This window comes from Dermacentor albipictus, unplaced genomic scaffold, assembly GCF_038994185.2.
Source record: "Dermacentor albipictus isolate Rhodes 1998 colony unplaced genomic scaffold, USDA_Dalb.pri_finalv2 scaffold_68, whole genome shotgun sequence".
Classification (NCBI taxonomy): domain Eukaryota; kingdom Metazoa; phylum Arthropoda; class Arachnida; order Ixodida; family Ixodidae; genus Dermacentor; species Dermacentor albipictus.
The window spans coordinates 23,561-94,859 of record NW_027225622.1 but is presented as its reverse complement, the minus strand read 5'-3'; the positions used below and the strand labels follow the sequence as shown (position 1 = coordinate 94,859).

General features: G+C 45.7%; 3 protein-coding genes and 1 pseudogene across 11 annotated transcripts; 1 reads left to right on the top strand and 3 right to left on the bottom strand.

The window, feature by feature from the left end:
* Positions 1-12,194: 12,194 nt before the first annotated feature.
* Positions 12,195-42,014, bottom strand: LOC139053097 (uncharacterized). 7 transcript variants are annotated; one of them, XM_070530250.1, is made up of 9 exons: positions 41,676-42,014; positions 38,307-38,506; positions 28,354-28,458; positions 25,895-26,129; positions 21,631-21,734; positions 19,889-20,026; positions 17,158-17,427; positions 12,337-12,460; positions 12,195-12,269 (listed from the first exon to the last, which is right to left on the bottom strand). In XM_070530250.1, the coding sequence occupies exons 2-6, from the start codon at positions 38,327-38,329 to the stop codon at positions 19,984-19,986; spliced, it is 510 nt and encodes a 169-aa protein (XP_070386351.1). In that variant the 5' UTR covers positions 38,330-38,506; positions 41,676-42,014; the 3' UTR covers positions 12,195-12,269; positions 12,337-12,460; positions 17,158-17,427; positions 19,889-19,983. The 7 variants fall into 7 exon arrangements, 6 of the variants coding, with proteins under 6 accessions (XP_070386351.1, XP_070386352.1, XP_070386353.1 ...); XR_011510216.1 differs by lacking the exons at positions 21,631-21,734; positions 38,307-38,506 and adding an exon at positions 28,106-28,215 and having other exon boundaries at positions 41,865-42,014; XM_070530251.1 differs by lacking the exon at positions 38,307-38,506.
* LOC139053096 (uncharacterized) lies at positions 33,489-35,960 on the bottom strand (annotated as a pseudogene).
* Positions 42,015-42,120: 106 nt separating the features above from the next.
* LOC139053094 (casein kinase I-like) lies at positions 42,121-57,507 on the top strand. 3 transcript variants are annotated; one of them, XR_011510215.1, is made up of 4 exons: positions 42,134-42,194; positions 49,596-49,679; positions 52,799-53,031; positions 54,276-57,507. XR_011510215.1 is itself a non-coding variant. In XM_070530247.1 (4 exons), exons 1-4 carry the CDS (start codon positions 48,171-48,173, stop codon positions 54,322-54,324), a joined length of 435 nt encoding a protein of 144 aa, XP_070386348.1. In that variant the 5' UTR covers positions 48,156-48,170; the 3' UTR covers positions 54,325-57,507. The 3 variants fall into 3 exon arrangements, 1 of the variants encoding a protein (XP_070386348.1); XM_070530247.1 differs by lacking the exon at positions 42,134-42,194 and adding an exon at positions 48,156-48,239; XR_011510214.1 differs by lacking the exon at positions 49,596-49,679 and having other exon boundaries at positions 42,121-42,194.
* A 531-nt stretch (positions 57,508-58,038) lies between these two features.
* On the bottom strand, positions 58,039-62,337 carry LOC139053095 (PCNA-associated factor-like). Its single transcript, XM_070530248.1, has 3 exons — positions 62,133-62,337; positions 61,960-62,049; positions 58,039-58,326 (listed from the first exon to the last, which is right to left on the bottom strand). Exons 1-3 carry the CDS (start codon positions 62,164-62,166, stop codon positions 58,148-58,150), a joined length of 303 nt encoding a protein of 100 aa, XP_070386349.1. The 5' UTR covers positions 62,167-62,337; the 3' UTR covers positions 58,039-58,147.
* Between the last annotated feature and the right edge of the window lie 8,962 nt (positions 62,338-71,299).

Here is a 71,299-nt window from a genome sequence, read left to right as displayed (position 1 = left end):
AGACAAAAATTCACTTTTCAAATGGTCCGCTATCTACCGTACCTAACGAAAACAAAGCACTACAATACTCGCATAAGGCTTGCTCGATCTCGTGTTTCGCGCTTCTCACGACACCGTTATATACAATTTCTGCTATTGTATTACGTTGCGCATAACTTTTTTCCGTGCCTAGTGCGCGCTTTGTAGGGCTTTCGGCCATTACCGTTTTCGCTGCTCTCGATCTCACAATTGCACCTCGAAATCATTCAATGTCTACCAACTCCAATTTCTTTATCTACACACGGATATCTGCCTGAATGATACCAGGCCGACCCTCTGCTTTGAAAAGGTTCCGCAAGTTTGTACGCAACAGTTTCTGATGAATTCGTTCATGTTTAAATGTGCTGCTTCTTTTTATAGCTTTCATGTTATTATTTTGCTTAAACGTTTCCTAGTTCGGCCCAATCTCAGGGTTATTGTCTTTATACAGTTTTTGCATGGCCTCAAGTCCTATAGTTTTGAAGACATCGTTATCAAGTAGTTTACTATTATATTTCCATGACTTCCAGTTCAATTTTCCTTTTCTTTATTTTTTTACTGCAAATACCCGCCGCGGTTGCTCAGTGGCTATGGTGTTGGGCTGCTGAGCACGAGGTCGCGGGATCGAATCCCGGCCACGGCGGCCGCATTTCGATGGGGGCGAAATGCGAAAACACCCGTGTACTTAGATTAAGGTGCACGTTAAAGAACCCCAGGTGGTCGAAATTTCCGGAGTCCTCCACTACGGCGTGCCTCATAATCAGAAAGTGGTTTTGGCACGTAAAACCACATAATTTTAATTTTTTTACTGCAAATGCTAAACATCGCGAGGCAATCTTCAGTGATCGAGAGAGCGGTTAGGCAATTATCCTTACACAGAGGTACAATCGAGACATGTTAACGACGTAAGCTTGCGTGACAAGAACCTTGAAACTCTTTGAATTGGTCGTCATGTCGACTGGTAATACGTTCTCCCACATATTCAAGAGAAGTCGTCGGTGATATCCATTAACTTTTCCGTGCTATAGCCTCACGACGCGGGCGTAGTACTCGTTTTATCTCGTCATAAGCATACACAATTAAAATCACCGAGAAGGATGAGTATAGGATCAGTGTTGCAATACTCACTAATGCGGCAGAAGTAATCTAAACGCTGTGCAAAGTCAGTTGGAGCATAGAAACAAACCACGTGCCACTCATTGAAGGCAAAAGCAAAATCACAGACTACAAAGCGGCCCATTGAACAATTTGTAACCAAACGTATACATATCCTTAAGCAACTACGTACACATAGTACAAAACTTCCTGACTTCTCAACCGCATGACTGACGCACTCATCATAATGGGCCGACAACGGGCGCTACATGCTCACGGCCTGGTCTTCACCTCCAACTGTTCTTTCCTGCACTACGATAATATGTAATTCTTGTTCCGTGGCAATACGATATTGCTGATTGTTTCTTCCTTTAGTCGCTAATCCGCAGACATTAACTGTTCCTTCGCGCAGGGAGCTTTCGAACGACACATTTTTCGTGCCGGACGAGACCGCCGGCAAGACATCCTGTTACCCATCTCGCCCGCTTTGTGCGCTCGCCACAGTGGCGTATAAAGGTTAGCCTCTTTGACGCCCTTCGTAAAGGATAACGCGCTCGTCCGAACGGCGCTGCGAGGTTTCTTCTTCACCCCATTCACGTCCAGCGATGCTTCAACCTGTCACAAACGCTGCTTCTGCGCCACCACCACGACAGCCTCGTGACGACGTTTTTTCGGGGTTGAGACGTTGGTTCCTCATTCGGAAAACTGCCGACTAACGCCGGCCGTGTTCACTGTAATGGTCTCTTGGTGCTCGCCAGCGCTGGGTCCCATCATGGCCGACGCTTGCAGCCCGGAGACGCTGCCTTTCTCGTCTGCCCCCCGATTGGTTCCGCTCTAGTCAGCTGTAGCGGACGCTGCAGCTTGCTCAACCCCTTCCTCATCCATGACCATGCAGCTCACTTTGGCCTGCAACCGTAGAACTGCCAACACCTTTGGCGTAGCTGCAAGGAGATGCCTCCTGTCCGTGGCCAAACCCGTGACATTCGGCGCACTTCGGAGCCCTACAATCTCGTCGTATAGGACACGTGTGCTTGCAACGCAGGCACAGAGGGGCTCTACCTGGCGCCACAATGAGCACTGTACCGCTGCCAAGACGCATTTGGTGTGGTGTGTGGTCCAGTGCCATTCCCTCCTTCAAAAACAGCGGCTGGCCGCCGCAACCGGGATTCGATCCCGCTTCCTCGGGCTTGACGAAAGTGTGCCTGTTTTGCCGTTTCGTAAGTGACAATGTCCAAGCTTAAATAATTTCGTTGATCACGTAAGCATGCGAAATTCATAAAGGCGGCAATAGAAAGCAATATCACTAAACGAATGCTTGCTAACATAGAATACTACAGTCCTGTCATTTCAATCTGAATGTTTGCGATTTATTTATATTCAAGGCTCACAAACACATTCATGTACTACATAAGGGCTGAGAACGCCGCATTGGTCACTTTAGATTCGTTGCCATTCGCAAATTTGTACAACCACGCATATGAGGTGTTCAGGTCTCGCGTCTCTATTCGCGGCTTAATGCAGTGGTTTGCGAAACTCTTCTCGGCCTTCTGCATGTTTGAGTGCGCCTCGGACTATACAGCACCTTGTTTACAGTTTACTCTGCATCGATGATTCAACCGCGTAGAGTTAACTCTGCGTCAATTCGCTTCAGCTCCGCTCTTGTGTTTGTCACACTCCTTCTGGCAAGATAGGCTAACACCCTTGTAACCGTCACTTCACACGCGTTTACATTTTCTGTATCTTATAGTCCGTTGTTTGAAAAAGCAAACCACTTGTTAGACTGCGCTCGTATTGTGTACTTCCTCTCATTCTTCGCACGGATTGCACTGCCCACCCATAGGAACATGTTCAATCACCAACTCGCCCAGCTTGCCGTGTTAATACACTCCTTCTGATGTCACCATTTACATATGTAAAAATTAGGAGCCATTGCCGCTTTGAGGTCACCTTACCAATTTCAAAACTTTTCATTTCAATGAACAAGAAGACAACAACGTTTATGGGACGAGTAATATGCGTGATCCTATTCGCATTACGTTTCGAAGGGGAAAAGATAGACTGTGTGAAATAAATTCTGGCCAGATAAGTATGCGTGTAGAACAATACATTCATTGGGGTGGGCTAGACTGTCTGTCTAAATGACTCACGGCCTGAGCGGGGACGGACTTTTTGTTGTACAAGTCCTTTCCAAAGCAATTCTTGCGAATGCCGACATTTGGTTCGCGAGCATAGAAAAAACTGAAAAACAAAGACAGGAGTATGAATATGGGCGTGACGGTTTAAAGTAGCGTTCTATAACAGGGTGTCTACCAAGTTGACATTTCCAAATTCCCTGAGTTTTCCAGGTTTTCCCTGAGTGCTTTTGCAAAATTCCCTGAGTGATGCAGAACTATGTTTTATGTCAAGACGCGCTGAAACCATATCGCCCTATGCTGTCACTCTCTAGTAGGCATATGAAAAAAATTTGAAAAAAAAAAACGACTTAATCCAATTTGAATACTAAGGAGTAGTGTTTATGTTATTCAAAAAAAAATATAAGGGAGGGGTTATTAAAATGCAGAGCAAATAAAATGTCTTCGAAAAAATTTTCAAATCGAGTTGGACATTCTCTAGCACAAATAAAAAGGGGATGCATACAGAAGCAAACATTTTCGAATATGAGCTATTTCTATGAACTGATAGCACGCTCAGTGTCATGCAACTGTCCCGACATACTCTCAGCTCGCACAAGACGCCTCAGTGTTGTGTTTCACTGCTTTAAAGAGTTTATATTGGTTTGGATGAGGGACACCTGCATCTCAGCATCAGCCAACAATTTGTTTTTTGAGCGCAGGCTCCTTCAAAGAAGTGGTCGTTCATTCCCCAGTGCGTCGATCCTTTCTGTTCTCGTCCTCCTTTCGCCGCGCGTTCGCCCCACGGACCATTTGAAGAATACTCTTGGTCAATTTACAGTCAACGTCCAATTTTTCAGACCCCCTAGGGGCCGCGAAAACTTCCGAAAAATCAGGCAGTCCGAAAAAATAAATTCATGTCTTTTACTGCCCTTAAGGGCTAAAATCGACACATGTAGGTCTGAAAAAGCTCTGAATGCCTGTCAGTGCACTTATTAGGTATATTGGTGCTCCTACTGTGACAGGTGAGGGCGAGTGCACACGTGTAAAATTAAGAAATACATACAGTGTCCCGCGACAATTGCCCCTTCCTACGCTTGTACGCTTCACCGCGTGACACAACTGTAATGAGGCGAAGCAGACTTTCGGGAAAGAGCATTATGCAATGCGCCGTGCTTTCCGAGCTTCGAAGACAAAATGATTGCTGTCAGCGGAGAAATGAAGAAACACGGCACCGAACGACAAGAAGCTTAACAGCGAACGTCGAAGCAGCTAGGCCTACCGTTGCCGCAGTGGTGGCCACGGCTGCCAGCGCATCTGCGTGCGAGAGCACCGGTTCAAGGCGGCGAGGCAATCAAAATAGCAGCGGTGGTGGTTTTCATTAATGCCGTCCCGGACCTGCGATCACGCAAAACGTTTAGAAAATCGGACGGCGAAGAGTTCTTGCGTCTCAATTTTCAGACGTTATGATACATTGACTCTTTGCGGTACGTGGTGGTGCCACGAAGCCGTCCGAGTTATTGGGAATCCGGAAAGTCGGTCGTTGACTGTACACTGGCAACTCCTCCAGCCGACGACGATTCGTTACGAGTCCTGTCTGTTTCTCGAGCCAGCATTACCGCGACTTTTGACCCTCTAAAAAAATTACAGCTAATTTTCCCTGATAGAAGCACAAATTCCCCGAGTTTTCCCTGAGTTTTTCCAGACTACTCAAAATCCCTGAGAATTCCCGGTTTTCCCGGTTGGTAGACACCCTGTATAAAGACAGCGAAAGAAAGATGAGAGGCCCTGCAATGCAGAACAGTAAAAGACAATTGCAGTCAGAATTAATGTGCAGCAGTGGCGTAGCCAGAAATTTTGTTCGGGGGGGGGGGGGGCTACGCCACTGGCCCAATATATATATATATATATATATATATATATATATATATATATATATATATATATATATATATATATATATATATATATATAGCTGCACGTTGCAGCTCAGCCTCCTCCTAAAGAGGAAGCTTTAGCTCGGGTGCTCCTATTTGAGTACATGTAGAAGGGGAATTTGTTTTTCCCTCCAACCACTTCACCAAATTTGAGGTTTGTTGCATTTAAAAGAAAAAGTTTATTTCTAGTGACTACTGGCTTCGAATTTTTCATTTAGGTGGTCACTTGTTTATTAAAAATTGGCCAAAATTGAACATTTTCAGAAAACGAAACTATCAAGTTGAAAACTCCGTGACTCAACAATGAAAAATAATATCACAATTCTGTGAATTGCATCTAATAGTACATCTACAGCGGACAAAATAGATATGTTACACATGAATCTCAAAAAAATTTAGTATTGTGGAAATACGGCTTTTGCAGAACCCTTGTACACAACGTAACCAATTCACGTAAGATACAAATTGATACAGCAAACTTGTTCGCTTTGACTGTTATAATAAATGCCGTTTACAGAACCACAATATCTGTTCTTCATGCATAGCTATTAGTTTGTAAACATCGTGCTTCTATTTTTTCAAACTTTCGAATTTCCCAAAATATTTTAAACAAAATTCAGGCCCTAAATCGAAGTTCTGTTTCCAACAGACACTAGGATTTAACTTTCTCTCTCAAATGAAACCAATTTCAATAAAAGCGATTAGCAGGATTATCTCAGAAAAGCGTGTCTGCATTTTACAAGTATTTGAATAGGCCGCGTCAGATTGGGCCCGAGCTAAAGCTTCCTCTTAAACAATTTATCGAGGGATAAAATACATGAATAATAACTGCATTGTCATTGCCAAAGATGCTGCAAACGAATTCTTGAAAGCTACGCACTGTAAATACAAGTAAAATATGTATTTTTTCATACAATATTATACTCGTATGTGCCAAAAATTGTGCCCAACATAACTGACGTCAATGCTTCCATGTTTTTTGTCTATTTATTAAGTAAAGAAAATATCACACGAACTTTAGAACTATATCAGTTCGAAACCAGGAAAGCAGTGCATGCCGCTGATATGAAAAATTAAAAGGCAATGAACTGAACAAGTTGAGGGCAAATATGTTAATGAAACTTTGTCATTCAAGAACCGTGCTTACATTCTTGTATACATGCAATGGCCAGTGAAAAATCTCAATGACGCTGTCGTTTGTTCCAATGTATTATGCCGGAGCAGCTGTCCGTTGTCGTGTATCGTAGTAATTGCACCGAAGTTATAGTCGCGACCGAGAGCACGTATAAAAAGCAGGAGTTCTGCAAGATATATGAGGGCAAGTCAAATGAATGAGCCAACAACGGGGTACTTTATTTAAAAGTAGTCTTCATGAGAATTTAGACATTTGTCCTATTGACTAACGAGTTGCGTGATTCCCGTCTTATAAAACTCCTTGGGTTGCTGCTTCAAAATGTCTGTATCTGGTTCCCTTGAGCTGTTTTTTCGGTTGCCCCAAAATGCAGAAGTCGCAAGGTGACAGGTCTGAGCTGTATGGCGGATGTTGCAGCGTTTCCCACTTGAACTTTGCCAGTTTTGTATTAACCACATAAGCGACGTGGGGACAGGCATTGTCGTGGAACAAGATGACCCCATTCGTCAATTTTCCACGTTGTTCGTTCTTGATTGCGACACGCTGCCATTCTGGCATTTCACAATATCGGAAACAATTGATAGCCTCTCAAGATTTAGCAAATTCTATGAGTAAAGGACCCTGTCGATCGAAAAAAAAGCCAACAACACCTTTCCAGCGGAAATGATGGCCTTTACGTTCTTTGGGCGTGGTAAATTCGAATGTTTCCACTGTAAGCTTTGCTGTCGTGTTTCAGGCTCGTAGTAGTGGCACCAAGGTTCGTCCCCGATCACAGTTGCAAACAAGAAGTCGCCATGCTCATTGTGATACCCGATCAGATGAGTCAAGGCAGCGCGAAACTTCTTCGTCTTCTCACGATGGATAAAAATCTTCGGGATCCATTGCGCACCAAAGAGCCGATAGCCGAGAAGCTCATGAATTATGGCGTGAACCGAACCGTGACTGATGTTCAGACGGTCTGCCAGTTCATCGATGATTATCCTCCGTTCTTGTTTCAGCAGCTCATGAACCTTTGAAATTGTGTGGGGGGTGATTGTACGATGGTTTTCGCCCGGTCTTGCAATGTCTTTGCAACGTCCTTTGAACCGTTTGCTCCAACGCTTCACAGTGGTCAATGAAATGCAGTGTTCAACATACACGGCAGTCATATGGTGATTAATTTCTGTTTTGGAAACACCTTCAGCTGTCAAAAAATTCGCGACATCGAGCTGTTCAACTTTTGAAGTGTCCATTATGTGACGCAACCATATTCAACCCAGTGTATGAGAACATCAAAGAACATTTATCTTCACACCTGCGTGTCACTTTTGTAAATGAGACATGCCGTTCTCCTGCGCGCATGCCTCGCAGATAATGAACCGAACCATTCTTGCGCGGTTAGGGTAGGTTCACTTTCATTTGACTCGCCCTCGTACATTAGAAATGCAAAGATACAATGGGATATGCAAATGCGAAAATACGGCTTGATAAAGGACAAAAAAGTGTCGCTGGAAACAAACTTCACTGCATGTATACACAAAACCTCGCAACAAGATATTTAAGTATACGTATAAGTCTCCAATGAGTCTATGCATGTAACAAGAAGTAACTGTATATAATGCGTCAAACAAGGCAAATAAACATATTGCACAATCACAGATTCACAGAATCCTAGATTCCGCCCCCATTCCACCCACTCCCCCCGATGTATTGCGCCCGACGGAAGGCGGCGCGCTTGCTCCCCGCTTTTCTCCTTTGCGCACACAAGACTGAGCCACCATCGTCGGCTCACCCATTCCACCTCCCCTCCTACGCTTTCACTCGCACATGCAACATGCAGCGCGTGGTCACGATGTTATCACCCTTGGACTTTATACGAAACATGAGGGCGATGGCAGGAATGCGCCATGAGTGTCCATATAATTGCTTTCGCAATAATGTAATAAACGTATCCGGCAACTGAAGCATCCCGTCGCCCATTACTTTCCGCAAAAAAAGTATCAAAATCGAACTTTCACCATGCGACAATTCGCTGCGCCGCAACAATGTATTTTTTTTCTGTGAGGCGGAGGCACCAAAATGAATAAAAAAACGCATAGGAAAGTATGTTGGCCAGAATCTAATGCTTACTTCGGGCACCTAATGGGGCTATGGAAGGAATACAGTAGGAAACATGAGACGCTTGGTCCACTGAGAACCATACGCATACTGCTCAGTATCCTACAGTGGCGAAACAAGACTTTCCGGAAAGGTTCCGCTCAAGGAATGCGGTGCAATCCTTCGAGTCCCCACAGTGATGGCGGCGAGCGACCATTGTTTTTTTTTTTCTCGTCTGCTAGCCAGAAAGCGTCCAAAACCCTGTCCGGTGAAAATCCACTCGGCCAGAGCAAACTGAACGCGCACCGAAGTGCACCGCACGGTGGTCGGGGCCATACGAGAAAAACGTTTGCGCTCTGGCTGGCTCTGGCAGCCCGCGGGTAGTGTAGCGAGAACAAAAAAAAAATTGAAGAGGCTCAATGTGTCCTCGCGAATAAAAGTCAAAGTAGAAAAAAAAATAAATAAGAACGTAGTTACTTTGGCTGGCTTTAGTGTCTTGACATGGATGTTCTGGCGTAGGTTAAAAAAAATGTTGATATTTTTTTATGTGACATGACGGCACAAATGAACCACCCCAACGCTTCGTCTCATTGGACCTCGCTGCCTGCTTTGTCAACTCGTCTGCTAGTGTGTTGATTTGGCTTGTCTCGTTGTATGTTCCGATGTAAGACTTTAGAAAAGTCAATAGACCTTTGGCGTCAAATGTTTATAACAACATTAAACCCACAAAGTTCCGCAATTGAAAATCTAAAGCACAACTTTGGAAATGTCAATGCACCTTTCACATCAAGAGCTTATGAGATTTATACCCATAAAGTTTCGCAATTGATATCCATGCGCTCCATAGATTCTGTGGCCTCAGTGAGATGCCGCGGCGAGCCCGCTCACCATCAAAGCGCCCTTGAAACTTTGTGCTCGGATGGGACTGCTTGGCGTTATGCGACTCCCGGTGTATGGGCGTTGCCACGAAATCCAGCCCGAGTTTGCAATCTTCGCGGTTAAATGTCTTTTCGAGCGTCAAAAAGACATTCTAGACAAAATCCAGAGTGACTTCTGGCGCCGGGGGTCGCTTTGGTCCGCGGTGCATGGACAGCACGAAAAAATTTTGGGGGGGGGAAGGGGGGGCTGAAGCCCCATAAGCCCCCCCCCCTGGCTACGCCCCTGATGTGCAGTACTGAAGCCACTCGCCACATTTTCTCTTTCACTCACTCCCATGACAGCCATACTATTCCGATTCGTGATGGGCTGGTCATTGCAGATGGTAAACTGTTGACTAAATTCACTGCAAGATAACCTAGCAGGAAGTGTACTTTTTGCCGCTTTTGTTGGTGAGCACATGACATAGCCCACGGCCTGACTTGGCACACTGGATGTTGCGTATATTTTCACGGAATGACTGTTATGTCCAGGAATTCCGGACATTCTCCTTCGGAACTTCACGGCAATGCACAAGTGCAACTCAATGGGAAAAGGACATTCAAAATTATATTTCACAATATCGGCCGAGGGTCAAAAAAAGTTTCATATGACTATAACGAGACGGTGTGTCACTTCAAGCAGCATATCCATTTGGCACTTAATCGGAACATTGGTGGTGCACTGAAGCTTGTTAAAGCAGGTCAGAGAGGGGCGGTGAAGTGACAACAATTGGAAATCGTTTTGCACCCTCCCCGCCGAGGTCACATTGACTTGAAGAAGCGCCAAATTTGAACCGCGAAGCGATTTATTGCAGTTGGCCTTGAAACTGTAATGGTAGAGGGAGTGTTATGCAGTCTGTTTGCACGCGCAGGTGTTTGAGAGGCAGCCGAAACGGTAGAGTGATTATGCCTGTGCACGTCTTGAGCGTGCCTTTGTATGTGTCTGTGTGCGTGTGCCTCCGTGATTGCACGCGCGCGTGTATGCGTACACTTTTAAAAAAAGCGCCATCATATTTCGGTAAAACAACCTGCTAACTCTTGATGCCAGGGGAGTTCCCGTATCGATACATGATACTCCTGCCGATAATGTTACCAACCAACATTATCAATGCCGTAACTCAAGAAACTACCTTTGAAGCTGTAGCGTTCCTTAACATTACCAATCCCGTACCACAAGCAAACTACCATTAAAGCCGTAGTACCTCCCAACGTTGCTCATGCCGTACCATGGATGAAAACTTTTAAAGCAGTAGTTACCTACCCAACATTGTCAATGCCGCACCATGGGTGAACAGTTACCGTAAAAACCGGAATATAGGTCGAACTCTTTTTCAAAAAAACATCGCGAAAAGTCGACCCTCGACTTATATACCGGACATTGGCGGAAAAACTACGGAAGTCTTGCAACAATGGGCGGATAAAGTAAACAGCCGCCTTCGCCATCGCCATCGCCATCAGCAGCACTGCAGAGTCTATGGCGGCGTGGCGACGCTGTGGCACCGGCATTTTGCGTTTCCATTGTCGCAAAGTTATATAAATTAAAGGCTGCACTTTCATTTTGTTTCAAATTGAGCGGGAGCGGAAGCCGACGTCAATTCACCGTCGCCTTCAAGAAAAAGGCGATTGAGTACGCAGAAGCCCACGGGAACCTGGCGGCACAGCGCGAACTTGAAGTATCCGAAAAGAGCATTCGTTAGTGGCGGAGACAAAAGCAACGTATTACAATTTGCAGCAACCAAAAGAAAACGTCATTTCGTGTCGGATCGCAGCGGACTTCAGAACTGGAAGGCAAGGTTGCGGAGTCCGTCCGCGAGCTGCGTGTAAGATCGCTGCCTGTGACTGCCGAATGCATCCGTTTGGAAGCGGTAGAGATCGCACGCGCCTGTGGACTGGGCAGCGAGAAGCACTCGTTATCCGACTCTGATCAAAGGCGTTGCTCTGATTCGGAGTAGCGCTTGCGCACTTTGTGCCCTTCTGTGTACTGTACACCCGACGAATTTTTAACAGTATCACGCGACCATCGACCCGCGTGTTTGTCAGCACCTTATCATCACGGCACGGAGCGGCGAAATAGCGAAAGTAAGGGCATGTGTACACATGCACGTATCTCATTTGTTTCGCTGCTCAGCGCCGTTAATAAGGTGTTGACAAGCATGCGTGTCGATGGTCGCCCGATACCACTAAAAACGTGGCCAGGTGCACATGCGAGCCGCATTTAAATAAATACTGTCACCATTGTGCAACCCCCTGAGTCGCATTTGTTTCAAGGTAAGGGTGTCATGTCTTTCGGTACTTTTGCCATTGAAAAATTTTTTTTTTCATTTTGAGAATTCGTTAGTTGGGGGATTGACCTATATTCCGATCCAACCTATAGTCCGGTTTTTACGGTATGTAACTGTAACATGCAAGTTCAGGGTCGGAACTGCAACTGGCACACGAGGGATCTCACCTGTGAGAAATGGTGGCTGTATGGACACCGTAATGAGTTCGTACGGTTGCTGTGCTGTTGCGCAGGTTTCATGAATAATGTAAATACTATCATAAAATAATGCAACATAAGTAGACGGAAGAAAAGGAATCTCAACACCAGCGATTGCTACAGGTGCTCGCGTGTCACTCCTTTCCTTCTGTCTTGTGCAGCATTTGCCATTGTTGTAGCCAGCTGTTACGTAGTCTATTTAAAGTGGAACTCGTACAGTCGAGTCCATTAGGAAATAAAGATGTGAGCCAGAATAATGAACAAAACGACCTTTTGGTTCTTGTATGGGAATTAGGAGCTGAACTTTTGTGGGTGAGCTTTCTCCTTTTCTAACACCACCGAATGTCTTTCATGCAGTAATAATTGATACTCCAGAAAGGTTACATGAATACTCAGGATAGCCTTTGGAAAAAGCACAAACACAAGAAGGTCAATTTTCAATTGTGTATTCAAAGAACATTAACGTCAGCCAGAACATGAGCCTGTCTTTGGCCATCAGAGGAGCTGAAAATGAAAAGCAGGAAATGCAAGTCAATACCTGACGTCAACCAAGCAATAATAACAGACTCACAGAGCTCCATTTCTTCTTGAATGACGCAATCTTTGCGCACGCCGCCGGAGCTTTCGAACGGGCACCTTTGCTCCTTTTAACTTGCTGGCATGTGCTCTCCTCTTCTGATATGCCGACGAGGTATCTGGAATGAATAAGAGATAGGCAGGCGACAAATGCAATTAAAAACAGCTATGCAAAAAACCATTGCGGTAACTATAATAAATTTACAGGTTGGCGCTGCATCCTATACTAAGCTTGGCACGTAATTTCAGCCCCTACCAGTAGATACACACAGATCTCTGCAGCTACAGACAATCATCTATCCAAATCTGGGCACTCATGCTAGGCTATTCCACGCTGCAATGGAAATATGTGCAGCCATGGCAGTATCCAGGTAATGAACAGCTTGTATATGTATATCTGTTCCTGCATTCATAACAGGCATAATCAGTGATGGACCAACTGAAACCTTTGTTCTTATATATACAATAATAATAATAATAATAATAATAATAATAATAATAATAATAATAATAATAATAATAATAATAATAATACTTTTATTGCCAATAATCAAATCAGTACATTCATACAGGCCTGCCAAAGCCTTTGAAGGCTTGAGCGGCAGTGCCTGGCAGGCAGCAAAACCATACACGGTACATTGACATACCTGTTATATGCAGCGAACTCAAGTATAGAACACCAAAAAAGGTTATTAGAATTTATACAGTGTCTGTGAAAAGAAATTTCATTGTGCATAATGAAACACAGAAGTACAGCAATGCGTGTGAACAAAAATTACCGTGAGATGATGCATAACTATATACCAGACTGACCGTCATGGTGCAAAGGAATGGCACAACCACATGCACAAAACACAAGCAGTAACGGTAAATAAATGGAACAAGTACGCCTTTACGAACAGACACGCCTTAGCAGTCTCTTTAACTTATATTTCGTTTTTGCACAAAATGTGCTGTGCGGTAATTTATTGAAGTAGGTGGGCACATAATGGGCCCGAGCTCTAGTGCCGACCTTGTGGAACAATGTGGCCTCCAAAAGGGGTCCCTAGGCCTTAAGCATCGGGAAGCTGTGTATGGAACTAGAAATTGACTGCACCAGAAGTGTTTCAAAACAACCGTTTGCATTAAAAGATAATTGAAATTCGGCATCGAAAGTACTTTGAAACGGTCTGTGTCAGCATTCAGGTTCAGATCATAAGATATGTTTTTTAAGAGGGAGTGCAGTATCGCATTTATTCTGTTGTGCCAGCGGACAGCACAGTTCCCGTAAATTGTTATTCCATACCGGAGTAGACTGTAGCCTAAAGCATGTGTTATAGTTTTCCTTACTGATAAGGGCATGTAGTATCTTATATTGTACAGTAGACAGGACACGGCGCGAAGCGCCAAAAAAAGACTTACCTTTTACAAACGTAAGCAAGGTGACTGTTCCAAGAAAGGTCGCTATCAAGATATAAACCAAGATATTTTACAACAGGTGAGAGTACTTTAAAGGTCTACAAGAACAAGCTGAACAATCTGAAGAATGCAAAACAAGAGGATAGTCAAGGGCTACCCTCCTTAAAGGATTATGGAAGCAGATTAATGGCGTCTTAGATACATTTATAGTAATTAGGTTGTTTTGAAACCAATCCATAGCTTCTGTGGCAGCAGACTGTAGAGAAGCAATCGCATCATAGTAGCTGTGGGCGGTAGTTACGATCATCGTATCATCGGCGTGTTAATAAAGAGAAACGGGTATCATGCTAGAGAGGTCATTTACAAAAATATTAAATAATAATGGGCTGAGTATAGATCCCTACGGAACTCCAGCATTAATAATCGAGAATGCACTATGAACTTCCCCAACTGAGACGACCTGACGCCTACCCCGAAGGAAATTTGCTAACAACGACCAGAAAGCACCCCGAAATCCTAACAAGAAAAGCTTATTTAACAGCAGACCATGATGAACACTGTCAAAAGCCTTGCTACAATCAAGAAGGAGCGCACAAGCAACTTTGTTATTATCGAAAGCTATATTTAACTGATCGGATAAATCTTCCAGAAGGGTTTGAGTGCTTTTGCCGGGTCGGAAACCATACTGACTAGGCGACAAAATGCTGTGGGCGTCCAGAAAGCTTGTCATTGTTAACAATAAGTGTTTTTCAAGTATTTGAGCAATAGAAGGCAGAATTGAAATGGGGCGATAGTTTTCAATTTTATTACGTGCACCGCTTTTATAAAGAGGTATAACCTTCGCTGTTTTCAGTTTTACAGGAATTTCACCACTTGAAATTATGCGATTAAGTAGTGTTAGCAAAACTTCTTGGATGTGTGCATATGTTCTGCGCAACTCATTAATGGAAATGCCGTCAATTCCAGGAGATTTATTACATCTTAAATTGAATATAATCGGTCTTAGCTCTTCCTGAGAAATTGAAGGCAGATATGCCGATTCACTAATGCTGTGACGCAAAGTACAAGAATCTACCTGCAGGTTTGCGTTTCTCATTACACGAAAGAAGTGATTATTAAACTCATCAGAAATATTCTGTCTGCCGCTGGATAAATTGGAAGGAAAATAATTCATTATATCAGCTCGCGTATTAGTGCCTCTAAAGCTGTTAATTAACGACCATGTTTTCTTACTGCTGTAACTAGCGGCTTTAAATTTCTCTCGAAAATGTATTCGCTTTGCGGAACGGATCATGGCAGTAACTTTGTTTCTGAGCAGCTTAAAGTGGGCCCGTAAGTCTGCACAATTCGGGGCACGCTTGCATTGGGCCCACAGTAAGTCTTTGTCTTTTATTGCTGCGAGTATGACAGACGACATCCACTTGTTATCCACGTTACGTTGTTTGATATGTATTGTTCGGGTAGCACTATCTTTTAAGTTTTTGAACACTTCCACGAGTTTATCATACATATATGGCAGCAGGAGAGACTATTGCTAAAAAAGATTGCCAGTCATATTGAGCCACCAGATTATCAAATATTTTCGGATCAAGCACTGAAATTAGTTTTTTAGAATATGTGGGTGCTGTCGCAGTATCTGGATAACTCATTGAGGCGCAAACGAAATAGTGGTCAGCAAGCTTAATTTCTACAATAGCGGATTTTATGGCTAGATTTTGAGCACGAACGATAACGTGATCAATGCAGGACACAGTGAGCTTACCAGCCAGAAATTCCTCACGAGTCGCTTCATAAATGACGCATTCCAAGCCCCATTTGGAAAGGCTATCGAGGTAATCTGCGACCAAGCCTACAGTAGGACGCAAAAGGTCAATATTGATATCACCTGTGATACACACGTGTTCCTCGAGCGATAAGGTTGACAATGTGGAATCGAGTTCGGATAAGAAAAGCCGCGCATTAAAACTGGGAGGTCGGTACACCGATAACAGAATCACCGAAAAAACAGGTGTGCTTAAGCGCAGCGATATCACTTCAGCTTGGGAAAAGGAAAACGTAAACTGTGAAGCTGCCCATCTGTTACTTATAAAAACTGCAATGCCTCCTCCTTTTCTGCTTGGATGCGTGTATGAGAAGCCTTGGAAACCCGGCAATGAATACTGTGGAATGCTCTCGGCAGGAATATTAATTTCAGTAAGTACAAAAGCATCGAACGTTAGGCGAGATGATGAAATGATGGCATAAAACTGATTCCAGTGTTTCCGAAGGCTGCGAATGTTTACATGCGCAACTTTGAAACTGCTGGTGGAGGCATCAGAAAAAAAACTATTTACATCCGCAAAATCAGTGCATTTCATACTCTCTATGCCAGCCATGTCTAGGCAATCCTATCCAAATCCGAGAATTTCTCAACTCGAATGAAAGGTGCTCCCTCAGATTTTCTTGCTAGAACTTTTCCGTTCCTCGTCCACACGAACTTATATCCATTTTCCTTTCCTTTGGAGCAGGCCAACCGGGAAAGCTCCCGGTTCAACCACGCCAAGTTTTCGTTGAAGAACAGACGAGGAAACTTCTCCGGCTGAGCAAGATCCGAGCACGAAACCATTTTTCTTTTACTGAAGCGTTCTGTACTTGCACAAGGATAGGAGGGCTAGAGCTAGATTTATTCCCAGTCGGTAAACGGTGTATCCTGCAAATTTCATCTTCCTGGAAGTTACTTAGGCGCAGTTGTCCAGCTAAGTCGCACATGAAGGACTTCAAGTCTTCACCAGGCTTCAAAGGGAGGCCATGGATTTCGAAATTGCAATGTGTGCCATATTGATCAAGTTCGTTTAATTGCATCGTTGTTTGGTCTAGGATTTCAGCCTGACGGGCGACTGTACCGGAAAGTGACTCCACTTGAGCCCGTAGCTGAGACACTTCGGTTTGATAAGTAGTCACAGTGGAGAGCATAGAATCATACTTTTCAGAAAGGAAAGCGATAGAGGCTTGAATGCCGGTCACCGTATCAGCCATATTTTCACAAGTTGCCTTGTAAGAGAGCAGTTCCTGAACCTTTACCATGAGCGTCTGAACAGTGCTGGTTAATTGGTCAAGTTTGGTATTAATAGACAAAAAGTGGGGGGCGAGTGAGCCATCTCTATTACTGGAACCAGCACCAGAGCTACATGTCTGACACGTCCATGTTTCACATTTAACAGTGGACATTTTGGTGTAAACACTGTCTGTTATCCCGGAACAGTGTTTCCCTAAATGGAAACTTGCTTTGCAACCGGAACATACAGGAAACTTGCCCTCTACCGGCTTGTCGCATACCGAACACACAGAAGACATTGCAGAACACACAGAAGGCAATGTGGTGCAGTCAGCGGCAAAACAGCCAAATGTGTACGTACTAAAGGCAGTTTAAGAAACCTACCTGCCAAGAAACGAAGTAACCTCTTAGTGACACCGGTCGGTTTTGCCGCTGACTGCAGGGAAGCACCGGGGAGGCAGGCCTTATGTACGCTGCAACTGACACCAGGCGGACCGGGTTGAGCTGTCTTGCACCAGGGGATGCTGCGGAGCCGTACACGGATAGGACCGTGAAATGCAGAGGCCGCATGCGCCGCAGAGCGTCCGTGATGCCAGCGACCGACGACAGGGATGATAAGATCCGGGAGATGCCGCCGCGTCCAGCCTGTGAAATCTGCCAAGAAACGAAGTAACGTCTTAGTGACACCGGCCGGTTTTGCCGCTGACTGCCTCATTCATAGCATCATATTATCACAAGAAGTGATAATATGATAACTTCTAGCTTGAAACTGCCAAATCTCAGCAAAGAAGAAGTAATAGTTTCAATGTAAACAATGCAGAAATGAAAGATCGCATGTCTTCCTGATGGAGACGTCAAAATCAGTATAATGAAAATAAAACCCGAGGACACTAGTCCAATAAATCTGCCTTGTGTTCATTTTCTTGAGTAATTTTGTTGACAGGCAATTCTATCTGTACAAGTGCAAGGGAGATGAAGCACACCAATACATGTCACTGTAACTTGCAGATACAACTTGCAAAGTATACTGCCTAGCCTCACATGCTTCCTTAAGACCATCATTACCTGCTTTTTGAGTTTAAGCTGTAAATATGGCAGGGCATAAGAGACAAGGTAATGCCATGCAGGCTTACCTTGGCCAGTCTCGGCTAGAAGGAACTTTTACTGAAAAAAAAAAAAGTTGAGAACTGCCAACTGTAGCACACATTTTACAGAAAGTAGGTCATCTATATTCACCCTTCTTTTAGTGCTAATAGCACATGTTATAAAAAGCAAGGCAATTAAACAAGCTAATAAAGTTTATCTATCGCGATACATAGCTGTGTTCCATGTTAGCTCTGTGGAATACCCACTACCTGCTGTGTTCAAATAATTTATCAATTCCTCAAACATCTCTGTCAGAGTATTACATGACGAGCAGGCTTCTGCTCGATAAAGAAAAATTTCTTCTATAGTGGCCCCGAAATGGTACAGTTTGATCAGCGGCCGTCTGAACGAAGGATTTCGGGTACAAAGAAGTATGTGCAGGCGGCAGATACAATCAACGACTGAATTTTCGGAAGCCCCAATTTTCAGACATGCCTGATATTTCGGACGTCTTCGCGGCACCGCCTCGAACCCCATAGAACCAATGCATAACGACATCTGAAATTTCGGACACTCGAACCCCCCGTTGTCCAGTTTTCTGGACTTTTTGACGCGACGGAAGGTCCTTTGGCTCCTCACGCAGCGCCCTTGCGAAGGAAGTCGACTTGCAGCCGAAGCATAGCACCGCTTTGAACCACAACTAGCCAAATCTAGCCGTCACACACCGATTTGGTCTGGCCACGCTGGCTATGTTCATTGCCGCACTTCCGCCTTTGGCGAGTTTCCGGAGCGGCACCATTTCGTTTGTTTGCGCAGGCCACGTTTTGGCTAGCGTGGTGTGTGGTTGTGCAATCGTGTCAAGTGTGCTCTGCGACACTAGGCCTAGGTGCTTCGACGCTCGTCAGCGAACTCCACTGTTTGCAACTTGAGGATTTCGCTTGCCTTCGATGGCCCCCACTTCGTCTTCGTCGGGTTTCCATACCCACGGAAATAACTTTTGAACAGTTTGTTGACGCCAACGAGCTCGACTTCTGCGCAGAACTGACTGACAAGGAAATAGTCCGTCAGGTTGTGGGGGCTTCAGAAGACTCCGATGTTGAAAATGAGGAGCCAATGCTTGCGCCGCCTACAAGCACCGAGTTGAAGCGAGCACTGTTGACTATTTCAACGCTGTACAGTGCTGACGTGACCCTTGCTCAGATCGAGGCAAATATGATCACATGCAACCGGAACGCCGTCGAAACAACAATCAACAAGTTCTTCAAGCCACTGCAGCAATAACACCGGCTGCCCGACGATGCACATGTACATAATAAACCGGCAGTCGGCTGCATACAGAGTTTTTGAACGCATCTTTTTATAGCCACTTCACTGATGCTTTGGCAGGGTTTCGGAAGTCTGGTACTTCGCCCTTTACCCTCTAGATCCAAGAAAAAGAGAAAAAAGGTGAGTTTTTTTGCATGCATTCATTTTTTCGGAATGCCTGAATTTTGGGACATTTTTACGTTCCCTAGAGGGTCTGAAAAATCGGTCGTTGACTGTACATGGTTTTATGCGGGATATGTAATGGCGCAGTTGCAATGTACAGGCGATATTGCAGTTAAGAGAGGAAGAACTCTAAATACAAAAAAAATGAAAATTTTGTGTCTTATTTTTAAGTCGTGAAAGTTAGCCTGTAAGGACATGCTACAGTAGTAGAAATACTCGTAATAAACATATTACCAACACCAACAGCCAGTTTTATACCCGATTACAAATACTTGGAGTGCTTAAAATTCACTTTTCACTAATTGCACTGAACTCTGCTAATTTTGACTACCATACAATCCAAAGCAGATGCACATTTCTTTTTTTTTTTTCAATAGGCTCAGCTTTAATTTATGTGTATCAGTTTATACCACTCCTAAAGTGTTTCGCCTTGTTGAATGATAATGTCTTTAGTTCTTTTCTAGACTAAGGTTGTGTGGTGTCTTCAAGAGAGTTGCTTTGTTACTGAAACATTTTTTCTCCAAATGTATCAAGAAATTACCTTTGAAGAAATCATAGTAGATGTTCAAGCAGTAGTGGACACCAAACAGGTACTCAATAGCCAGATTGAAGCCGATGTTTGGTATTATGAGCTCCCTATCCACAAACAGATGGCAGGTGCATTGAAAGATGGACTGACCTGGAAGAAAGCAGACAGTGAGAAACATTTTTATGTTAATACACGTTGAGCAGTATCATTGATTTATTCTCCAGTGGTTAATAAGGAAGGAGTTGACCTGAACCAGGCTATTTCAGTAAAATCTGGCTGTATCATATTACAGGCAGATCAGAAATTAATCAATCTCGAAGTGGGGGTGTGCAAATAAAAAAAGGAATACCACTGTTCAGCCAGAAGGGCTCAGAACATTTAAAATCTCTCCAAGTTCCCAGTTATCTGCCCTCATCAACACTGCCACTCAGCTACCGGCCAAGAACGATAACCGTAACAGTCAGTTGAGAAAAGCACTCATGCCTGTTGTACAGTGCACCACACGAGCCACAGATGAAAGTACGCCTATGGTAGAATGTGCACCACTACTGTCAACAACAGTGTTCATGAAGATACTGTTTCATTTGTCGCTCTTAAGCAGTGTCCTCATGATGTGATCCTTGGACAGGACTTCTTGTCTGTCCCCTCTGCACTTTTCAACCGTGCGAACGGTGTTCAAATGCAGCTCACGTCTGAACCTGACATCCCCTGAAACACCTGCGCCGCATTGATTTCGTTTGCTCACTGTCCCAAGCTGCAACCAAAGTCTCTTTGACGCCTTCTATTCGTGTAACAATATCCTGTTAGTTTGAAGACATTTCACGTTTCCTTTGATGAACGTTTATGGCAATTGAGTGCTTCAGCAGTGTACCGGCGACATCAGGGCCAAGAAACTAAACGAGAAACCACATTCTATCATAACTATAAAGGTTCCATTGTGTGAGGCAAATCCTCAAACTACATATACTTGTCTCATTCACTCCTTGATTTAACATAAGTGGTTGCATGAAGATTACCAGGGTTTCCACTGAAAAACTAGTTTGGAGAAATCTTTGGTACACAAAACTGAATTTTAGAGTACTTTAGAGCAGACACACAAAATGTTTTATTTTTGAGCTAATTGAAGCATTATAGGTCATAATTTTGGGGATGTGTTTCGCTAGATGGTACACATGTATTTTCATCGTATCCAGCGGACTCACTTGGCTAAGTATGGACAGCTGGGCTAGTTGGTTGTGATTAGCATTATGAAACATCGTTCCAGCGCACAATTGAACACGTATTGCGTCTATCCTGATGCTCAGGATAGAGGCAATAGTATAAGCAACATTCTCAATATTTTTGCGAGTAACGCCTTTAGAATGAAGTTCACGCACGAACTGCCGCAAGATGGTTGCATCCAGTACCTCGACGTGCGTCTTATTTTTCATGGAGCGCGCATGTGCTGGCAGTACAAGCCACGGTCCAAAAAAATTCCTAATTATCAATTGGCCCACTCCAAGCTCGTAAAAAGAGCTATAGCAAAAAACTGCATCCACTCTGCTCTAGAGAAGTCATGCGAACTTCAAGTCCGTGACAGCGTCGATGCCCAGCTAAGGCGTCTGGAGAAGGCTGGGTTCCATGGAGAAATCGTGGACTCACTGGTAGAGAGCCAGATTCGCAAGGTAAAGGTTGGTGGGAGGCGCAGGCTGACAAAAGACACACGCACGCTAAAGCGCCCTGTCGTAGTGCCCTATTGGCACCAGGTTTCTCACCACCTCAAGAAGGTTGGCGACAGGTGCGGGGTGCATGTTGTATCTTCAGCATCGGAAAAGCTGGGACGAATGCGTCGCCTTGTAAACGAATCCCAGAAGCCAGCCTGCAAAATAAAACACACCAAAGCCCTCGTTGAATGTGACATCGGTGTTGTGTATAGTATTCCCTTCGCCTGTGGGAAATGCTACCGTAAAAACCGGACTATAGGTCGGACCGGAATATAGGTCGATCCCCCAACTAACGAATTCTCAAAATGAAAAACAAAAATATTTTTCAATGGCAAAAGTACCGAAAGACATGACACCCTTACCGTGAAACAAATGCGACTCAGGGGGTTGCACAATGGTGACAGTATTTATTTAAATGCTGCTCGCATGTGCACCTGGCCAAGTTTTTAGCGGTATCGCGCGACCATCGACCCGCGTGCTTGTCAGCACCTTATTAACGGCGCTGAGCAACGAAACAAACGAGATACGCGCATGTGTACACATGCCCTTACTTTCGCTATTTCGCCGCTCCGTGCTGTGATGACAAGGTGCTGACAAACACGCGGGTCGATGGTCGCGCGATACTGTTAAAAATTCGTCGGCTGTACAGTACACAGAAGGGCACGAAGTGCGCAAGCGCTACTCCGAATCAGAGCAACGCCTTTGATCAAAGTCAAATGATGAGTGCTTCTCGCTGCCCAGTCCATAGGCCCGTGCGATCTCTACCGCTTTCAAACGGATGCATTCGGCAGTTACAGGCGGCGATCTTACACGCAGCTCTCGGACGGACTCCGCAACCTTGCTTTCCAGTTCTGCAGTCCGCTGCGATCTGGCACGAAATGACGTTTTCTTTTGGTTGCTGCAAGTTGTAATACGTTGCTTTTGCCTCCGCCACTACCGAATGCTCTTTTCGGATACTTCAAGTTCGCACTGTGCCGCCAGGTTGCCGTGGGCTTTCGCGTACTCAATCGCCTTTTTCTTGAAGGCGACGGTGAATTGACGTCGGCTTCCGCTCATTTTGAAACAAAATGAAAATGCAGCCTTTAATTAATATAACTTTGCGACAATGGAAACGCAAAATGCCGGTGCCACAACGTCGCCACGCTGCCATATACGCCACGCTGCTGCTGATGGCGATGGCGGATGTTTACTTCATCCGCCCATTGTTGCAAGACTTGCGTAGTTTTTCCGCCAATGTCTGGTATATAAGTCGAGGGACGACTTTTCGCGATGGTTTTTTGAAAAAAAGTTCAACCTATATTCCGGTTTTTACGGTATATTGGCCAAACTGGGTGCTGTCTGAATGAACGCCTGCAAGAGCAACGCAGGAATGCTACTTCACTAAGTGACGCTGGTCATTTAGCCGACCACATTCGCCGTTGCTCGCACAAGCTAGCATGCAAAGCGTTTTTTGAACGAACACATGTGTTGCGCAAATATGGCAATCAGAAAAACCGGGAAATTTTTGAAGCATTTTGTATCTCCAATGAAAACGATTACTGTGTCAGTGCTCCTTCTGTTGTACTCGGGGAAAAAAAGAACTTGATTATCTCAGGGCAAACGGGTGTGTCGAATCAGCTAGGTAGGGCAGGAGATGAGCAAGATTGTACTGAGTGATGTAAAAAAGAGGGGAAGAAAAGAGACGGAAAGGTTTTATCACCTTTTTTTCACTTTTTGCTTTTATTCCTTCCTTCTTTTGGTTTGACACTTCTGATGACTGTTGCCTGGACCGAGGAAATATTTTTGGGTGGTCCTGTGCACTACAATCCGCCATTGAAACAGTCGAGACCTATATCCAAGGCACGGGGCTTCGCTGCTTCCCTGCGAAGTCCAAACTCCTTCTCTACAGGCCTACTCTCCGTGGCCGCCGTCCAAAATACTCCACCGCTAAACGCCATTACGAAGACATTGCACTTCATCTCACGGATGGCAGCCCCGTACCCCTCGTCACCAATATCCGTGTGCTCGGCTTGCTCATAGAGGCGAACGGAGCGAATGGCATGGCCCTCGCCAAAATCAAGATGAATACAGCCAACACCATGAGACTTTAGAAGCGGGTCTCCAACCGCCGTGGGGGTATGAAAGAGGAGAATCTGCTCCGATTAATCCAGTCATTCGTAATTTGCCACATCACCTACGTTGCTGCGTATCTAAACTGGTACAAGGCTGAACAAACAAAGATCAACATCCTCCTACGCAGTGTCTATAAACAAGCCCTCGGCCTCCCCGGTTGCACCAGCACTGACCTCCTCCTTCAACTAGGCGTCCACAACACACTGGACGAGCTCATCGAGGCCCAACGTCGCTCTCAGCTGGAGAGACTCACTCTCACAGCGACGGGTCGCCATATCCTCACCTCACACGGTATCACCTACCACCATCAACACGGCCATAAGCACCAGATCCCCTCCACCATACGAGCTTGGATTCACGCCGATCCTATCCCCAGAAACATGTACCCTGAATACAACCACGCACGTCGCACAGCACGTGCCACGGTTCTCACCAAATCCCTTACTCGGCACGACGGTGTGAGTTTCGACGCCACCGAATATCCCCACGGTACCCGCTTTGCAGTTGTCACCACGCGGAACCTGATGTATTTTAGGAAGAAGATAAAAGCGGCCTGCTTCTTTGTTCTTGGGCATCATAAAGCTATATTCAGACTGGGTGATCAGTTCCTGGGACAGGAGCTCTACTATTGTACTTTGCACAAGGTTGGTGCAAACCGAAGTAGGGTTATACCCCTGTTACACGGGCACTTGCAACGGCCGTTAACGCAAACGGCAGTTGAACGCCGTAACGGCAGTGGGAACGGAACGGTGGTGGCAGCGCTCACACGGCACTTTCCATGCTCAGTCGGTTTACTTCCGTTTCAACGATTGATCACGTGACTCTTGAACTTTTTACCTCGCCAACTCTAAAAAAATTTTGCGGACGGGAGCGGCGGCGCAACGGAGACCGGCGAGCTCCGTTGATTTCAATCGCCGTTGGATTTCCAACGGCGCTCGCGCTGCCATGTAACTCCGCCTAACGGTCGTTAAGGCCAACTGCCGTTTTCCTTAACGGCCGTTAAAGTGCCCGTGTAACAGGGGTATTAGAGTCAAGTTTTGTGTAATGGGCATGGTTGCGCAGTTTGAAGGCCTCATTTTTGTAGTTTTCTATAGGCCAGATTACAATACTGCCACCTTTGTCTGCAGGTTTTATTACAACATCCATTCTTTCGGCAAGTTCTTTCAAGAATTTGGTGTTGAGCGGGGGACAGACTTTTGCTCTAGCGGCAACGCCGCGTTGACACTAGAATTTCCTTTGATATTAGCTTTATGCACAACTCGAAGTAAGGGCACTGTTCGACTTCCGGTGTCCACGTGCTAGGTGGTCTAAGAGTCTTTATCCTGTTTTCCTACGTCTGGCCTATTGAAAAAGAATCTCTTGATGCGCATGCACCTTGAAAACTGTTACATCCATGTGGAGTTCACATTCATTTACTGCATTGTTCGCGAGACAAAATGTCAGACCACGTTTGAGGAGATCAACTTCATCGGGATTTAAACTCTGTGATATGTCTACTACATTGCTGCAGTGCTCTGGATGCTCGCTCGTAGCACTATCGGTGGAGCTATGTGCCGCAGAAGTCATAGCAGTTTTCTTGGGTGGATCTGTGGTTCCAATACCTTTGTGTTGGTATTTATCTAGTAGGTTTTCCTGCCCAGTTTCTACGAATTGTTCAAGTCCTCTTTTTTCCAGTTCAGATAAATTTATGCTGTCAAGCTGATTAGTAATTATCATAAGTTGTTCCCGGCAGTGTTCGAGAATATAATTAAAGAGAGCTACGCATTTTCTACGACAGCGTTCCACTTCAATAATAGTCTGAAGGGAAAAAAGCTGAGGGCACATCTAACCTTAATTCTAAGGTCTTCTGGGATTTTCCTGTGTTTAATGCAGCTAGCGAAGTTTTTAGATGAAATCTGTAATTTGTTTGTTTGGCGGCGAGTTTGCGGGAGTGGAGGAAAGGGCGAGATTTGTTATTGCGAGTGTTGTATATTTGAAAACTACTGTAAAACATAACTACAGGCTGCACATTGTGCTGTACATTCAAGGTACAGCCACATACAACTGTAAAAAAAAAGCAAAGATAATCTTTCACTTATGCAGCAGAAATCAAAGAATGACCACTAACCGATTGCTCACTGCCACCATTACACCCCAAGAACTGACTAAACCTTGTGCACATGTGACTTGTATACAATGCATGCATGTTAACACCGGCTCTTACCTCATGTACTTGTACGAGTTGGCTGAGGTCATCTTTGAAGTAGGACACCACAAGGGGTATAAGACCGACTGATGCAGCATCCTTGTCACCCAAACTGGTCTCTGCTTGCATTATCTTCAAACTCCACTCCAGGACTGCGTCATTCCCCGTGTTCGAGCGCAAGAACGATGTAATCAGCAGCACTACATCTCTGGGTATGTTGCTCAGCCTTCCATCCATTCGCACCCCTCGAAGTCTTAAAGAAAGAGATGCAGAGAATAAAATGTGATTATGTACCCATATATTTCTTGCATATGGAAGAATAAAGCGCAGGGCACATTGGTACATCATAGAAATACTTGTAGAGGCATACGCCTGTTATATTTCTTAATCTTTTAGCACATTTGTGTTATCTGCATCAACACATGATTTTGCTGCATTGTGTTCAATCCAAGGTTGAAAGTTTAGTTGCAAGTCAGCACCTGTGCATATTTTCATTTCCTACAAAAACCCAAACAGTCCCAAACAGTCCAGTCCTGCTATCACGGACCAATTCACAGGCTAGAGGGCAGGTTTGCAGACTGTGGGTATACATAACCTACATTCTTGCATCATCCAGACCTAAGTGGCTTTCTCTATGCCCCACAGCTTCCAAACTCTATGCTTCAGCATGCTTTAACTGTGCTGCATAAACATTGATATATACGTGGTTTTGCATACACTAATGCAAGGGGCAATTTTCACCCTACAACTTTAACTGCCTTATTTTACATGCTTCTTTCGTTTCAAGTATGCATATGTGCAAAAAATTTCTAATTGATATAAGATACACAAAACCTGAAATTATTTAGCTTATATGTACTTAACCTTTCTGTCTGGATCTAGCTGACGTTAAAGAACCCCAGGTGGTCAAAATTAATCCGCAGCCCTTCACTACGGTGTGCCTCATAATCAGAACTGGTTTTAGCACGTAAAACTCCAGAATCAATCAATCAATTTTGCTGAAGTGCACTCAAATTAACTCTATGGAATATTGTCACCATGTCCAAAAATGAGGCAAATTCCTCTTTGCTGCTATTTTGTCCATAAAGGTAGTCTGAGCTGCTTCCAGCTAAAGCTAAAAGCTCGCCCCAGCTTCAGATGCAGTTGCTTCAAATGCTGTTCACAACAAGATATGGACAGTAAGAGTACTATCGTAGTCGACATTGCTGAAGTCTACTGCAGAGCTATTTTACAGCAGTTATGGCCAGTCACTGCCCCACAAACAGCCTTGACAGAATGCCTCTGCACTACTTCAAAATACCCTGGCTTGAAACCACAAAGGTCACTATAGGTACTGCTAGTGTGAAGCAAACACAAGAAGAGAGGCTGAAAGGCAATTGCACTTCTGCTGGAACCGATGGTGACATGTTTCTACCTACTTTGCTCACTCAGCTCGTCACTTCCACTTTGCTCCTAGAACTCACATGGAACTCGCAAGAATTGTGTATTCTCAAGCTCAGACTGGACCAATCAGAGAAGAATGGTGAAATCACTCACTGCGAACTTCCTCAATTTTTCTATTTACTTTTGTTCAACTTAAGCAACCATTGCAGTTTCTCTTTTCTGCTGCTTATACCGCTACAGTTACACAATGTGAATAAAAGTCCCCTAGTAGCTCAATGAAACATATAGTACCTTTGGAAATGGTCGAGAAGATGTTCCTTCTTAAACAGTAATGGCCACATCTCCTTAATTTCATTGGCTGAGTGCACTGGCTCTGAAGAATGTGTAAAGGCTTTGATCAAAGGGTAGCATTGTCCCATTGCCTTCCTCTGGAGGGGGATGTCCTCTTCACATGGTGCGTTCGGTGCTTGCCCAGCCAAGACTTTCTTTGATGATTCTAGCTCACAAGGCATTAATGTGACAGTAGCAGGCTGCCAATCAATGCAGCCATACGAAGAATTCAAGGTTTGTTTTTTTTTGTCTTTGTGCTACCAGAGGGTGCCTATGCGAGACGCTTACAGCCTCTGCGGGTGTTTTCAATTCTTGTTTCAATCTTGTAGGCTAGGCCCACCGAGGAAACTGAGTTTGAGCTGGAGTTAGGGTCACCAAGTGAATGTGGGAATTTGCCGACAGCATAGTTTGCAATGTTCTCGATTTCTTTCGCAGAAGGTCGGTCCTTTACTTTTCGGCATGCAGCTGCTATCATTCTCACTACTTCCTGTTTTTCTGGTGGCCGAAGATACGCACCTTTCTCTAAGGCAACCGGCACATCCTGGCTAAGGTTTTTCCAAGATAGCTCTACCTTAGAAACGAAAGTGCCAGGTCTCTGCTGCTCGATGACCTGACTTCATCGTCGCCTGAAAAGCATGAACCATGGCTTTCAACTTAGACCACAATAGCACCACAACATCAGCATAACATCTAGCATACAAAGTGTGCATGAAATTAGCATGTGCGTCCTTTCAGTAAAAGTAGTGATGTTTGAATAGACTTGCCTGAAATCCATTGCACACAGTGAACGTATGGGTGCCACTCTCAACGGATTCAGCCAAGCAGCTGAAAGCCTCTTCATCAACCTCTGTTCCATCAAGTAGATAGACCTGCAAGCAGCATAGAGTATTTATTACCTTGTACACAGAAATGAAATGCACACAATTTTCAGGCTTTGCCACAGGTGAGTTCTAGCTACATTCAGAAATCTACGAAGGGGCGAGCACATGAACCTCCTTATCCTGCACAAAAAACACCAATCGCACAGCCCTGAGAGCTCAAATGAAATCATTCGCGTTTGTAGTCTGCACTTTGTATACCAAACACTAAAGTATAAATAAATGTAACAAAAACTAACACTAACACAAGGCACATTTCTTAGGAGCGGCCACATATGACATTCAATGCTTCTAAAGATGAGCAGCAGCCATGTCAGGCCATCCCAAACTTGGCATCATTTAGTACCTTCAGCTCACCCCTTCAGATTGCCACCTAGTACTATAGATTGATGCTAATCCATACCCTGCACAACTCTTCATGTAACATGGATTCTATTGGATTACAACAAAATTACAGTGCTGCTTATCCAAGCCAGAGCACGAAGATTCAACTAATTGCACTGTGAAATTGCAGCAGCCCACTTGAATGCCTTGCTTCTTGCCCCTGAATTAAGCTGCACAATTACTGCTGCATCGCCAAAAACACAAGTGGGCTTACTGTTAATCCACCGCTCAAGAAAAAAAATATCATGAACCACTCCGCTCTGTAAAGGTGGGTGACCAGCGAAGCTGTTTAGCGCACGACACAGAGGTGACACAATTTTTACCAAAGTATGAACATATTTATTGTCCTGATTGGTGGTCATCGTGACGATGGGTACGCACACACATTAGTGTATCACCTCTGTTGTTAAATCTGTAGGTCACGTAAGACAAAGAATGGCTCATATTCCCATACCCCCATAAACGCGGCCTCCCCATTACGACAACAGAAGTGAAATTCTACTCTGGAATGATGGGAGGCAACGACGCCAGCTGTGGAACAATACAATGCTTGAGCCACTGCTGATGCTGATAGTTTTTTGCACAAAGGAGCCAGCAGCGGAAGAAGACGATGACGAACGCGCAAGAATTGGCACGAGTGTATTCGTGCAGTTGCACTGAGTTGTGCCAGCTGTGGAAGAAGACAACGGCGCTCGAGCTATTGCTGATGACAGTTTCTGCGCCCATCGGACAAACAGATTTTGGTTTTGCCTAACCATATATAGCTTCGCTGTAAAAGCTCTTTTGCTTAGTAGGCATACTACTCCAATTCCTATAGCTGCAATAAGTGTGCACTGATTTTCATTTTGTTAAATGACATCACTTGGGTGTCGAATTTTCAATCAGCCAGCTCAATATGAAGTCAGCGCAGCAGGAAGTTTCAAACTCAATTGAATTGAAATTTTGCAGTGTATGTCACTTTGGCATGGCAGCAAGCAGATGCTCTCCCTAGTGTTCCTGTTACACAATGGTTAAGGCAATAATGTCGAAAGGATTGCACACATGTAATATTGTTAGCCCCTTGTCGGTACTCTACATGAGCAATGGTGGTGCTGCGTCCTTGTTGGTTGAAAACCGGGGTTCATGCTTGTAACCAATCAGCAACATATGTATTTTACCTTCGCAATGAAAAGTTATGCCCTAATTCAAGCTACACACTTGTTTGACAAACCAGGATGGCTTATTTCATTCTACCGATATCATTGGGAGCTTGTCTTCCCCCAAAAGATATGTCGTCAAGGAATTAGGAAATTAGAAAAGTAACAGCCCCGGAATAATTCTGCATTGCAAAGAGAAGCCTGCTTGGGCCTGCTGACTACGTGGGCTAGGTGATTTATTGATACCCTATCATATTATTGGCTAACGCTTTATTCACTATTAGATTTGAATCAGGTTAATCGGTGCGAGTCACCCGTGCTTAACGAGTCAAGCATGTCCTCTTAAAATTATACATGTAATTCTTTATACATGCAAGTTTAATTTCTGTGTTGAAACCACCACCTTTTCGTCACAGCAGGATTTCAAGTGCAGCTATACATATGTAACCCGCTGAAAGTGAGAAGGCAGAAAACTTGTCCGGATGTGCTTGATTTCAAACCACAGTGGTGATGATACAACACTTTGCAGGGTATTAAGCACAATCTCACTCTTTCATACATAGAGCCAGTGCCCAAACAGATGTACAGTCTCGTCCACTCTTAGGGTGAACGCGGCTCACCGTGGCTGCGCTCCGCGGGGCGCCAGTGCGTCCGGCGCGGCGGCGCATCGAAGCAAAGCGGCGCAGGCGCACACGGACCCGGGGGGAGGTGCTTCGCGTCGTCTGCTACAGTGGTGGAGCGCACTGCCTCTTGTTTTGCTGTAAAGTACACTTCGCTAGACCCAGGTGACTGAGTGCCCGAGGCAGCATTGCGGAAAGGCGCACTTCACTAGCTGGAGCATTTTCCAGCTGTTTCAGTCTACAGCTTGTGAACAGCCTGCTAAATCAATATACAGAAACAGAAACAAGCTTCTCACCGCATAAATCACTTAGCATGTTTTTTATAAGTGATGAGGGTAAAAATACAGTCATTTTTTCGCGCTCTTCATTAGGCTGGGGTCCTTTTATTTTACTCTCACAGCACTTGGTGTAGTGCATACCGAGAAATCTATTAGACACGCTCTTCTTGGTTGGAGTCATCATGTGATGAGCCTAGCGCTCCGTGTCGCGCATGTCTTGATGCTAGGACGAATTTGCTCGACTTAAGAAAACGACCAAAACCCGCTATAAATTTCGCAAAAAGTTAGAGAGCGATTGTTCAATCACGCATCATCATGTTTGCCATAGATTTTACCATTAAGGAGGGCAATACTATTACTTCGACAGCAACTAAGAAGTCATATCTGCTGCTTCGCACACTCTTATTGACGCGTTAATGTCACTGGTAGGAGAGCATGGAGCACTTTACGCGATGTAGGAAAGTGCTCTCCCCGGCACAGCAACTGATTTGGCGGCAATTTTAATCCCCCTTTTCCTCTTTCTACATCCTATTAAAAAACTAAATTCATTGTTGTCACTGATGCGAGAAGTCGCATTCTCATTTAGAGGAATTGTCGGTCAATTATTTGGTTACGTTGGTTAGGTGAAGTAAAACATGTGGCGCCGTTTTTTTAGTTGCTTGTTTTTTCTCCTTGGAGTCAATGGACGCTGCATGCGAATGCTGTTTCCGTCCGTTTCGAATAGGTAATTGGAGTGGAAAATCTATAATCTACATGTCTGCTTTCTAGCTTAAATTACGTCTTGCCGGGTAATTAAGTCGTTATTCGCTTCTATTTCATTTCAGAACTTCCTCGGAATGTGCCATATGCATGTTCTCACCAGCCTATAATAATTTGTTGATTGTGCGGTATACGTCCCGGAGCGACACAAGGCCCATGCGTTACGCCATAGAGGTGGGCATCGGATAAACTTGGAGATTAGGAGCAATTCATTTCTCTCTTTTTTTTTTTTTTTTTAGGGGGTAGGTGGGGGTGGGCTGGGCTGAGTCGGTAAAACCCAAATATGAGTACGGCACAGGAACCCTTGCCGCAGACAAGCGATGCTGTTGCCGTCGTAGGGAAGTGGCCGGTCCGTGTGTTGGACGAACGCGGCCACGATATTTAAACTGGCGGTCATCAGGCCGGCCTGGTGTCGTGTCCTCTGCACAAAGCATGCCGGTGGTCGGCAAACAGACTCGCCATTTGTAAAAGCTAAGCCAGGCCCAAGCCGGATTGCTGTGGTCGGGCCAGTCTACTTTTTAACTGACCATGGGCGTCAGCCCGATCAACCGCCGAGCCCTCCCCCCACCCCCCGCCCTTGTTTTTTTGTTGGTGTTTTTTTCTTTGCTTAGGTCATACTACCCCATCCTAGCCTAATATGATGATGCGGTGCAGCCAACGACTACTCAACTGAGTGACTGGCCGCTCAGGAGTTAAAGATTCTGGGATGACTCGCCAAACCGAAAGGCACCAGAGGTGTTCCCGTTAAACGCATTTCCGTCGACTTGCATGATGAATTGCATTTTGTTCGGTTGCTGGTTGCCATGGCACTTCAATAAAAACGCTGTAACAGTGCAGGATAATTTCATTTCCCCGGTGCACTTAGGAAACTAGCCATGTCGCGGGTACTGGAAAAAGAAAGACGACGCAATGTAGATATGTGCCTACAAAACTTCTCAACGCGTTATATCGGAGATGACCAAAAGGCCACTGAAAGCTGTAAATAGAATCGTCCAGGCTTACAAGAAGGATGGAAGAATTGCGGATGCTCCCCGTAAAGCCCGGCAAAGAGTGACCATTGTTGCGGTGGCTGCTGCGAACCCGACCTCCACCGTTCGAGAAATTAAGAACAGCCTCAGGCTGGGTGGCGTCCCTGACACGACTATGAAGCGTCGCCTCTACGCCCCAGCCTAATAAAGAGAGCGGAAAAATGACTGTATTTTTACCCTCATCACTTATAAAAAACATGCTAAGTGATTTATGCGGTGAGCAGCTTGTTTCTGTTTCTGTATATTGATTTAGCAGGCTGTTCACAAGCTGTAGACTGAAACAGCTGGAAAATGCTCCAGCTAGTGAAGTGCGCCTTCCCGCAATGCTGCCTCGGGCACTCAGTCACCTGGGTCTAGCGAAGTGTACTTTACAGCAAAGCAAGAGGCAGTGTGCTCCACCACTGTAGCAGATGACGCGAAGCACCTCCCCCGGGTCCGTGTGCGCCTGCGCCACTTCGCTTCGATGCGCCGCCACGCCGGACGCACTGGCACCCCACGGAGCGCGGCCACGGTGAACCGTGTTCACCCTAAGAGTGAACGAGACTGTACATTCGAGGAATTTCAACGCATTGCCAACGTTTCTGGTGCAACTCAAATGTGCTCTGGCATATGAAGCTTCTTATAGAAGGAAAATACTAGCAAAATCTGCTACTGCAACTGAACTCCTATTATGTAATTGTGTGAAATGCATGGTGCATGTCTGTAAGGGCAAAAACAACTATCTAATGCAAAGCATAAATATGGAATAAGCTTTTTTAGGTTTAGTGCACATCAACAAGACGGACCATTTTGTTGATTAGTGGCTGGCTAATATCCAACATTTTTAATCAATTGATGCTCAGCCCTACTGGCTACACACGAAATGTTAACGGACTAAACATGGTCTTTATTGGCTTGAAACATCAGGCTTGGCTTGTCACTATTCTATGTAGACGGGATTGAGACGAAGACCACCTTCAAACCTTGCAGGCAAACTACATCTAGTTTACACGACATAACTGCTGTATCCAGGGTTGAAAGTTTCTCTGTAGTGAGGAAAAGGGGGCAAATGGATTTGAGGGCTTTATATGTGGGAGCCTTTAGTGGTGCTTAATCAGGGTTCGTACAGACTCAAAAGCGGAAATTCAAGGATATTCAAGGAATTTCAAGGCTCAGTGGGAGTATTTTCAAGGACTCAACACAATGCTACATGCAGCGGTTTTCAATATCAGGTACAAATTTTACTGAACAAAGTCGAAAAAAAAGCACTTAAAGGAACAGCTTATATTGCACTAAACCAAGATAATATTACTGAACAAATTCGAAAAAAAAAAACATTTCTAGGAACAGCTTGTACTGCACTAAACCAACATAATATTATTGAAGTCGAAAAAAAAAAAAACATTTCGAGGAACAGCTTGTACTGCACTAAACCAACATAATATATGTTCCGTCTTGAAAAACACACTGCAGTGCATTGCACCAATGTAGAACAGCAATCCATTCTGCAAAAGTGCTAGTGGCAACTTCAGGGGAGCTCCTGCCGCTTTTCCTGAATCTTCTGGGTGAGGCTACACAGTTCCTCAGTCTTGCTTCGTGCAGCCTTCCTCAGACTATTTGATCTGACCACATACTTCAAATCATTTGCTGCTTCTGCCTTTTCGGCATAAGTATCCGCTGAAGCCTGGAGGTCAGTTATTGTTGCCTCGAGTTTCTTTTTCTTTTTTTTTTCATTGCGTCAATCTCTTCGTCAATGCAGCGCCTCTTTGATTCCCTTACATGATCACATTGCTTCTTTTTTTCTGCTTCCAGATATGCAGCGTACTGCTGCCGGGCAGCTGATGCAGCAGTCCTCAGCTCTTTTGTAATAGGGACGTTAAGGACACCCCCTGCCTTGTCCACAGCATCGCACACAATACGTTGCGAAATGTACGACAGGTCCTTCAGGTTTTCTACAGCAACCTGGCGGTTCACGCTAAACCCTCGGTCCACAGTGGCCTGTTCGTGGCTGAGCATGAGCAAAAGTTTGACAACCTTCCACAGTTCCCCACATGATGAATTAAACTTCATCAGCTCAGTCAAGAACTCGTCCAACCTGTTTACGTTCTTCTCAAACATTCGCAGGTTATGCATCTCTTCCTGCAGCAACTCGGTGTACTCCCCTAGTACAGTGTCTCTTTGGTGCTCAGACATTCTGCCCGCTGTAATGAGGGCATCCAACACTCTTCTGAAGCCGGCCAGGCACTCATCTGGTTTAGTTCACATTTGTCGTGGGTCCAGAGAGGACAAACTCCTCACGATTGGGAATCTCAGTGGACTTCTCTCAAGCACCTTCTTTGTCACACTGATCAAGAAGCATTTGCATTCCATGCGGAATTGGAACACGTCCTTTTGGCTTGCTGTAGTTTTCCTGACAGTCTGTTCAGTGGCATGGCCTACATCCACCTTTTCAAGTGGAGTGTGGTTCTCGGTGCTTTCAATGTCCACCATCAGCAGACCAGTGGCTCCTTTTGCTGAAGACAAGACCGAGCACTTCAGAAACTTTGTCAGTAGCTTCCTGACCACAGTTTCCAAGTCCCTTGCAAGAAAGAACACCATGGGCTGATCCGTTTGGTACTCAGTGAGGAATGGCTTGAGGGTCATGGCCACACCCAGTGCAAATTGAAGCTTTGCTAGCAGTAGGTCATCACTGGCTAACTCGCACAAGTTGTGAAATGATCCACACTTTGGGGGGTTTACTTACTTCTTCCTTGCAGCTGCAATAAACTTCTTAATGTCACACCACAAGAGCAAGGCTCTCTCTATCACAGGCACATTCTCCAACCACCGGTGGGCAACAAAGTTCAGGGGAAAAGTATCCTGACCGGTAACTGCTGAGAAGTCCTCCCTTCTTGCAGGAGAACCATGGAAAAGCGCGCTCAGACTGGAGAGCAGACAGTCAAGTCCCCACTTACTTGCTGTAACACCCGCCCTGTAGGCGTTGTGCATGGTGTGGAGGCCACAAGTCCCAATGTCCAGACATTGAACTTGGTATGCTTGATGCAGGTGCTCTTGGAAATTCTTGAGTAACTTCAGGTTAACATTGGGACCATCCATTGAAATCTCAAGAGGGAAAGGCTCGAGCGCAGTCAGCAGCGCTCCTTGGATGTCTTCGGATGTCGATTGCCCCATAAACACCGAGGTATAGTACCTCGTTGCCACCTTGTGAGACGAATTCCAAAACCGGATGTGAACATCCAATTGTTCCCGCTGGAGATAGTCGTTTGTGGACTCGTTGAATTGTACCACGTAGTAATCGCAATCTTTCATATCCCGTTGCAGAGCAGATAAAAATAAGGGCCTCAGACCATGGCACGTCACATAGGCACATTTTTTCTGTCCGCAAGAAAATGCTTTGGCCACGCCACTGTCCGGGAACATACGCTGGAATAGCTGGCCTGCTTCCGACGACGACCGATAGGAGAAATGCGATGTGACAACTTTCAAAGTCCACAGAATCTCCGCGTTCGTCACCAGCTCGTGTGCCTTGCAAGCATCGTCTAGATTTCCCGATTGCGAAGGAGGTGGGACAGCTGACTGTTTCCCCGTACTTGGAACTAAGTACCTTCGCACCGAACTGTTTGCTGCAATCTCCATGACACCAGCATGCTTAGCACTCTTCATATGGCTCTTTAACGCCGACTCGCCCATGTTGGTGATATCGAAGGTCTTTCCGCAAGGCCTGCATCTTGCACGGTGGTCACTCGTCGTATCTAGTGCAATCCAGTCTTTGTAAGCCTCGTTGTGAAGCCACGCGCCTTGCAATTTGTTTTTCCCAGGCATTTGCTTTGTATTCAGATGTTTCAGCCGCAACAAGTCGGGTGCAGAAGCGACGGCAGAATGCAATGCCGTCAACCACCATAACAAAGCGCCAAAATCAGACTGGATTGAATCGGCTCAGTTGGCTTCAGAGCCGAGTGGCTCCAGTGTGGATAACCGTCGCGCAATATTGGCTATATTAGCACACACTGATTTTTTACGCCTGAAATGCACATACTGAAACACGGTACTGAAAATACAAATATTTTAACTGCGTTTTTTTTTATTAATAGTCATTTGCATGTACTACGCTAGGAATTCAAGGATTTTGAAGGAGCAGCAAGAAGTCCAGGATTTTCAAGGGCCTTGAAAACCAAATATTCAAATTCAAGGGTTTTCAAGGACCTGTGCGCACCCTGTTAATTGTTCAGACCAATGTCCTACAAACAGTTATATTCTTGTTAATTTCTTGTATATATCTACGGCTTAAAATATCAAGTTTGACAGCTCAATCCCGTTTTCATATTATCTCTATGGATTAATTTCTTAACATACATCTGTCGAGTAAGGCCCAAAACTCTCGAGATCCCCAGGACTTGCTATCACCAAGAGGCAGCATTGCATTTTCACGCCACGCTCTCAATTGCCTTCCAGCTCATAATTTGGTAGCAGAACATAATTATTAGGGAAACCTATAGAAGGGTGGAAGAGAGGTTCAACACAGGGTTTCCCTCTTGACTTTTGTGTTGCAACCACTGTGCCATTTGCCAGAGTGCAACCTAGTGCAATAGTACAACATTTTTACTGTATTTTTAGTCTTCTGCAACATCACAAATGTTCATACTAAAAACATTCTGACATGCAATGCCACCCATGTCCATTATGTTCACCATCTTCACCAGATGCAGATCCAGAGGAAATGTTCAAGTGTCCTGCCACCCCCCCAGTGTACTGTCATCATCATCAGCCTGTCTGAGTTCACTGCAGGACGACAACCTATCCTATTCCACTCCCTCCTGCCCTATTCCGCACTGTGTGTGGCCATTCTTGCAAATTTTCTAATCTCATCTTTCTACCTAATCTTCAGACTTTGTTTCCCTTCCTTCGGAAGACACACTCATAATCTGATGGTCTGCCAGCTGTCTGGCATCACATTACCTTCTCAACCAAGTCCATTCCTACCGTTTCACTTCAACTAGAGTATTGTTTACTCTACTTTGTTTCCTGGTCCAGAGCATAATCTTTTTGCTTTTAAGGTTGCATCAATCCTTTTCCTTTACATTGCTTGTAGAGCGGTCTTTAGTTTACAATCACGTTCATATTTTTCATGATGTTAACGAAGCTCACCCATGATTTCTATTACCATTCCCGAATAAATTGCTTCCTCCTTAATCTGGAGCTTGCTGTTAATGTGCCTGATAAGATAATGTCTGTGTCATACAATACCTTGACACAGTCTTGCCCCAGTTGCTGCTTTCCTTATATTTGTAATTATTAAATTTTAATTTGACATTAATGTTTTACGTATATAGAGACCGTGTGAAAAGTTACTTCCTGAGCGACTGAAGAAACAGCAGGTGCTATGGTTTTTGCATTCAACCTGCAATTCCTAGAGCCATTTAAACAAATCTGGAGGAAAGTTTGATAAAGACTGCTACCTATGCTTTTTTACACAATTATCTCATACCTTGATAATCCTCATACAAATGTGAGGTCTGAAGCCTTATGACAAGGCAACTCTGGAGTTGCATGAATGTCCTTCAGGTTTGTGGAAGGCAAGAGAAGTAGTTCCCCATCCATCTATATCAACTCGTACAGCCTAAAATCTGGAAGAAAGGTAGATGCAGTTTTCCTCACAAGAAATAATGGAGCTCCTTCATGGCCACGTTCGACGACTATGTGCAGCACCTTGTCAAAGTTGAGGTTGTACTGGTCCCCACCAAGCGTGAGGTAACAGCCTGGCTTGTAAAGTGTGCCACACTTCTTGAAGGTGCTTGAAGGTCGCATTTCATGCTGCTTTGGATGGTGCTGTGCGAACTTCTGTCCCAAGTGGCAATCTGCGAGGCAGGACTTAGGTCACTGAACTGTACAGAGGGACCATACCATAAAGGCCATCCTTTAGCAAATAGGACTGGAACAGCTGGTGCTTCTGCGGTAGTGATTATGTGACGTTAATGAGGTTGCCAGATGCTCTGTTGCAATGCTTGAAGTAGCTGTGTTTGCTTTCAAATCGAAGGGACCACACCTACACAAGTGGTCCAAACTGCCTAGTTAGCTCAGGGTAACGAGACAAATAATGGTGCTTTGGGCGGAGTGAAACTGTAAGAAGCAACCTTCTTCTATGGTAAAGATAATCACTGATCAGAAGGCTCAAATATGACAACTGATCATCAGAAATAGCAGTGGCCGTTACAAGTGCAACAATTTTCCGGAGGGTCAAGAGGAGACACCACATTTTATTGCATGCATCCTGCACCTTGTTGCCAACCATTATTGGAAAAAGTAACAGAAGTGTTCAATTTTGCATTGCCTGACCTCCAAGCCTTGTGCACTTCAAATTCACTGGTGCTGGCTTGTTTTTCTGGTGCCACGGATTGTACTTAAATTTTGACTCTATAGTAGTATTAAGGTGGCGGTAGGAAAACCAATTCAATGTCTTCACAAAGTGCTTGATCATTAATGCAAGGTCATAGTCAACAACGCCTTCAAAACAGGTCGTGCCCAAGACATGGTGGAAGATCGGGAAGGCAAACATGAAACGTGGAGATCTTGTTGAAGGGAGAGTCATGCTCCATAAAGTCAGCTTCATTTCTTTTTGCGTGAGTGGCGGCCTCAGTGTAGGATGAAACAGTTCTGAGCTCTGCTGGCTTGTCATCTTTGAAGTCTTGCATTGTTGTAACGCAGAACCAACAGATGTATGAGGCTCTGCTGAAGTTCTCAACAAAGCCACCAATGCAATGGCTTCCTAGGTTGTCACCGTATATAAAAGCAACAACCCTATGTAATGACGGCCATCAACCATGATGCCCTCTTCAAAGTCTTGCAAGTCAATAATCAGTCGTTCAAAGACCTTGCTGCAACCAACGTTCTTGAAATCTGCTTCACGGTACAGTAAGACTAACTGGTGGGAATCAACAACAGTCCTTAAGAAGCACGGTAGGCTTCCAAGCGTTAGGTAGACAGCCAGCATTTTGATCCACGAGCAGATCCAAGGGGGTTAATTTCAAATGCATCCTGGTACAGAATTATGTGAACAACATTTTCATTTGAAGTCATACGATTCTGAAAAGCACAGCCATCTGTGAACTCACGATACACCCTGTTTTTGTTTGTCTCCACGATGAAGGATAGCCTCAACATTATGTCAGGGTGAGACAGCAAGGAACGAAGAGTCTCTTTGACTGGCACATAAGTGTAATGCCGCATGTCATTGCGAGAGTCTAACCCCAGAGGTATTTCGACTGACCTGTTGTGATAAAGCTTCTTGGTATAATACAGGTTCCTCATGTAGCTTGAGCGGAGAGCACCATCAGAGGACAATGCTGTGGATAGGCTGCTGTTCTTGAAGGAAAGTTCTAGTGCCCTATCTACTTCTTCGGGAGAATTTGAAAGCATTAACCGAGTCTTCAATTCACACTTCAGCTGCTCTTGTGAAATGCTGTGCAGACTCTTCATGTCTTCAACTACATCCTGAACAGCTGAGCTGGGAATCAGGTACTTTGACTCAAGCTTTAGGGTAAACATTGCTAGGCTTTCAAGACAGGAGTCACGGCTGGAAAAACTGGACTCAGAATCTAAAATATCAGAAGGCAGTTCAGTCTCCAGTCTGAACTCTGCAGGAAACTTGGTCTGCCCATCAAAGTTGGTGCTACAACAAGGGGTCGTTTCACATTCCTTTTCAGGCATGTTTGCTGCGTCTGCCTCGTTGCTTTTTTCCCTGTGGTATACAGAAAGATGGTTTTTCAGCGAAGTCCATGTCCTCAGTTTGCTACAGCATCCATCAATTGGGCAACAAACAGCAGTCCTCACGCTCCCTATCAGGTGTTCCTTAAAGGTGCCGCATTAAAGCTGTTTTACTGCCCATTTTTTCCCACAGCCCTCAACAGAGCATGGCTTGGTTGAAGCTTGAAAGTTGATTGGGCCACAAGGTGGCAGTCGAGAATGACACCTTGTGATATGGCTTCGCATTGTGTTGTAATTTTTGAATGCAGCTGCACAGCCAGGAACATTGCATTCTACACCTCTTGATGACGCTTCATGGTACAAGGTGTGCTCAAAGAACGCTTCCAATCATTGAGAAATTTTGTTGCACCTCTTGCAGTGGTGTCTCATCTATCATAGAGAGGTATTGCACATATTAAGGTCATTAAGTCTTCCTCGGCCATGATAGTGGCCGAGGAAGGCCACAAGCAAAATTTGCACACGGCAGCAGCAGGAAAGGACGGAACGGGGAGCGCCAACCACGGTGCGTGTAAATTCGCAGTCTATGTCACTGTGCGGACTGTAAGAGCAGGTGCTTGCCTCGAGAGACTGTTTCCCAATGCAACTGACCAGGCTCCCACATATGAGAAACGTAACACGGTGACAAGTACCAAGTCGGACAGCGCCGAAACCAGATTCTGCAATCAATCACTTCAATGTAGCTTGCACAAAAATACAGGCTGTCGAGCAAGAATAGCAATCCTGAATGAGACTAGGAATTCAATATGGGAATGAGAAAGCTTGCATTCAAGAAAGAAGCCACTCTACCTAGCAAGCATTGAAAGCCAAAAACATTAACAAAAGTTAAATGCTACATAGCACTCAGTGTAAAGGTTAATGCAAGACACACGCCAATGCCGCATCAGCTATTTCAGGAGAGGAATTGCACTCCCAGAACTTCCACAACAGAAAGTAATTTACAACATACAAACGCAAAGAACACAGCCTCGTTCAACTCGTTTTCAACTCGGCCGTCATGCAAATGACATAAAGCACGGAAAAACGTGAACAAGCTGTGTGTTAGCATCGTAAACTTCATACTAAGCAAGGGGCACACCACAATCCGGCGACAGCCGCTAATGAGACCAAGACGGGAGCACATGTCTGTGAACGCGCAAACGGAGCCCCTAAGCCACTCTGCTCCTCCGCCACCCCAGCTGCACGATTGCACCACTCGTTTCAAGCACAGCACACCAAACACACATTCAGCGCTGAACAGTGGGCGGTCCACGCATTCCCATTTACATGACTTGCAGCGAGCAGCACATCCCTCGATGTCCGTCAAGCAAAGTCGGACACGGCGACGCTACATAGCGGTTCGCAGAACTTCGCTGCCGAGGCACTAGGCCACTTCGATATTTCAATTGTCACCACCGCCGGGTTCTCAAGAAAGCACGGGTTACACAACGCAGATTCTGTACTGCCAGAGCTCACCGAGGCCAAAGCCACGCTGCCGCACCGCCACTACTCACGGCTTTCCGCCAAGTAACACAGAACCTACAACAAGTTACAACCAACACATAAGCAACGCACGCACAATCACATGAGCAATGTTGAACAACGCGCGGTGCAGAGAGCGATCACGCCGAGCACGAACACGCCACGGCGTCGCTCGGCACCAGCATCGTGCCTTCTGAAAAATCCCTAAACGCTGCTGTCCCTAGGCACCTAGGATCAGGTCACGTGAGGGATTTTTTGTACGACAAATAGACGCACGCCGTGCAGCGTGCCGGCCATTTTCAAACGAACGAACGACTGCACAAGGTACAGTTTCCCTTCTCTAAAGTTGTTTCTTCATTCTGTGGTGAAAGCGGTGTTTTGCATGGCAGTTATACGCTCGGCGGTAGGCTCTGGCGTTTGTTTTCGCGGTCGTGCGGTCTGTTTAGTATGACGTGCGTCTTGTACGTGGTGTACGGTTCTGTGAGAGATGAAGTGGTTTAAGGCGTCACGGCCGGAGTTTCTGCTGGGGTTGAGGTGGACGGAACACGCAGCGCGATGTGTGCACGCATATTTGAGCCTACAATCAGCCTCGGAAATCAATTCTGTATTTCTGAGTGTTCCATTCACTAATGTGGCCTTATTGCAGTATTATCCTTTATTTCTAAGCTGCGGTTTAGGAGCCATGAAACATACGCGACGATCGTAACAGCGTGAGTACCGTTCTGCTACGATAGGAGTTGTGATGTTATACTTTAACAAGCTTTCAAACTGTTCGCTGCAGGTTACATTGCCTGACTACTTGGTTCGATGGATGAGGTTTCCGCCGCTGAAAAAAAGTTTTGGCTAGTAATAGCAGCATACTTTACAGTCTGAATTAAGCTTGTCCAGCAAAGGCACTGTTTTAAAACTGCGCGAGCATCCTAAGCAGTGGTAAGTGCTGGATTACATATATCTTTGTTCTATATACCGCATGGTCCAAGCATATGGCATCAGCGGTTATATATCTATATGTTGCGGCGTTAGCCCGTTTTCTCTTGCTTTTTCGAGAAAGAGGATGACAAACGACTTTTTTTTTCGGTTGTGTTCGTTCCGTTCTCTACGACGCACTCACACGTATTACGAAAATTTTGTCCTCAAAAATAGCCATCGCATTCTTTTTATGCGATCCCTTTCATATATTGTGGCTGTATACAGGCCAAAAAGGCAATGCCGAAGCGCACAGCTTATATATGTATCGTGATGGTTCACCAACCGCAGTGATTGCTGTGTTGAGCAGCACCATCGGCCTTATGCGGGAAGGCTAGCGTAGACATATAGTAATTTCGAGCCTACTAGACTTGAAGTGTGTGAGAACGATGTCGGTGCATCACAAATATTTGATAGCACCTGCCGCTCAGATGTTCCGTGGTTTCGAGCATGCGCTCTTATGTTGTTTTACTCCCTACGCCAAGCGATCAGACAGTGAGCTGATTTACCATTTGATGCTGGTAATAGCGAGACGCCAGTTTTCTTTGTTCAATTAAAACCGATATAAGCAAAATAGTTCACGACACATGCACACACCGCGACTGGTGCGTGCACCGCGGCTGATAAAGCGCGTCACATTTTTGCGCCCCCAAGACATATTTCCGCCTACTGTAGTTACCGATGCACGGAAGGGTTTCCCTGACGACCTTATACGAACGGACATAGCGGAAATTTCACAAAGTACGATCTAAAACAATCCGAAATCGTACCGCAGCACGCGACAGCAATACAATACTTTCAAGCAGGGCCGCGCCGTATCGCCCAAGCCAGAAAGGAGGAAAGGCTCGCCGCCAACAGTTCTCTAGAGGGTGTTGTCGCCGCGCGCCCTATCCTCCTCGCCCGATGACAGGATGAAAGATAGGACAAGTCGCGCGATGCGCTACGTGTCTTGTCTTTTTTCGTCCTTGTATCTTTGGCGCATTTACACGCCTGAAATGCTGAAGCAACTCGCCCAACTAGCTGTATGTGTTTCATAACATTATTTGCAAGATTTATATGGCAGTGCTCGTATGTTGAGGTGCAGATGAATTGTGCAGCGTCAGCCCTCGTTCGCGCCTGCCATTTCATAAATTTCGTACGTTAACACTGTATACCGTATTTGCTCGCATAATGATCGCACTTTTTTGTCAGAAAAACTGACGCAAATTTAGGGGTGCGATCATTACGCGGGTTAAATTTCCCGCGGAAAAAAATTTTTTTTTTTTGGTAGTGACTACAGTGACAGGGCCCGGTACGTTAACATTTGCACTACAGTGACGGGGCCCGGTACTTTAACATCCACACTACGGTGACGGGGCCCGTCGCTTTAACAACACTACACCTACGGGGCCGTTACTATAAAGATGTCGGTATTGGGGGCGAGGACGACTTACGGAGTCGCCATCTGTCGGAAGCGCCTCACATGCGTCGGCGTTAAATAAAGGTTAAATAAACATACTACGCGGCAGCCCTCCTGAACAATTTTGCAAGTACTCTCGAAATGGCAGTATTTTACCTTTAACATAATCATGTTGGACAAACAGAAAGCACAGAATGGTTTACATTGATTGATTGATTGATTAACCTTTATTTTACAGTCCTGCAGAACGCGTATTAGCACGTCGCGGGCCGCTCCCACGACGGGTCCGACAGGCCTAGCCTGCCAGCCGCATCGTGGGCCTGCTGGACAGCCCAACGTTGCTCAGCCAGGAGTGGGTTGCGGAGGGCCGCCTCCCTCCTAGCTGAGCTGCGGTCAGGGCTTGCGATAGAGATACATCCCCAGAGCATGTGCGAAAGTGTTGATCTATCCCCGCAAGCAGGGCACGCGTCATCAGTGTAAATCTCCGGATATATCGCATGTAACGTGAACAGGTTGGGATAGGTTTCTGTCTGCAACAGTCTGAATGTTGCAGGCCTCGAGCTTGGGGTGAGGAGGAGGGTATTGTCGCCACGAGAGATAGAAGTGTTTAAGAAGTTAAATTATAAGTGGCAGGCGCGTCCCTACCATGCATAACTGTAACCATGGTTTACAAACGCTATCTCTTTGTCTACTACATACAGTAAGCTTGGACACTGCGAGCGGTCGCCGCAATCGATTCCACCGAACCGGTTTGCGCGAAACGTAAGCAATCGCTGAGAAAACTATATGAAATATGTTCTTATAGTAGGATAGCTGTCTGTGTAACTAAATGTAGCATAACAGAATGAAGCTGCAATGCAGCGATCGCACGGGTTCGCGGTGACCGACTTCGCGTCTGCATGCATGTCCTCGCGCAATGTTTCGCTTTCGCTCCGAGCACGTTTTCGCACCGTGCCGTGAGCTTTATGCCGCAGCATATGAGCATTTGAAAGTACGCAAGCAACCATTGTTGCATGGACACTATCGGAGCTGTTCAAAAATAATTTAGTTATAGCTAGGGTCTTCGACGCCTACAGCGACTTGTGATATGTTCCGTCGCGATGATTCAGTCTTAATTTTCTTTTTCTTTTCTTCTAAAGTCTTGGAAGCTTCAATATCATTATTTCTCAAATTTCATCGAACTGCATGTTTATCGGTCTTCTAAGCGAGCAATTACCCGCTGCTTCTTTTTCTTATTTCAGTAGAATATTCATTATCTGGTGCTACACAAGCAGGAACATGTGCCGTGCCTTTTTTAACGTGTTTACCGTTCCCATTCCATTAGAATGAACTTTCTTTCTTTATTATAATCATCATAGGTGTTGTGCATACGCAAAAGATTGTACATTCGTGGACAAGTACCCATTGCGGTCGTTCGATCCGTATGTGTGCAATCAATGTATTCCATTACTGCACGGAAGTTGCTGACATCGTGAAATTCACGTGGTGTTGTGGACAGTACTGGAATAAAATACCGCGGTCCGTGAAGTGCTTGGCATCCCCATAGGCGCCAGCATCGAGAAGCTCATGCAGCTGGGGGTCCACAACACCTTCGATGAGGTTGGGTCACAGAAGTTAGTCCAGGTTGTCAGGCTCGCTTCCTCGCCTGCGGGGAGGCGGATCCTGGAGGCGCTGGACTTTAACCCGTCAGGGAAAGGCGGTGCGTGCTCGACGCGTGGTCGCGGGAGGCCGTCACGGTCTCGCCGTTCCCGCGCAACGTGCACCCGCAACGCAATGTAGGCACACGCCGGGCCCGAGCGGCCGCACTTCTCGGATCCGTCGCCGACGATCCACGATCGGTCGCGTTCGTCGACGTCGCCCAATACGGTTCGTCCGACCGGTTCGCGGCGGCCGTGGTGGATCACAGGGGCAACCTAACGCCGCGTCCGTGCGAGGCAGGTGTCCGGATTGCGGAGATCCATTCTGAACTTTAGAACACATGCTCTGGCGGTGTCCCTCGTTACGGGACCACGGTCATCTCACCACGGAAGAAGAGTGGGAGGAGGCGGTCAGGCACGGCCTGCCCGTCCCAACGTCGGAACGGCTCGCGGCGGCCCCCTCAGGGAGTTTCTGAGTCGCTCCTCAGGACCTTAATAAAGTTCACTGCCTGCCGTGAAGTGCTCGAAGTTGTTTGCATAGAATGTTTGAAAGAAGTGCGACCATTGACGTCGCTACAGTGTTGACTGCAGGGCTGAGGTTAAAGCGCCGGGCCCCGTTACTGTAGTGTATATGTTAAAGTACCGGGCCCCGCCACTGTACTGTATATGTTAAAGTGCCGGGCCCCGTCACTGTAGTGAATATGTTAAATTACCGGGCCCCGTCACTGTAGTACAAATGTTAAAGTGCCGGGCCCCGTCAGGGCCTCTTCGATTTTCGCAGTTCTGGCAGCCCGCTGGTAGCCAGACGGCAGCCAGCTAGTTCCGGTTCTGACAGGAAGTCACGTGGGCTGGGATCCCAAGACAACCCGAACCTGCCCGAAGTTTGCAAAATCGAACGCCGGTACAGCTGGCCAAATGTAAACATGCTACCAGCATGGCAGCGCCCGTCGAGGCCGACGCGCGCTCGGCGTAGTCGGCCCATTTATGCGTTCCCACCTTGAAAATGTATAGTTGCATTCAGGAATACGATCGATTTCGCGCGACTCGTCGCAGGACGCGTACTGGGCCAACCTCGCCTTGCGCAGCGCAACAGATGGCCTCCGACGCGGCAGATGACAAGACGCGAAATCGTGATTGTATACTCGAAAGCGATAGCTGGAAGATCCCTGTTCGCAGCGATCACGTCGCCCACCGGCGACATTGATGAGTTGGCGCTGTATCATCACAAGACATGAGAAAGCAGGTTATCGGGTACGTCTCATACGCATTAAATTTCGCGCCGACCTGCTTGAGCTTCGATTTCAGAAAGTTTGTTGTGGCTGATGGTGCTTCTCATTTAAGGAGCTGGACGCGGCTGGCGCGTGAAAATGCACGTCGCCTGTGACCAGCGAAACGTTTCACACGAAATACAACATTGGTCGCAATCATGAGAGCAATAAGCCAATGTACGTGTGTCTAAATGTACCCAGTGCAATCAGTGTATTCTTAGATCAACGGCCTGCAGTTCGAACACATAACGGTTTCGAGCTGCCACCTAGGCATACGACGGAGAGACGGAGCGAACACGGGCTAACTGCAAAGCCTTCGCTAACTGCAGAGAAAGGAGAGATATACATACGCGAAATATGTGAAAAGGAACGCCACCAGAGAAAGACGAAACCAAGATGTACCGCAATGTGTGAATGAGCGCCTACAACTTGCGTGGAACACGATGCAGATAACATGCACGCATGAGAGCGCGGCGCGCTGTTTACCACCGCGAAGAAGCAATCAGGGGACACACACACATAAAAGCTTCAAACGGTTCACCACGGCTCGTATCACACCGCTTCGCGATGCGGAACGGAGCGTTAGAACCTAAAAAGATAACGCTAGAAGTAAGGAAATCCGGAGATGACCGTATACAGTTGGCTGAGCGAGATAAATTGAAGTCCTCAAGCGCCCGCGTTGAAATCCGTGAAGTCCCCGTAAAGATGGCGGCGAGCGCCCATCGCCTCTTTTAGTCGTCTGCTAGCCAGAGAACTTCCAGAGAGCAGCCAGACCAAAATCGTCCTGGCAGGTTCTGGCAGCCCGCGGGTAGCCAGAACCGTCCAGCGCGAGCAAAACGAACGCCCGGCGGAAGTGCGTAGCGCGGTGGGCGGAGCAACCCGAGAAAAACGAAGACGCTCTGGCTGGCTCTGGCAGCCCGCGGGTAGCCAGAAGTGGAAAATCGAAGAAGCCCAGTAGTCACTACCTTTTTTTTTCGTTCCGCGTTTGCTGCGGTATGCGAGATTGCGGGTGCGGGACACCAAAACAAAAATGCTGTTGCCTTGCCATGAAACGGCGACGAAGCAGACACTGGCAGAAGAACCCAACAACGATGCTAAGGTGCCTTTTTCAGAAAGAGCCCGGCGGCACTACCTAGCTATAGCCGCAGCTGCATTTTTCTTGATGTGCTCTGCCACCTAGCGGAATTGGCGAAGCTCCATAGCTCGGCCGCGAAATGGCTCGAGTGTCTGCTGTTGTTGGTTACTATGTTACTCTATAGTTTTACTGTATTCGGCTGGTTGATGTAGTGTTTGTCCACTGATATGGTAAAGTTGTGAAAAAAAATCGCTATTCAATCTTGTTTTTGCAAGTTTGTGCATTTTTATGTGTTGAGGTTTTACCATGGTTGCAGCAGTGCTTGAGGACCTCAATTTTACAGACCACTGATTAAATTTTCTAAGATAGAGAAATGCTTTTTTTGTTTGACTTGGTGGATAGCGGTCACATTCGCCATGTTTCCTTGTATTGTTTTATTATACTTTTCAGGTTTCTTTTGTCGTCAAATATATAAAGGCAATTGGTGCAGTCCTTGCTGCTTTCTCCACCCTGTACTTAGTGCAGTCCAAACCAGCTGCTACATTGTGCAACACAGAGATGGCATTTTTGTGGAGAAGCATATTTCTTCCAGAGCCATTGACATTGGCTGGCTCAGCAGAAGCAAGAACTTGAATGAAGTGCGCCTACTGTCATATGATACTGTGGGTCCGTAGGCTAAAAAGGAAATTATGTGTGACCGCTCTAAACGGGACAAAGGAGGATGCTATTCAGCAACAGCTTGCTCTTAGTTGAATTGCACTTTTGGTTATATGCAGTATATGGTGATATTGGCATTCCCAAGCATTGTTCTGAAGAGCAGCTCTGTGCCAAGATGTACACATGAATGTGAGATTAAGGAACGGGCTGTTTTCTACACTCCTATTCCTAGGTTGTATTTGTAGAACCTCTGCTTGCTTGGAGCAAACTTCATCTGTCCAAGAGCATGTCTGTTGAGGCTGAATAAAGAAGGCGTCATATACAGTACTACATGATTAACTTCTCAGGCAAGATCGCCTGAGAATCTCGCTTTCTGAATGTTCGCTTGCCCTCTTGCAATTGCCTGGCGCTACGCTTTCATCAGCATGACGTCCAGTGAATTACGAGAGGGCAAGCGAACGTTTGGAAAGTAAGATGTTTGCACAATCTTGGCTCTGGCTTTTTTTGTAGTATTAAACATTAGAGCTACTTGGGAAATCACTTGAGTCCCGCAACTGGCTATGTCACTGCGTAGCAGCACTGTTTACAGTCTCCGATTTAGCTCTCTTTAGTGTAGATTGTCCATGTGTCCCTGTGGGGGAACTGCATAAAAGCGTTCCTCCACCCTTTCCTTCTTCGTCCTCTGCCCCTTTTCTCTCTCTCCCTCCTTTGCTGCCATTTCAGTCAACCCCCGTGGGGTCCCTCCAGACAGGGCAGGAGGTCATCGTTTCCCCAAACAGGGAAAGGCACATTACAACCAATGCCTGGGTAAGGCAGCCAAACAAGCGAAACTTTTCCCCTTCATCCCCTCATGCTTAGTTTACCACTGTCTCTCGGTCCATCTCTCTTCCTGTTCAGTCTTTCTTTGGCGTTGCATGGCACTGTCTCAAAGGGTGGATACAGCCATCACAATGACTGGTTGCATTGGTGTGATTCTGAATGACCTTGCATGCTGCAGGGCAGCATTTGCCACATTCGTTGCTAATTAAATAAGGTTATTTCAGCTTTTCAATTACTAACACTGCTTCTGCATATTTGGTGGTACCTTTGCATGTTTGTGCATCTGCCTCTGCGGGTGTGTTTATGTGCCTATATCCATATTCTACCAGTTAAAATTACTTAATGACTAGTGTGTGCCAATACATCTGAAATGATGTCATTTTGCATATTTGTATGTTATGACATTTTGTTGTTTCATCACGCATGTACTTAGTGGATATTCTTATTTAAGCTTTGCAGTAAGTTTAAATGAGGCTACTGTGCAAATAGAAACCTGAGGAGCTTTTAATATTAATATTATATTATTTCTGTATGTCTTCCCAAACTAAAAGCACCATTCACACATAGGACTATATGAATAGCACGACCTAGTACACAGTATACCAATGTCAGCTTATTAGAGCTTGATTCAGCTAATCAGGGCTTGCAGACAGCCATTTTCACCTCCTAAAATTTTACTATTGGTTGTACATGAGTAAAATTATTTTTTTTTCTCCCCGACTATTTTGGAAACCTATGCTGTCTTGCTGGTATTAAAGAGTTCTGTTCGCAACTGTCACTTGGGGTCTTCAACTCCATTTTTTCGTAAGCCTGTGAATACGTGCATTGGGTTGGGACTGGCATGTCATTTACATTTAACTTCACAACTGCACAAAATTGGTGAAGGTTGTTGGTGCTTGCAGCTACCAGGGCCTTTTATTTTTCAATCTCTTTAGGAAGCTCCGAAAGAGGGGCATAGAAAAATGTTTCCATGGACCAATATAACCATATCGTCAGAATTAATGTGTGACAGGCCACTACTAATGTGCCTGCAAAACAATGATGTTTCTGTGAACCTTGGCATGGGTTGTGGACCTGCGTGCTCCATTCTACATATAGCTTGTGCCTCTTGTTGCAGAGCAGTGTCACTTGATTGCATAGTAAAGCAGTACTTTCACTAAACACACAAACTGCACAATCGTGTGATGGGGAATAAAAAGAAATGTGATGAAAACTTACTTCCAATCAGTCCAATCAGACGGCGTCCCGCTGACGTATGCTCGTGTGGTAACTCGACTCCAGGAGGGAGAGGTATGGTTTGCACAGGAAATTAGCTCCAGCACACTAGCCGTGTCTGCCATGTTACCATTGCCACGGCGGTGCCCTGAGATTGAGCTCAAGGCACAAGCTGGGGAGCGAGGTGCGAAAAGGCACCTCGATCCCCGCACAGGATCTCAACATGAAAGTCTCAAAAGTAGTGGTTCAAGGCAGCGGGATAATCCAAATAGCGGTGGTGGCTTCTAATAATACTATTTCAGTCCTGCAGTCACGGCTTAATGTCCAGAACATCCGACAGCAAAGGGCTTCACCTCCTGAACTTTTGGAAAACCTTATACATTGGCACTATAGGGTGAAAGGGGTTCGGATTATCGGGCATGTTCGAAAAATCAGGGTTAGAACATATGCCATAGGGTGTGCAACTAAGAAGTTATTTACATAAATATTCAATTACTGAATGGATTGTATTGGTTTTTCTTTCAAATGATGTCTGTCCTGGCAGCTGATTCTTCTGTAGTGAGGTGGTTTGACTAAATTTTAGGCTTTATTAAAGAAAGTGCTTAAAGTAGAAAAAGAAATCTATACTGAAGTGTAAGGCTGAGCTACATGGCCCAATTTTGTACATCATTTGCCTATATCAGACTTAATGCTTCAATATTTTCTTTTAAGTGGCGAGCTTTTGTGCCAACACTCAGTTATGTCATGCAAACTAGTATATAAACACACTTGAGTTTCATATGCCATATGCAGGTCTTTCAAGCCCCATGATCCAGCACTTTAGCTCCACATAATGTCCTACATACTTGGTCCAAGGACTGCACTTGTTTTTCTTCAAGTTTGGTTCATGTTCTTAAGGTTCAGCCCATACAGAAAAGACATTAAATAAATGCACACCTGACATGCTTGCCACTTGCTGTGTGCAACGACCTTGAGAAGCCTATATTTTGGCTTTGCCTGGTATTTATTATTGCTGGCACGTGAGTGTATAGCTACAGTAGTGAAAGTTGGTTCAACACTGAAGCAAATGTTTCTAGGTAAAGGTAACTTCGGACGTTGGGCCCGATTAAGGTTGCACAGTAATAAAAGGCTGCTGGTTTTCTCATGAGATATGAGCAGAATGTTACAATGGAAAGTGCCTGCATATCGGGAGGCACAGGATTAATGAAACCTTACTTCACAAATGCATGGGAAATCTTGCCCAGGGCATTGCACAGCAGCAGGCACTGCCTATGCAAAGCTGCATACATTGTACAAACAGAAGCAGTTGGGTGGAAAGCATGATGGAACAAGACACAGGGTGGCACTGCTATGCAAATTTTGTGACAACACTGATGCTCTAAGTCAATTGGCCTCCCTCTGACTCGATTGCAAAAGCAAGGAACGGACTGAAGAGAAGCTCGACACGCCATGCATGGTGCCTCTATGTACTGCACCGATACCATGCGGAGATAGCGCAACACTTAAAGAACGGCAGTGTGGCCTGTGGACCGATAAGTTTAGAAATGCCTTTTTTTTTCTCCCATTACATACAGTGCATCCCATACACAAGAATATATGTCATTTGCCTTTCGTCTCCTTTCAAGCATCACACCACCTGGAATGCCACAGAAGTCCTTCCAGTCAGTGCCCATGCTAGGTCTAGTCACTTGTACATTAGCTTCAAAAGCTTTAGTGACTACTGTACCATCTTCTAGGTGTTATAATTCCTTCCTTGCACACATGTACATACATGTGCACATTCTCTGTTATTGCACGGTTGTTGCCTAGTGCCTCATTTAGTGAATCAACATTTGAGACATGTGCCAGTGTTGAGAGTACCACCTTGGATGCTTGCCTCTGTGTGCTTGCAGTCAAACCCCCAGAAGAATGCATGGTTGGACCAAAGCAACCCACGGCAGGCGGGCAACACACTGCTTGCTGAGAAGCTGGTGCATCAGGGAGGCGGGGCAGGTGGCGTGCCCCAGGGATCGGTCCAGGTTGTCTCCTCTACCAATGGTGACCTGGCCAATGACGACCCCACCACGGGCCACTCCAACACACCCATCGCATTACCCGTCGAAGTGGAGGTTGTCCCGGATACCAAGTGAGTTGTCATATTCCAGCCATGCTGGTCTTGCTCTTTGAAGCTGTGTACCTGTACTGACCACATTCACAGATACTTTCACATCACATTGGAATATTCTTTCACATCTGTCTCACTTCAATGAGTCTGGTACAATTCGTCGCTGTGATGATGGCCGTTCTGTGCACTGGCTTAACCAATTATCTGTCTAATGTGACTGGATACAGTCCCTAGTCGCGAACACGTACAGGCTGTTAAGTGGACAATGCCGTCCTTCGAATGAAGTGGTCACTTCGCAAGGAAAAATTCCAGGGTGAATATTTTGCAACCAGCTGCTCATGAGGTCACTCAAATGCACTTCAGTACAGGGAAATTGCGTTACTCAAGAAACTTTCTATTGTAGGAATCGCCGAGGGGTATTGAAGCACACTGTCTTTATTCAATTAAGGGGCAGCACTATGCTCCGCCATTTCAGATTCAGATTTATTGGTTCCAAAACAGAAGTAATTACATGACGAATATACAGACGAGGGTCCCAAAGTCAAAGAACTGTAGTGGGACCCTCGGTTAATAATAACAACATTGATGGTGATATCAATAGACAGCAAATTAGCGTATTATAAAACATCTACAGATCAAACACATCATCAGTCAAGAAAGAGCTTTAGAGCGGGCCAGCGCTCTTTGTGAATAGGGTGTCAAGTTTTTGCAGAATTGGTGTCAGATGCAGACTATTTTTCTTATAAGTTAATTTTTCCTGCATTGTATATTTTATTAAAAAATGATTACCCTGAATATCATCCAAATGAACATGGAGCAGTGAATGTGCATATGCTGTTGTTGACAGTTGAATTGTGGCATCATAGGAATCAGATCAGTGCCTTTCGCAGACAGAAGGAAAGGGAAAACTAGACCACTTATGTGGCAAGAGAAAGTAGGAAGGCTTTCATAACATGCAAAATGCACCATAGGAAGAGGGGCTTTCTTCACTACAAATTTGCCGCTGTTGTTCCCACACTGAACGCAATGCTCGCAACAAATTAGTGGCGCAGTAGGTTTTTAATTTGTTCCATCTTGCTTGAGCTACAACATTCAAGCTATTAAATCACATTGAATAAATTTATTTATCCCGTAAATAAGTGCAGTAATGTCAGTGGGTTGGTTAGTCTGTAAACTACCTATAGGTCGCCTACCAATTGTTATTCTCTGGCAAATTTGCCCACAGCAGTTGTGAAGCTAATCATTGTCCGCCTTGGCTGTTCTAGGTGCTGCTGCTTTTTCAAGAAGAAAAAAAAGATAGGGCGCCAAAAGTGACTGGCCCTGGCGGCTTCGGCCACACCGGACCAGGAGGCCACGCTGCTCTGGACATCCCCTTCCGATTCCAAGGAGAGTGTGCCCTGTGCTGCTGCCCCCCCGCATGCCACAGCGGCTGCTGGTGCGCCACACATCTCGTCCTCGGCCTTCTGATGGCACTGCACTATTTATACCGGACACTCCCCACCACATCTCTCAAACCACCCGGATTGCTGAAGAAGAGAAGGGCGGCCATTCGTCGCCCATCTCTCTTTTGACGCTTGGTCGGTTTTGAGGGGGGGGGGGGGGCGCACTGCTGCTGTGTCAGACATGGTGTGCAGTCTTACTCGCATGGTGAAGAGACAGGAGGCAGTTTTCCTTTATTATTCTTTTTCTCTATGGAGGTGTTCACAGTGGCCCAACTGTTGCTAGGGCTGTTGTGCAATGGCAGTGTTGAAAGTCAGTGGGCCTTCCCCAAGCCCTCCTCCACTCTCCCATTTTGTTTCTTTATCCAGGTGACCTGTCTTGCCAGTTACTACACACCCATGGACAAGTGGTGTCATAAGTTGCCAGTTGTCTTGTGAATGCGTAACACTTGACCGACAGTGGTGTGCTGGAGGTGGTGGCCCTGTTTTTTTTTTCCCCTCTTCTGCTGCAGCTGCAGTTGCTGAAAAGAGCTGGCAAGTGAAATTTACAGCAGTGCAGATGTTCTTGTATGTACGTGTATGGGTGTATCTGGATCACTTGAGAGAGGCCCAAAAACTTGTGTTATACTGCCTCGGAGGATGACAGTTTTCCAGCTGTCTTGCCTTCCATTTGCCCACCTGGCCTAAGAGAGGTCTCTTTTTTTTGTTCGTTAAGTGCTTTTTTTTTTCCTCTTTCTTTGTTACATTCTTTGGTTCTGACAGAAACTGTGGCTCGCTGGTGAGTTAGGTTTTTGTTTCAATGCCGCTGCCCCTTTGCGTGCCTCTCACCTCTGTTACGTCTAACATCGTGTACCTACAGGCGCATGTTGATGAATGTGCATGCTGAATACACATGCGAGTACACGTAGTCCCGGTCACTTGAGCAGAGCAGAGAGGGCAAAAAATTTTTCCCATTAAGCTAAAAAAGTGAGCAGTGTTGCCTCTCACCCAGCCGCGTCACATCCTTTGGTAGCTGGCACATGACACCGCAGCCTTCTTATCGAGTGAGAGCGCATCCCTGGTGCAGATCCCTGTGAGGAGTGAACAGTCAAGTCGCAGCAAAGTGGTGGTTGCACAAGGAAGTAGTGATCGTCAAGCACAAATGCAGGGAAGAATTATGAAAGAAAGACAAGGCAAGCTGTGCATGTCTGAAGGAGCTTGCTGGTCGTGCTCGCAGTGGATGAAGTTAGGGAACGGAGAGGGTCAGTGTTTGAGGGTCTTCGCCTGGCCCCCCACACACAAAAGAAAAAAGACGTTTGCGTGTTGTTTCCCACAAACCGTGTACAAATTGTAAAGAATAGTTTGTTCTTTCTTTCCTCTTGCTGTGAAATCTTTTTGTGTACCAGTCTTTCCTAGTTTATTTTTGTGTTTTGTTTTGAGTAGGTTTCTTTTTTCTTGTAATAATCAGGTTAAAGGAAACGACTCATAGCAGTGTTGGAAGCTAAGAATAGCAAGGTCATAGGCATCAGAATAATATCCTGATTTATTACAGCCAACAGAGGTGATGACAGCCTCTTGTTGTCTTTCTGTCTCCCCTCCACCCCCCTAATTCTATGCCATGTATGTCATTGCTGTAATGGAGTGCGCCTCTTTCCTCCCTGTGTATAATACATTTATCTCTGCTGCCTTGTACATAAAGAAACATAATAGGTGGAACAAGAGATGCTGCTACTTTTTTTTTTCCCTGCCCTTTAATTCTTGTCTTCACTTTTATCTGGGCATGTTACAAGCACAGTTGTTAGCGTCTTCTCACAGCACTTTTAGTAAAAAAGACGGCGGAAGTCGTCTGTGTGCGGACCATTTGTTGCCTTTGCAGCCTTGGAAGTGACGCAAAGGAATGGCATTGAAGACATTGTTAAAATATAGCTTAAATCTGGTGGTTTCTGAAACTTTTTTTTTTCTATTCCATTCCTTCCCTTCTCATTTTTTTCAGCATGTCATTTCTGCCGTGGTACTTAGTCATTTTGTAGAGGCACAGCTTACTCTCGCCTGATTATCATGCGCGTGTCGTGTCTTCAATACCCCCCCCCCCCCCCCTGTTAGCTTTGCCTTTTCACACTAGAATGAATGGTTTTTGATCTCATGCACACTGCTCTCCCATATGTATATTACTTGTTGCCTCCGTGAATGTGTTTATGCATGTGTGCATTCTTACTCTTGCTCATGTCGCTTTGAATTCACCTGCATCGATCAGCGCACAATCCGATAGGCGGAAGCGATGTGGCAAACTCGTCTGTCTTGCAGTGCTTCTAGTTTGACAAATTGTGCTGTGCTTTAAATGCTTTTAAATTTCTGAACACTTTTGTTCTGTTTGTTCCTTTCCCATCACCTTTCTTTTTTCCCATGTCTGGTCTTGGTTGCATGGTATTTCTTTAAATAGTTGTAGCTTGGAACAATGCAATACCGGTGGATTTCTTTATTTTGTCTCCGATTGTTTCATTGCATTGCATGCGTGGTCCCACAGTGCGTCACCCAGGCAGCCACACAAGCTGCCCAGAGTTACAAAGCGTATGGACTTGCTCTTTCTGCTGTTGTTTTTGAGGCATGGGATGGGCCCTACCACGACACTATTTCCTTTCCCTTTGGATGTGATACTTCGAGCTCAGACAGCCGCAATAGCATATTGCCCCTCTACAGAAAAGACGAGATGATGCAGGGCATTCGGCAAGTTATGGCAAAAGGTGGATGGATGTGACTTAGTGAGTCCTTGTAAAAGAAAAAAAAAAAAAAAAAGGCAGCCAGCTTCTGTTGGCAACTGTTAGTGAAATTGTTTCTTTAGATAGCACAGACTTTGCTGTTTCAGCATGCTTATGCCTTGATTTTAATGACACGATATCTGAAAGCTGTAGACGTTTGGGAAGCTATCCAGCCAACTGTTTTGTTTACTACACTTTTGCTGAATGTTATCAATAAGAATAAAGATTGCACAATAAAGAGTGCCTGGCTTTAGTAGAACATATTGTGTTCACCACAAACATATTCCCTCGTTCAATAAAAGCGGGATAAAGTGTTCAGTGGACGAGATTGTGGTGCACACACAACACACTTTCTGTCCCCTGAAGTGAAGTGTGTGGTGGTTTCAAAGCATTTTTCTCCGAGGAGCATTGCCTTGGGCAGTGCTGCTGCTGTCTTTTCCCTCGCTGGTTGTAGTGCTCGTTATAGTCTGTGTGGCAAGCCAAAGATGTAATGCAAGGGAAAGTTTTCTTGGGCATGAGAAGTTCATGGGAGATGGAAGCCAGATCAAGAAAAGTTTTTCTGAAACCCCTCCTTATGGTCTGCATCAATTATGCTACACAGATAGCCTTGTATTGAAGCTGAACTTTGTATACATACACACAAATGCAAGCTGTTGTGATGATCAGTGTGTGGCAGAAAGCTGGATCTTGTTTCTTTTGCATACTGAACAATTTTTTATTTCATATAAATTTTAAGTAAAATGCATTCCCTCCTCCCATCCTTCTCTTACGAGGATAGTTCAGTGAACTTCAGTCACTCCAAACCGTTTCTGCTTTCCGTGAGTGGTGAGAGAATAAACAAAGCATGCAGAATGTTGCAGATGTCTGAAGCGTTCTTTATTCACAATTCTTCACATATATATACAGCAAATAGGTGATATGACTTGCAGCATGATAGCCCAAGAACAGGAGAGGCAGCAGCAACTACGAAGATGAGCTGCCGCTTGCACTGCTGTCAAATGTATCGGAACTAGTCGCCGTTTCAGATGGCTGCTCTCGATTATCATCTTCAGAGGCACTTGTCTTCACGAGGAATCCTGAAATTTCTTTCTGCCAGGGTGGGGTTGGCCGTGGGCAGTAAGCATTGCCACCGCCGTACTTATCTGAAATGTGGAAAAAAAATTTGTGTTTGTGAATGCATTGCTGTATGTACTTGCGTGAACAAGAAAGGTGGCGTATTTCAATGTGAACAGCAGCCTTTTCGGGCAGATGTACTTTGTCCAGTGCTGAGGTCCTAGCTTGAGAGCTTTAACATGAGCACATTGTGATAAGGGGTTGAGGTTGTTAAAATTGTGAAGCATGAACAAAACTCTGTTGAATAATGGCTGAACAGAATTTTAAACTGCCATTGTGTACACTGATTACCAAAAGACCACTTTAGTGCAGATTCCAAGCAAACAAGCTTTTTTCAAATGTGACAAACAGCATGTAATGCACAAGTTGCTGAACCATTTTCAGCTAGAAAATTTTATGCAGGACACTGCCTATACTACGGAGTGGTACAACGGCACTATTACTCAGTATTTTTAATGTGGCTGCACTGTGCAACAAAACAAGCAGGCTGTTTCGTATATGCAGCCTGGCACTGGTGCTTACAACTGTAATACCTGTGTCGTTCACACCACCACAAAGGCCGCAATTTGTCTGAGACTGATTTCGTCAGCACGCTGCAGTAGCTTCGCAACAGCTCACGAATATGAAACCACTACCGTCTCCACCTTGCTTCTGTGCGATCGGCAGCTGTCGGTAATGCAAACGAGTTTTTGCAAATGCACCGTGCTTCAATCTTGCTGGTTGAAAAAATAGTGACTGGCATATTAAGGAACGTAATGTATCTGTGTTGCCAAGTTCACGGACCGCTGCTGCAACTGCCCGTGCGTGTTACTGGCACTTCAAGATGTATGGCTTTCCTCAAGGATACATAATATTGCTCATCTGCCAGTGTTGTATCGCTAACCTTTAAAGAAAGTGCTTCAGCCTTGGAACGTTGGCAAGAGTGTTTAACAATGACAGAAGGAGTAGCCCCACGTCCCGTCATAGTAAGTTTCGCGCGCAGGATCAAAACACAGCCACCCCTACTGGTACAGAGACTTGCGCCCACTGTATCACCAACGTGTCAATGAGAATGGGCGTGCACGTGAATATGTGTGCACCATATACACACAATAAATGACTGGCTACACCGATAGCACACGAGTGGTCAAAGCAGAATGTTTCGAGACGGTCCACAAGAGTAAGCGAGTTGCTAGCGATAATACATCTTTGCTAGAAGGTATTGCAACACACAAAACAGCTACGTTTAAAAGCTTATGTGCAGCAAGAACAAATCTACCGGAACTGAGCACACCCGCGAGCGATTAGGTGGAAATAATCGTGTAGCAACAGCACCGAGGAAACTTACAGAATCAGAAACGTGACAAGCTGCTGCTTCAAAATATTTACCAACTAATGAATGAAGAGCAAAACACACTAATTCCGATTCAATTGGTAAGTAGAAAATCTGGATAGCTTGGAATGCATATTTAGCCCTCTTTTAGAACAAGCACCATATGCACTGCTCCCCCGATTGGACATAGCCTAATCAGCTGCAAAAGCGCTTTTGCATTTCCTCTGAGGCTTGGCCAAAGCTTCGTGTCATGTCATTCACCCGGTCATCGGTTACGATATCCCGAAACAGGTTTGTTATGCCGCACCGTGGTGTCGGACGCCTACTGTAAACATGGAGGCAGTTAAGGCAAGCAATTGACGCGTGGCTACGTGATCAAACATGGCAGCGCCCACAGGATCGCCGCGAAAAGGGGTGAATGACGCGACCCTAGGGCCCGTATTCAGAAACAGAACTTAAGTAGGGCGTCAATAAGTGCGAGAAAAGTACAAGTGTTAGGAAAGTTTTAGACCAGTTCTTCAAAAACGACACTTAAGTATCACTTTCGAAAGTAACACTTTTCGAGTCAAGTATGTCCTCTGGTGTCGAGGATGCGTAAATATTTGACGTGTACGATAGGTTCAATCGCAAAAAAATAATTTTTGCAGCAGAGTAATGTGGATATAACTGTTGCAGTGCTTGCTCGCGCATTCTTCTGAGTAAAACACAAAGAACGGTTTGGTTTTAGCGCTTTACTCAAACTCGTCTGGCCACAAGTTATCGTTGGCTCTCGCAGCCACTGCGGTTCTGCGTGTCGCCGACTCGACTTTTTTTTTTGTTGTTTTGCTGCTGAAAACTTGCGGTGTTCTTGCGCAGAGAGTGTGCGTGCGTTGCGTATTATCAACGCGCGCGGACGATGGAAAAAAGGAAAACAAACTTTTCCGAGGAAGAACGTGCCGTGCTCCTTGAGTTCGTTTCGCGCCATCGCAGCCTTTCGACAGTGAAAAACTTCCGCGTCATCTCCTCCGGGACTTCTGATGGGTACATGAGTGCGGTCAATGCACCCGCTCACACCAGGAAACCGTGCGATGGCGTAGAACTCGTCCATTACTGATGCCAAATCATTACCATTTCGCAACTTCACGAGCTGCGGGAACAAAGTCTCGGCAATCATTCTTGACATTCGTGCAATGATTCGAGACACAGTTGCTTGCGAAACATTAACGAGGTTCCCGGTGACAACCTGAAATGTTCCGGTGCCGTAGAATCGCAGCACGATTAGAAGCTGGAGCAGCGGCGGTACGGGGTGACCGCGTTCATTGTCTTTGGGGACCAGTGGCAGCATTTCCAAAAGCCGTAGCACCGCTTGCTTGGAAAATGGTACCGCCACGAGAATCCCGCGTCGTTGTATGCTTCCATGGGATTCTGTCGATCCTTAAGCCGTGGCCGTAATGGCGACACGTATCGGTATGCCTCATCCTTCGTAATATTGCGCACACGTCCGGCGAAATCAGCAAAGTCGTCGACGCTGCCGTAGTAGGCGGCCTTCTTGCTTGGTAAGCGAGAGTAGCGAAAGTCACACTTAAGGTTGCCAATGACCGTACTTTACTTTCCGGCACTCAAGTGTCGATTAAAGTCTACTTTAAGTACAAGATTTGTCTATGAAAGGCGTTAAGCATCGACCGGCTACTTAAGTCATAAGTTAAGGGTAAGTTCCGTTTGTGAACACGGGCCTAGGTGACCCAAGTTGGCGGGAAAACGGTCGGAGACGGGCAAACGCCGGAAAGGGCTTAGAATGCTAATAAACTGATTGAGATGAAACATTCGTAAGCAGTGATCCGTTGGAGAGGGGCAAAAAGTGCCGCGTAACCTCCTGAAATGACGGTAATATCGACCGGTGAGCCGGAGCTGCATAGTCTTACCAGCGTGCATTTACCGTTCCTTAAGCACTGCATCGCTAGTTGGCACGACGCCAAGTCTCTGCTATCGGCCACACACTGTCAAGAATGATAAGAAACGAATAGAACCGAAGGAAAAGTATCATTTCATAACTCGGATCTGGTTTCGATTACCACGGCCGGTGGATGTGACGGACCACCGGCAGAAACCGCGCCACGAGAACGGAAGGCGTGCAAACTCGTATTCTTACATTAATGCTCGTGCTACCGACAGTAAACGCTTAAAACCTCTACACGAGAACAAAACATGACAGCGCTTAAATGTCATGCGATTTCTCTCGTACCAAAACACGGCAGCGCTTAAATAGCATGCGATTTCTCTCGTACTCGCGCCATCACTGTGCAGATATCAACGAAGCAATACACTGCTACACAATGCCGCGAGCTTTTCCGCCGCATATCAAACCACATACCTCCTTTGGTCTTTCGAGAAGTCGGTGAGCTGGAACTGGAGGCACCTGCGCGACTGCTCAAAGTTTTCCCGAAAGACTTTGCACCCACAACTGCGGAAGAGACATGACACGATGTTGTGCGAGAACCGCCTTATTTGCGAACTCAAGAGTAACCACAGCTCGCGCATACTTACCTCGGCTGGCACCGTCCGCCTTCGTTCGCACCATGGCTACTGCGTCGCCTTGACGCAAGGTAATGCCTATGAGTGGCACAAGGCCTCCCTCGAAATGGTCGGCACAGTAAAGCGCTCAACGCTGAATAGCACAACTATCCGTACCCTGAACACTCGCACTGGGCCCAAAGTGGCGCGAAATTTTGCGCGCGTTTTGACAATGACAATGCCTCCTTTACTAGATGCCAGCCGCGTTGCTCGCTTTCCCATTGCGGCTGCGGTTGCCTTAGTTGAAGTTAGTTCAGCAAAAATTCCGTGAGGCGGCGCTCGTTGCCTTTTCAACTTTCGGCGGATGTGGCAGCGGCGGCTGAATGCTCAGCCGGCGCTTTATATGCGCGGGCGTCTGTTAGCGAGCGTTATCGCGGGCCCCCGAGATGGCAACAGACGCCAAGATAATCTCGGAGGCCGCAGCACGTGATCTAGGTTGCAGATGTCCGCCACAAGCGGCGCTCGTTGCCTTTTCGCGGAGGAGAGAAACGGGAGAGGGCCAGGAACCGAGTTTACGGACAACGCGGCTGGCATCTAGTAAAGGAGGCATTGAGCAAGCCGAACGCGCCGAACGCGATTTTTTTTTTCTTCTCGTGAGTACATTACGTGCATTGACACAGCTTCTTCCGTATCAGTGATGAATAATATCGTTAATATCGGCAAGTTTGCGGCAATAACGTAACCATGTCCACTTTGAGGGGACAGAAACAGGGGGGCGCGCTTAGCTGCCAGTGACACAGAAATGCACGGCCGACGCAGTGATGCCACGGCTGCTGATTTATCAGTAGATCTACTGATTTTTAAAATTTTCTGCTGATTCAGTGATAAAGCTCTTGAATCTGCTGATTTTCTTGCTTTTCTACAGAAACGAAAGCGAAATCTGCAACTTTTTCAGTACAGGGAATAGGTGGATAGATGGTTATAGAGGTTACAGAGGTTATATTAATGTGATGTCACCTAGCGAGAGAAAAAAAAAACGTGGTTGGCTCCGAGGTTAACATACACTCCTGCGTTTCCAGACAAAAACGTGGCGCTACCTTTGTCTTTGAGCAAAGTGGGGAAAAGGCATAGAGTTTCTATGCTCTATGGGAAACGGTGAGGCGGTGAATTTGTGAACGTGGGTGCACTACCAAACTGCACAACTACGAAACGACGATTATCATCATCATCATGACAACCTATTGTTATGTGCACTGCAGCACGGAGGCCTCTCCCAGCGATCTCCAATTACCCCTGTCTGGAAGATACTATACTCTAAAGCTTTCAAGTACTAACTACCATCTGACGCCTTTAAATAGGCCATCGGAGGGCTTCGCTGTTTTTAAATTCGTGCTTGACAATGGCTCTCTAGATCCCCGGGTTTTTCAAAAGTATCGCTAAGAATCTCGGGGTCAATTTCTGTACTATTTCCTGGAACCTACAATACTTCAACAGAGTACTAATATAAGCGCTGAATTCGTGGGCTCATAAACTGAGTGCAAAAACTGAAATTAAAAATCTACTGATTTCTACTGATTTTTCGCAAAAAAAATCTACTACTATTTTTTAATGTGTCGTGGCAACACTGGGCCGACGTGCTGCGGAAACTGCGGCACCTATCTTCACTACTATCCTAATACGGCACGTTTCCGCTAAGGGTGGGCGAATATCTTAGCTGTGTTACAAACGTCGGCGTATGAATAGAGTACACTTTTAACGTATCAGAATAAACGTGGCTACTATCATTGCCGCGCGCGATTTGTTACGTGCTCACGAGTGCAAAAGCAGATGAAAAGAATCGAAATGCGCCTTTATTATTTTTGTTGACATCAGCCATTATAAAGCAAACCCATAATAAAGGCAAGTTTGGTTGTACCTCATTTTGTCATGGAAGTGCGGAAAGTGATGAAAGTAATGAAATGAGGCATCTACTTAAGAATGTTTGGTGCGTGCAGGTCGCTTGGCTTGTCTTGAAAAGTCGTTCGCGTAGCATTCGACAGATGGTAAGCGCGATCATTATTCGCTAGACTTAGCACACGACATATCGCTGCGGCAAGTTCGGGGTGCGATCATTATGCGAGTAATTACGGTATTTCTGACCAGCACAACCACTTTGAACGCATGCAGCTAGCTTCGAACGAAACCGGGCAGGCTGAAAAAAGCTCAAGCCATGGAATAATGGTGTTCCCCGTCAGAAAGGATCGAATGCGATCGACTGCTGGAATTCATTTCACTGGGCACAGCTTTAATGTAAGTATCGAAAAAAGTTAAGGGCTGATATTTTTTACTAACTTGCATTTTCTCATTTTTAATATAGGCACACAAACATAGTGGCACTTAAAATTATTTGATTGTTGAACAATAGCGCGTGCGTGACACCCAAGAAGAAAGGCTACCTTTAGATAAAATAGCTTTGTAATATATGTATATATATACAAATATATGAAAAGTCGGTAATTTGGTAGGTGAAAGACCAAATTGGCTACCAACAAATTACCGAATACCATTTATTTCTCGTGTTGTACCACTTAACGGCGTTCTGCAGCTTGTTTCTGTATACAACGATAAAAACAAACAGACATCAAAGCGCTTTTTTTTTTTAAGCGTGTAGGCGTGCAACAGAATCGGCACTCCGACATTGGTCAGGGAATGGCGGCCGCTGTTGCAGCAGGCGGCGCAATTGTCCCCACCCTAATAAGCGGAGAGCAGTTTGAATCGATTCTGCGCATTCGAACTGGCGCCAAGGTCAAGTGTCTCACTGTGTTTGTGCCATAGTTCGTGCGACGCGCCGGTCCAACCTAAAAATTTGACGCTGGTTTGATCCACTGATTTCCACTAAAGTAGAGGTCAGTTGTTTGATCCTGTGATCAAGCTTGCTAAGGCCACTCTGCCCGTGCTAAGCTCACTTGTTGCTCCGTTTAGCTCAACGTTGGAGAACAAATCGAGAACCACTAATACAGGCGCAAAGACTAGCGTACCAACAATCCTCGCAACTCCGAACACAGCTAATTGGCAAGGTGAGTTTAACTGTCAGTTTACTTCAGTTTTAAGAAATAAAATATTGTTCTATCCGGGTCTATCGCATGAAGTGGAGGGAACGGACGCAGATCATTTTGCACTTGTGCTTACGCCCTGGGCCCGTGTTACTTTCGGGGATATACACATCCCGACTTTCTTAACAGTGTGATTACACGTTGCTAGACTGCGTACAGTGTCGGAAACACTAAGTGATCGACCGCAAATATTATTCGGGTCTTCCTGAGTAAGCAACGAAATAAACAAACAGATCGAACTGTGCAATATCAACTTGTCCGATCCAACGTCCGATCTGTGTCTCTGCTACTTCACAAGATGTGGCCAACGCATCTGGGAGAGTGTTCAGCGCATGAGCTAAGCCGGCGTTATAAATGTAGTTTACAGACTTCCATCCTCCAACATTCACCGCAGTTTGAATGCTTGAGCCTGAGTACACAGCACCATGAGTTCCGCAGTAGTCGGTAACGTAAGCTGCAGCCTGAACGGCCCGTAAGCTTTCGATCGCATTTTTGGCCATTGGGAGGATCTAGAAACAGTTGGCTATATTTAGGACAGCCCCAGCAACGCTTGTGTAAGGAACACTGCACAAGAAGTACAGAAAGTATGCCCGACAGTCTTCATTTTCTCCCCCGCAGGGGCGTCTGTGTCAGCAGGCGTTTGGTGTGTTGCGACACCACGTACCCGACAACACGAGGGTTGGACCCTCCCGCGTGTAGCCGTGCGCGGCTTAGCCGTGTCTTGGGAAAGGGGGATCCTGGGGGTTGAGGTGATGCTGGGTGTTTGGACCTTTAAGGCCCCCCGGCGGAGGCAACGCACCCCTTTGGCCTTTGCTTCACATAGACGGCACCCCCGGACTGCCCCACCCGGGGGAAATCAGCAGTCGCCTTTTCCTGTCTCTCTCTTCGCACACCTTAGTCTTTCCCTCTCACTTTTAGTCTTTCCTGTCTTCTTTTTTCTTCTGATAACTTCCAACATTCCTGGCGGCGAGGGTTAACCTGGTGTGCTATGACCTACCTTGGTTATAACATATGTGGTTATAGCGACAATGTACAGTTGGCATGGTAGGGTTTGCTTCACCGCATACCCTGCCGTGTCCCCTTGTTGGGCTCGGTGGTGGGTGACTGGCATCGTTGCTGAATACACAACACATTTCATGGGAACTTCCAACCCCTTCTGTACCGATCGTCCCTTTAAAAGGGGGCGCACCGATGCTACGTTTCAGTTTTTTCTAAAAGGCACTCAGACTTTCCCGAAATTTCACGTTGTCCACAGTGATAAACCTGACAAGAAAGCAAGAACAATTTCACCATTCGTTGTGGCGAAGCATCTCGCAGAGACCATTGGAGGCGGCTATAAAATTGCCAAGCTGGCCAGTGGGGACCACAAGTGACCACTACGGCACTTTGCGGACGCCAGCATGCACGCGTAGCGAGCGTGCGGCAACGCCTCCCACGGTGGGAGCAGCGAAGGCTGCCCTACCTCTCCCGAATTTGTCTACAGTGGAGGCCTCTGCTAGTGCTGGCACCAGTCAGCACAACTCGGAGGTCAACACAAGCCCATCAACCACCAGCAAGGTGGGCTCCAAGGCCTTGTCTTCCGAGACAAGGCCTCCACGGAAAACGCACCGCTCGCAAGAGCACTTGTCCAGTGCCTCGCAAGAGGTCGTGGACACAACACCCAGTCAGAAGGTGCAGTTGACGCCTAAGGAGCGGCGCGATTTTCTCGACCGCTCCAAGAAAGACAAAATTCCAATTACAGGACCCCAAAAGGGCACTGTAAGCTAAACGAAGTACATTCTCTTTGACACATAGCACAACATTTATTTTAATATGGATACACTAATTATTCAGTGGAATATCAGAGGCCTGCTTTGCAACCTCGATGATGTCCAAGAAATCCTTAATGAACTAACTCCAAGAGTGCTGTGTGTCCAAGAGACTCATTTGAAATCTAAACACTTCCTTCGTCACTATATTATTTTTCGGAAGGATCGCGATGATGCCCTCAAATCATCAGGCGGCTTAGCCATCGTAGCTGACAAATCTGTAGCCTGTCAAAACTTACAGCTACAAACACCCCTTGAGGCAGTGGCCATTCGAGCTGTACTTTTAAATAAACTGATAACCATCTGCTCCCTATATATACCGCCGCATTTTCAGCTCCACAAACAAGAAGTCCAAACACTAATAGATCAGTTACCTGAACCATATCTTGTGCTTGGAGATTTAAATGCGCACGGCAATCTATGGGGCGACTCGCGCTGCGACGTGAGAGGTCGCTTGATTGAACAGTTCCTTTTTTCTTCAGGTGCATGTCTTTTGAATGGGAAGGAGCCCATGTATTATAACATGGCAAACAAAACATACTCCTCAATAGATCTTAGCACTGCATCTCCTGCTCTTCTTCCTTGCTTTACATGGAAAGTTATTAAAAGCCCTTACAGGAGTGACCATTTCCCTGTAGTTCTAAGCACACCAATGACTAATGAATGCCTTCCACAATTGCCTCGCTGGAGAACTGACTCGGCTGACTGGGAAAAGTTCAACAATCTTGCTTCATTATCCTGGGACGACATCTGTGCTTTAAGCATAGACGCTGCGATTAAATATTTTACAGCTTTTCTCCTTGACACCTCCTCCAAATGTATCCCTGTAACAAGTGGATTGTCCACAAAACGCCGTCTTTCGTGGTGGAACGATGAGTGCTGAATAGTGCGCAAGAAGCAGAACAAAGCATGGGGTTCACTTCGGAACTCTCCGACGGCAGAAAATCTAGTCAATTTCAAGCAAGTCAAATCCTAGGGTCGAAGAACGGGGCGACAAGCTAGAAGAGAGAGTTGGAGAAAGTATATATCGGGCATTAACTCTTACACTGACGAAACAAAGGTTTGGAATAGAGTGAATATAATAAAGGGTCGACAGTCTTACTCTCTGCCTTTAGTGAATACTCAAGGCGACAGCATGGAAGATCAGGCGAACTTTCTTGGCGCACATTTCGAACAGATATCCAGCTCGTCGCACTATTGTGAAACATTCCAACGGTACAAAAGGCAAATAGGACAACCATTAGAACGGAAAAGCACAAAATGCGAGGCATACAATAGACCTTTTTGCATGGCAGAGCTTCAGGCAGCCCTAAACAGCTGCAACAAATCTGCCCCCGGTTCTGACCGCATCATATATGAAATGCTAAAACACCTGCCATCTTAAACACAAAAAAACCCTTCTTTGTCTTTACAATTCTATATGGTCATCCGGCCACATTCCCTCTGCTTGGAAAGAGGCCTTCATAATTCCTATTTTGAAACCGGGTAAGGACCCTTCTTTGGCAAATAGTTATAGGCCTGTAGCATTGACGAGCTGCTTATGCAAAGTTTTTGAGAAGATGGTAAACAGCCGCCTGGTACATTATCTAGAAATAAACAAGAAATTAGATCCATATCAATGCGGCTTTAGAGAAGGCAGATCGACGACAGATCAGCTTGTACGCATGGAAGTGTACATCAGGGATGCGTCTGTCCACAAACAGCTTGTGTTGTCGGTGTTTCTTGACATGGAGAAGGCGTACGATACTACGTGGCGCCTCGGGATCTTTCAGCAATGGCCATTCGCGGCAACCTGCTGAGAATAATTGAAAGTTATCTCTCTGACAGGACATTTCGTGTTAGAGTTGGCAACGTGAAACCTCGACTATTCATACAGGAGACAGGTGTACCGCAGGGTGTAGTACTGGGTTGTACGTTATTTATTGTTCAAATGAATTCCCTCCACACCGTATTACCTCGCACACTCTTCTACTCCGTCTATGTGGACGATGTACAGATAGGGTTCAGGTCATGCAATCTTAGCATTTGCGAGAGGCAGCTACAGCTTGGCTTGAATAGATTCTCAAGGTGGGCGGACGAAAATAGTTTCAAATTGAACCCCCAAAAGAGCACGTGTCCTATTTTCGAACAGGAGAGGTGTACTACCACAACCAGATATTAACCTTAATGGAGAAAGACTAACTGTCAGCACTAAACACAAATTCTTAGGTGTTATCCTGGACACAAAACTTAACTTCATTTCCCACCTAAAATATCTTAAAGAAAAGTGCCTGAAGACCATGAACCTCCTCAGGCTGCTCTCTCGAACAACCTGGGGCAGTGACAGGAAGTGTCTGCTTAGCCTGTATAAGAGTCTCGTACAATCACGCCTTGACTACGGAGCCGTGGTGTACCACTCCGCAACAGAGAGTGCGCTAAAGATTCTCGACCCAGTCCACAACCTCGGTATACGGCTGGCAACAGGCGCCTTTAGAACGAGCCCTGTTGAAAGTCTCTACGTTGAGTCCAACAAATGGTCCTTACATCTACGCAGAATATTCTTATGTTTATCATACTACACCAAGGTAAAATCGGACGCCGAACATCCATGCCATTCCATCGTTAGCGACCTGCGTGCTGCCAGACTTCACAGTAACCGTCCACGTATTAGAACTCCTTTGAGCCTACGCTTGGAAGCAATCGCAGAAGAAGCAGACATCCATCTCGCAGAAAATATCCTAATGCCTCCTACTCGCCTTCCACCGCCTTGGAAATGGCAGACCATGGAGTGCGATATCTCGTTTGTCGAAATAACAAAACATGCACCTGAGGCACACATACGATCACACTTCGTCGAACTCCAAGTGAAGTACTGCTGTGCCGAATATTATACAGATGCTTTCAGATCATCTGCTGGTGTCGCGTACGCAGCTCTTGGGCCATTTTTTTCTACCTCGGATTCTCTTTATCCTAACACAAGTATTTTCACGGCTGAGGCGTACGCGATACTCTCAGCTGTAAAACATATCAAAGCAATCTCAATAAGGCCATTATTTTCACAGATTCATTAGGCGTAGTAAGGGCTTTAATGAGTTTTCGAAAACATAAGAACCCTGTTTTTAATAAACTATACGCAGAACTATGCTTAGCCTTAATATACAACCAAAACATCGTCCTATGTTGGGTACCTGGCCATAGGGGCATAAGAGGTAATGTAGCTGCTGACGAAAGTGCAACGTCAGTCATCTTTAATGAAACGGATGTGAATAAACCCATAGCAGCAACAGAACTTAAGCCATTCTTACGCCACAAACTGAGGAAGCACTGGCAGGACCAATGGAATAATGCAGTAGAGAATAAGCTACACTTTATCAAACCAAAATTAGGGAACTGGGTATATGAAAGAACGGCAAGACATAAGGAATTGCTTCTTTGTAGATTAAGAATAGGACATACGCCACTCACTGCTACCTTTTGACGGGAAGCGAACCTCCGACATGTACCAAATGTGGCAAGAGGCTTACAGTTATTCATGTTCTCATCCAATGCACTGAAATAGAGGCAGAAAGAAAAAAGTACTTTCCCTCCGTTTATACCCAACACATACCGCTACATCCAGCATTCTTTCTTAGCAATGAACCCCTTTTTACTTTTCAATCAGTATTAAACTTTTTATTTGAAACAGACACCCTAAATATGATTTGGCCAGGCTAATTGTAGCACGGCCTCCAGCTGGAGGTCGTAGCTGCAATGAAAACATTCTTTAGAGCACCTGCCTCCCAGCCCTTGCTTTCAAGGCCTTGCTGAGGCACTAGTGCTACAGATCCTACATATTTTGCTGGTCATCCCTATCTCGTGAAGCATCTATTGTCATCGCAGAAACGATCAGTCATCATCATCAGCCTGGTTATGCCCACTGCAGGGCAAAAGCCTCTCCCATACTTCTCCAACAACCCCGGTCATGTACTAATTGTGGCCATGCTGTGCCTGCAAACTTCTTAATCTCATCTGCCCACCTAACTTTCTGCCACCCTCTGCTACGCTTCCCTTCCCTTGGAATCCATTCCGTAACTCTTAATGACCATCGGTTATCTTCCCTCCTCATTACGTGTCCTGCCCATGCCCATTTCTTTTTCTTGATTTCAACTAAGATATCATTAACTCGTGTTTGTTCCCTCACCCAATCTGCTCTTTTCTTATCCCTTAACGTTACACCTATCATTCTTCTTTCCATAGCTCGTTGCGTCGTCCTCAATTTCAGCAGAACCCTTTCCGTAAGCCTCCAGGTTTCTGCCAGATACGCGAGTACTGGTAACACACA

Coding starts and splice junctions, on each gene's coding strand:
- LOC139053097 (XM_070530250.1), bottom strand. CDS start 38,329: ATGAAGGAGCTCCATTATTTCTT. Junction 28,459..38,306: donor AAGGAGCTCCATTATTTCTT/GTGAGGAAAACT, acceptor TGCTGCTTGCAG/GTCTATCTACTTGATGGAAC. Junction 20,027..21,630: donor TCGCCAACCTTCTTGAGGTG/GTGAGAAACCTG, acceptor GCTTTCTTCCAG/GTCAGTCCATCTTTCAATGC.
- LOC139053094 (XM_070530247.1), top strand. CDS start 48,171: ATGCTGTTGCCTTGCCATGAAACGGCGACGAAGCAGACACTGGCAGAA. Junction 48,240..49,595: donor AACCCAACAACGATGCTAAG/GTGCCTTTTTCA, acceptor CTGCCATTTCAG/TCAACCCCCGTGGGGTCCCT. Junction 53,032..54,275: donor GAGGTTGTCCCGGATACCAA/GTGAGTTGTCAT, acceptor TGGCTGTTCTAG/GTGCTGCTGCTTTTTCAAGA.
- LOC139053095 (XM_070530248.1), bottom strand. CDS start 62,166: ATGGTGCGAACGAAGGCGGACGGTGCCAGCCGAG. Junction 62,050..62,132: donor GGCGGACGGTGCCAGCCGAG/GTAAGTATGCGC, acceptor TCTCTTCCGCAG/TTGTGGGTGCAAAGTCTTTC. Junction 58,327..61,959: donor TTCTCGAAAGACCAAAGGAG/GTATGTGGTTTG, acceptor TCCACATTTCAG/ATAAGTACGGCGGTGGCAAT.